Raw genomic sequence first — 72,089 nt, forward strand, 5'->3', positions numbered from 1 at the left:
TGTATTATAATATTTATTTCCATACTACACTTATGACATTTTTCTAGCCAACCTAAATTAATGTATTTATTTTCTTCTTCATGTTGTTCTTCTATGAATGCACATATATACTCTTCTAAATTAGTATTTGTGCTACTTGAATTTTCAGAATCAAAATCTATTATGTTAATACTCTCTATACCATAAATACTCTCATTATCACTTAAATTATCTAAACTATATATTGACTGTATATCCTCATTCTCTTCTAACTTAAACAACTCCATTAAATGTACTTTTTCTCTCGGCTGTTTACCTAATTTCGGACATTTAGGTCTAATGTGTCCAGCTTCTCCACATGAATAACATTTACAACTACTCTTATCTTTTGGTGCTTTATATTTTCTAATCCAAGGTCTGCCACTTCTTTTTCTAAATTGTTTTGGGATATATTTTCTCTTCTTATATGTTCTTGATGGTCTTATACTGAATTTCTTATGTTGTTTGTATGGTTTATATGATTTATATTTCTTTTGTATATTTTCTTATGCTTATTTTTCTTATGACAACCATACTGTTGTGGTAAATCTATATTTTTATAGCTCATATAAAATTGCTTCCTACTTTGTCTCTTAACTTTTATTTGACTACACTTTTGTCTAAGTATATCATACACATGTTGAATTCTAGGTCCTATTGCAATATCTTTTTCCTTTGGATGCTTTTGCCATTCACTCCAAATCTTTTCACCTATTGGTCATTTTATTTTTGTCATACAAGTATCTACTAAATGAGTATCACTAATTCTACCTGTTCTTCCTAAATATTTAGAGAAATCTATGGTATACTCAGCTATATACTATAAATCACAAATTTGTAATTGTTCTAAATTTCTAATTGCTCTTATTTGTTCTTGTTTGCTTTTGCCATCTAACCTATTATGATCTAAAAATTCTTGTTTAATTAAAGTAACGAAACCATCAATATTAAAATGTGTTTTAGCTGCCTTATGTTGTTTTAGATTTTGAACTTGCCATGATTGAAAATAATAAAAAACTAGACCATCTAACGTATGCTCAAAATCATCAACATATTTTGTGAATTACTAAAATCTAACATTAATACTGCATGTACGCAACCTTTCTTCCATCTTTCAATTGTTCTTTCCCAATCTTGTGGATGTACATTATCTAAATTTAATATATTACCTGCTATATTAATTTGTTCTAACCCTCTCAAATATGGAATCCTATTTTTTCTAGGTGGTTTTATCATACTTTCTTCAACATAATCTACTCCAACTTGTTCTTTATATTGTTCATTTGTTGGTCTCAAAAATTGCTGATTAGTTCTACTTGTGTATCCTGGATTTCCTGCTCTTGATGTACTCCTTTCTTCTGTTGGATTACATTTTGCCTTTCAATTCTAATAGATTGTTGTATTCTTTTGATCCTAAAATATGTTCTACTCCTATTTCTATGATTAATTTTTTCATCTTTTCATCTGAAATTCTATGTAGACCTAAATCATATGTCTTATATTTTTTCAAATATTGTTCTTTATCTAAATGATCAATATCTTCTATAAACTTATCTACAATATGATCAAACTTTTTCTCAACTAAATTAATATCTAAATTGTCAAAAGCCATGTGAATACTCTCATTTTCGATCTCACTTTCATCCTTTTCTATTTTTTCTAGTTGCTTGTAGTTACTCAACCTAATTGTTGGTTGACGTATATTAGTTTCATATATTTGTACTTTATCTGGTTGTCTATTTCTTGCTACTTGTAAATTAGGTAATGTCCACTGAGTTCCTTCTAAAAAGCTATTATCTACGGGTTTTGCTTCTATCATATTTACATGTTTACTGTCAAATGTTTAAACTAAATTTTGAAATTCTAAATTAAACTTATAATTATATCTATCAGACACTTTACCAATATACATTAAGCTAATACACAAATTTTTATACTCTCCTTTCATATTATAATTTTTTGTTCTTATGCTTACTTTAATATATTTACTAAAGTCATTAATTGTCATAACATAATTTAGAATACATCCTATGACTGCTAAATTTGAACTTAAGTCTACTTCAGCTGTTCCTATTACTGCTTGTTGGTGATTATCCCATCTATCATCATATATATATATATATATATATATATATATATACATACATACACATATATATACTAAAACTTTTGTGCCCACTTGTGCTCTAGTTAATCCTGCTATCCCAATTAATATTGTTCTTATGTGAATCTGACTAAAATGTGATTTTCTCAAATGAGTAGCTGCTTCTTTATTAATTAAATTAAGTGTAACTTCTTTATCAATACAACTAACTTCATGTTGACTGATGCTACTTACAATTCTGCTTCTATTTTCAAATAACCTAATTGATACAAATTATATTTATTTTTCTCTGTTCTCTCAAAACATCTTCCAATAAATTTTTGTGCTTCTTCTTCATTTGGATATATATCTTCAGCTCTAACTACTTCTTTTTCTTTTCTCCTAAAAAGTTCCATTTTCTGTTATCAAAGGATTTATCTTAGGTCTTCTAATATGGTTGTTTGTACTTAAAGTTAAATTTTCTAATTTTTCTAACAAAGATGGTGGAAGTGATGGATATGTTTTATATAAAACTTGGTTTATTTCTGCTATTTGTTCTTCAACTTGATCTAATTTTTTAGCCAAACTTAAAACTAATTGAATAATTAAATTATTTTGCCTAATGGAAATATTACTACTGGCTACTTGTGCTGAAAAATCTATTAAACCTACTAGTTCTTTATCTAGTTTGCTAATTTCTTTCAAAGCTTGGATATATTTTCTGCTAGTTCTAGAATCGGTCATTAAACTAATAATCTATTTATTTTATTGTGCAATTTATCTACTTGTTCACTCAACTCCTTTTGCACTAATTGAATTTTTTGAACTTCTAATTTTAACTGTTCAATTATTTCTAGTGATCTAAGTTCTACTTGCTTAGGCTTACTATCTATGAGGTCAATAAGCTCTTTTATCTCTCTTTTGCTAGGAAACCTTTGAATATTTTTGTTATTATCTTCTAACTGAGATGTAATATAATCTAGATTTTGTCTAATTGTTTTTATGGAATTTTTCTGAAAATGATCTAACAACTGGCTCAACAAATGATTATACTTATTATTTTCTAATTTTATATTTTCTGCTTGACTAATAATAAGATCTACAATACTATTGGCTTGTGGATTTTCTTTACTATGCAAAATATGATTATGCTTTCTCAATGGAAAATAACAAACTAAACTATTTTGGTCTAAGGTTATTTTTCTTTTTTGAGGTTTACTAATTTCTAAATTAAGATAATCTATCATAAACTATAGTCTACCTTTCTCTAGAGTTACGGCTAACTGGTTTCTTAGAAACTCTCTTTCTTCTCTCAAGGTCTCTAAAACTTGATCTGTTGCTCTTTTTGCTTCTAAAACTTTATGCTGCACTTTTGTGTTATTATATTTACGAGTAAATGAAGGATGTTCAAGATAACCAAGATAAAACTTTTGCTTCTTCAAAGTACTGCTAATTCTTTTGGATATTTATGCTAATCTTCTCTTTATGCTAATCATAGTTAGGTGCCTAAGACAATAAATACCTGGTGGTTGTGGTTGACAAGGTCTACAAGGACACTAATATCTGTTGTTCATACAAAATAAACAAGTGTGATATCAGTTGTGTTAATGACTTCCACCCTCAAGATACTTTACTATCATTATTATACTATTAAAATGCTAAACTTGGCTCTGATACCAGATTAGCAATGCAGGCCCAGTTAAATAATCGGATGGCCATTATAACGACAAGACATAAAACCTTGCACATGGAACTTGACATGTTTCAGCATGATGGCCACTCACAATGCAAGCATAAGGCCTTAATAGTTGAACTTAGAGGTACAAAGAACTTAGAGGTACCCTAGTTAATGACCATTTATTTGTATGGCAAGCATTCAACTATAACAAAGTGCTTAAACAAAGTATGATCCTCAGTTTAGGAGGTTCATAATATAACTACATAGTGTTTCCCTATTTTGGACTAGAAGTCTAATTAAACAAACACACTAAAGAAAGAAAAGAAAACTTACTTAAGACTTGGAGATTGCTTGAATCTGTACACTTGAACTTTTATTGATATATAGAATGTTTACAAAGATAATTGTTTATAAGGAAGTGTTTACAAGGATGTTATAAAGGCTACGGATGCTTGAAGATGCTGTGAGTGTAAGGTGTTCAAGTATTAAGATGTTGAGGTTGTGAGGTTGAGAAGTGTTGTGTGTTGCATGGGAGGAAAGGCTCCTTTATATACAAAACCAAAGTCCTAAATGACAAACAACTGTTTTGAATAGTGCACTGTTTCTGAAACTGTTGATATTGTTTCTGCATCTGTCAGCCTTGCACTGTTTCTGAAATTGTTGATACTATTTCTGCATTTGCCAAAACTTGTCTTTTCCTTTTCTTTGCTTGAAGGCCATGTGGATCCATGTGAAATTTTTTGCATATTGTCCTGGTTGCTACATGTTTTATCTCCTTATTCAATTGTGTCTGAAGGCTTTCAAGAACAACCTTGGTATTTTCAAAATTAAATGTCCTTATGGTTAAACGAAACTTTTCTAGGGTGTTTTGGATAGTTTTCCCTAAATAATTTTGTGTGAGAACTTTGTATGTATTTTGATTGTCATGGAACGTATGATTTTACTGGCTAGATAACTTCTTGCGAGTAGTATCCTTATGAGATAACATGAGTGTGTACGGGGCACAGTGACCATCTTGGGATTTGACACCGGAAACATCCAGAAGGGTTACACACAGCGGCTAGTCCGAGGACAACCTAAGGGGTGTAGCCATTAAAATGTACATTGTTATTACTTTACCATGTACGTTTAGACTAGTTGGCCTTTATGGATTCAACATCGAATGATCTTATTGGGATCCCTAAAATGTTTGTGAACAATGATTGAGCATAAAAGTTGGTTTAATCTGAAAAATCGTTTGTGGTTGTTCATTGTTTTAACATTTATATAACATCAAACTGAAATCTAGTTTAAACTATGTTTGACACACCCCAACCCTAATAACACAACTTATGAAGTCGTGATATGTTAGTCATCACTAAATTGGCCATATGGCCCCATCGAGAGATGACGTCACAAGCCAACTCAATGACATAAACTATAGTAAGATATTTATGATGTGCAATAATTTGAACAAAACGTTCATTATTAATAAAACCCAAATCTGCTACAAAGTTTACTTATCAACCTCCCACTTGAGGACACAAGTCTAGGGATAAGATCCGTTATTATCACATCACATTAGAGTAGTTAGAAGTTTCACACAACAGTAAACACATAAAAGTGTAATGCTGTGCATAATCGAAAGTATGATCATGCAATTATTACAAACTAGCATAAGATGCAATAAAGGAATCATCACCCAAAGTCCAGAGGATGGATGCCTCACTGCCAAGCCCATTCATCACCTCCAGGGTTCTTATTCTCGCTACGTCTTAAGGAATCAAAAAAAAAAAAAGGTGTTAATGGATCAAGTTTATTTAGTTAAAATCATTTGATTATAATAACCCCCATTTTGAAAATCACAACAAATTCAAAGTAAATCAAATGTATAGCAAGCAGGTGGAGTGGTATCTACAATCGATGACTAGCGTCTACAAGTGTTTCTAGCCTCTACTAGAGCAATAAGTACCTACAAATAACCTATGGTTGTAGCTAGCTATACAATATGTATGATAACCATGTGGTGAAAATGCATCATCAATAGTCTCAAGATATCATTTAGGTTTAGTTATAAAGCTAACTTAAGCTTTAACGTGAAATCTAAGAAAAATGGTCTAAAACTACTAGTTAGACATCAAATTTGCACAAACAGAGGGTGCCACGTGATTCCAAACACTGAAAGATCTAAGGATAGGTTTCAGGTCCTGCACGTGCCGCACACTCGCCCGCCGTGCTTTGGCCATGCGTCACCATGTGTCGTCGCGGTGATGTCACACGCTGCTGTCGTGTGGTCACCGTCGCCAGCAAATGGGTTGCCATACTCACCACCGTGATTTAATGAGTAGACGTCGCACTTGTCGTCACTAATGCCACACGCCGATGCTGGTGAGAGTGCATATAGTTAAAGGAATATACATATTCCATTGTTGGATTCTGTTAGAGTTAACGGAAAGAGGTCATCGCCGTTAAATTTAATGGTGATTGTTGCTGTTTGTCGTCGTCTGTCGCTGGCAAATTGCCGGAAGCCGCAGAAAAACCTAGAAATGGTTCAGGGCCCCTCCGAGCACGATTTTGGACTAAATTTCACTCTAAAACTCAATGATTTCAAGAAAACTCATGCACGGACTTGCCTACATGATTTGGAGGCTGAACATAGGTCAAATCCACTTCGGATTCGACAGAAACAGGCCAGAGTTCTTTGTCGAATTCTGGAAAAATGCACCGAGTGCATGCATATTAGAATCTCGATTTTTCAACTCAAAATAGAAAATATTACCTAGAATTTGTTCCTGCTGGGCAAGAGTGTTACTAGCCCCAAACTCGCAGAAGTTTGCCCAGAGAAGGTGACTAGAAACTAGACATAAACACAGAGGAACATGCAGGGGTTAAAAACCCTAGTTTCGAGTTAAACTTAACAAATATTACATCGTGAGCAAGATAAGAGCATCTACATTCAAGGATTTCCTAGAAATCACACTTCGTTTGAGGTTTTTGGAGCTTTGAAGCTCTTGACTTCAATGGTGGGTTGCATCATCTTGCACCAATGCCACAAGCAAGAGTATATCTAGGTTCCTTGAGTCTCAGGGATGAAGATTACATGGTTTTCAAAGTTTGATTGCTAAGGTTAAGTGTGAGGGTGAGGCATTAGTTTAACTCTTGAAGTGTCGATTCAAGTTTCATTTTCGACATTATATTCACATGAATATGGTTACGAAAGCCTAAGAAAGTATAAGAAATTGGATCTCGAGTCGAGACTCGATAATTAATAAGACACTCACTTAGGAGTAAAAAAGTCATTTCATAAGTCTTATGAATAAAATATTTTTAGGAACAGGTTGTAACAATTTATTTTCAAACTTGGTCAGGGTTCCCATTAGTGGGGAAATGAATTTATGTGATGTTGACGCCTACTTTTGGGGTAAATCACATAAAAGCGAACTAGTGGCGGATCCAGGAAAAAATATTTGGAGGGTCACATGTAAAAATTCACAAACATCTCTTAGACATATAATATATGAAATCCCATTCCCAAATTTTACTATTTATTTTTCGTAAATTCTATTTTTAAGAATTTGTGGTTATAATTTGTTAATTTTTTTTGTTTATCGTTGGTTAATTAAAGTTTCATTTACGAGGTTAGTCATTAAAAATTCATAGACCCTTTAGGATCAAACTTAGTACTTTCGGATAGAGCTCAATTCCACGAGCGTGTGTGCGAAAACCGTTTGCGAATAGGAGTTATAACGAAAGATATATAAGTGAGCAAAGTCAAAGGCAATTAGGTCATATGGACCTTTTATAAATAGGAAACCCAGGGTTCTGGTGGGGGGACCAATCAAAGGGGGTTAACCCGTGTTGACCACGGCGGCATGGCGAAGGCATACCTAGTCATGCGACCCTCGAACTCCACAGTAGTTTTCGCCATCCTCCATTTAAATACTGACATTGTTTCAAGTATAAAACTTGATCCTCACCTCAAGATCTACTACTTGGTAACATTTTAACCAAATTGGTGACGGTCGAAAACCCACTTTGTCTCATTTGGCTAATTTCGATGCTCTGAATCTGTTTATGACATCCTTTTGGAAAAATTCAACCTTATGAACCTAGTTCCGTAATTTGCCGCCACTTGACTTTGTAGTAGATGATGATCTGACCGTTGGATCGCTATGAAATTTTAATATGTTGTTATATGTATTATTCAAAGACTTCAGAAAATTACCAATCGGAAATCCAATATATGGATCTTCTGGATTGAAGGAAATCTTAGATTGTTGACCTTTGTAATAGTTGAAGATCTGACCGTAGGATAGTCACAAAATTATAGTATGTGGTTGAATGTAATATTTGAGGATTTTAGGAATTTAGAGATAAAAAATTATAGTATGTGGTTGAATGTAATATTAGAGTTTATGACGTAGGGTCAGGACCGCTTGTTGAGGGATGGCTTTGGTCAACGTGTTTTGAACCCTTCTTAAATGTTGGATTAGAGTTACTAGCAACCCAATAAGCCTAGTGGGCTTACCTTAGTTTGAGTGCTATTCTGAGTAGTGCATCTCGATTTGATTGTAAGTGACGCCTTACGTAGTTATTGGGCTTTCAAAAGAGAATATCAATAATGGGAATTTATTAGTTCAAGGCGACGAGTCCAAAACCATACTAGAATTATTTCATAAAACTTGTACATTGTGTGACTAGCTAATTTGGTTCCCATGTTGTGTGATGATGTGACTGCACCATGTAACAATGGTACATGGATGGTCCTGCCTGGTTTATTTTGCATTGGGGGGACTATACGCATTTTAGAGGTGACTCTGCCTAGTTAATCAACATTAGGGGGTCACTGTCAACCTTGTTACATCAGTTCCATAGGTGGTTTACCTAACTAATCCACATTAGGAGAACCACACTATTGGAGGCATGTCTATGGTCTTGCCTGGTTAATCTATATTGGGGGACCATACTCACTCTAGGAGTGACTCTGCTTGGTTAATTTGCATTTTTTTTGTTAGGGGGGGGGGATGTCATTGCCTACTTGCTTACATTACTTCCATAGGTGGTCCTAATATGCATTAAGGGGTCATTGCGTATTTGGTCACATTAGATCCATATGTGGTTCTACCTGGTTAATCCACATTAGGGGATCATGCTATCGAATGGATGCCTATGGTGTTGCCTGATTAATTTGCATCTGGGAACCATATGCATTCCAAAGCGGGGTTCTGTTGAGTGGTCCGAATACCTTGCTTTGTATCTTGTTCAGATTTCATTGAGTTGGTCTGGGACTAGATCCCTAAAAATCTTGACAGTTCCTTTAAGTCGGCTAGAATGTCGAAACATGGTAGTTGCTCAAATTTATGCTTGTGTTTATAACTTAAGGATACAATGCTATTGCTTTGGCTTTCAGGTAAGGAAATACGTCAAACCTTACGGAGGTTAGCTTTATTAAACTTAGTGAAGTGATATATGGTTTTAATGGTTGATTAACTTAATTAAATGCTTAATTTTATGTACCTTAGATTCATCGATTCAATTATTTGTTGTGATGGTGATATTGTTGTTAGAAACAGTGCGATATATGTGAAAGATGAATGAAAACTCTAGTCGTTGAATGGTTGATTTTCATAATATTGAATCAAGTGAACCATACTCATTGAGTTCCATTGGGTGATACTGAAACTTTATGTTCCTTGTTAGTGAATGCCTTGAGAAGTTTCAGAGCTTAACAAAAAGGATGAACTACGAATGGCTTAATCCTATCTTAGAGTACGTAGGCAGTCCAATGCAGAGGTTAGATACAATCATGATATAAAAGAAAAGTTGTTGCAATGTTGAACATTTGATTGTGTTTTGGTCATGTCTTGGAGACGAGACATGATAGATGGACAATTATATAGTGATGTCATGTGCTGATCTCTGGTGTATATTGGGATTGGGGTGTGACATAATAACCTAAAAAATTAAACCGTAGCTCCATCATTCATACTTATAGAACAAATAACAATACAAGTTGTCCACAACACAGTTTCATATTTTTGAAAACACCGCATTATAGCTTCATTATCAATGGAAGAAAAAAATATTGCTCTCAATATAAACCACCATGCTATCACTTAACCATTAACCTCCCATTCGGTTACTAAAAATCTACAACACACATATCAATTAGTCAGAATAAAAACCATATATGATTCACATCAATAATCAAATCACATTATTCATAAAAGAAATTTAGTTTGAATAAGTTATGGAGAAATTTGAACTTTGAAAGATGAAATTTAGATGGTTGTTGGAATGATCCTCGAACAATTTTGAATTTCTAGCAGGAATGTTTCTTTCCTTTGTGGTGGGTGGATGATGAATTTTGAAGAAATGTCAATAATACCACCCTAGTTAACTCTTTAATTAAATTGGATGGGCTATATTTAGGGCTCACTGTATAGGCTCCACTATTTAGTCCACATGAGCTATCTATGTAAAAGGGGAGGCTCACTCATCCTCACTCTAGAGGATGAAACCTTAGCCTTTACTCTCTAAAAGAAAACAACTCCCCATGTACAAGGTAATCTACATTTAAATAGTGCAAACAGAGATTACACTAATGTGTGATCGAAACCATAAACCACCATGAATGTAACAGAGAAAGCTTGAAGATAAAAGCTTAGAGAGGAAGAATGATTTTCTTATTTATTGAAGAATGAAAATTACAGACCTTATCCCTTCAGGATAGAATATATAGCTCATTACATAAAGCAAACTTATATTTACACCACTTAAACTATCTTAAGACAACACATCAACTTACTTAAGGTAAGAGTCTCTAGCATGAGGTTGCTGCGTAAAAAGAAGAATTGAGGGGAATGAAGTCCCTTGGTGATAATATCTGCAATTTGATTAGAACTAGAGACATGAGAAATCACCAAATCTTTCTTATGAACACGTTCACGAATGAAATGAACATCCTCCTCGATGTGTTTAGTACAACCATGAAAGATAGGATTATGAGCTAAGGCAATTGCAGAGATATTATCACACCATAAACAAGGAGGTCTAGCTAGATAAAGATGAAGATCACATAAAAGTTGTCGGATCTAGTGTAACTCACAAGTAGTTTGAGCCAAACTTTGATATTCTGCCTCGGTCAAATAGCAAGATACGGTAGGCTACTTCTTTGCACCCCAAGCAATAGGATTGCAGCCCAAAAAGATAACGAAACTAGATGTAGAACGCCGGTTATTAGGGTCACTAGCCCAATCAGTGTCAGAGTAAGCTTGCAAATCTAAATTGCCTCTAGAAAATTGAATACCAAACTCAATGGTGCCCTTAAGATACCTTAGTATACATTTGACAGCCATAAAGTGAAGTGTAGTAGGTCGATGCATGAATTGGCAAACCGTATTAACAACGAAAGACAAATCAGGCCTATTAAATGTAAGATATTGTAATCCTCCTACCAGCTTTGAAACAAGAATGGATCAGCTAGAGGTTCTCTTTCATACTTTAATAGTTTGGCTTCTGGAACAAGAGGAGTTGAAAGAGGTTTGAACTCAGTCATACCAGCTTTCGACAGTAACTTAGTTGCGTATTTAACTTGATTCACAAAGATACCTTCAGGTTCATAATGAACGTGAAGCCCAAGAAAATAGGACAACCGCCCAAGATCTTTCATATCGAATTCAGAGCAGTCGAGTTATTCCCAGTTAAGAAAATATCATCAACATAGAGTAATAAAATGATAACAACGGAATCTATGCGCTGAACAAACAGAGAAGAATCTGATTGTGATTGCTGAAATCCCAAGCCCAAAACATGAGTAGTGAAACGTTCATTCCAGGCCTGTGGAGCCTGTTTTAAACCATATAGAGACTTGTGTAATAAGCAAACCAAGTGAGGAGAAGTATAATTCACAAAGCCAGGGGGGCTGTTGCATGTATACTTCCTTAGAAAGAAAGCCATGAAGGAAGGCATTCTTGACGTCTAATTGCTTAATTGTCCAACCAAAATTAGTAGCAAGGGCAAGAACAAGTCGAATCATAGTATGCTTAACAACTAAACTAAAAGTTTCATCATAATTCACTCCTTCCTTTTGCAAATAACCTTTGGCAAATAATCGGGCTTTGTGTCTAGATACTGAACCATCTGCGTTCTTCTTAAGTTTAAAAACCTACTTACAACCAATTAAGCTCCTTGAAGCAGGAAGTGGAACAAGAGACCATGTCTATTGTTGTTTAAGAGCTTGGTATTCTTCTTGCATTGCTTTATAACATTCAGGAACTTTGATGGCCTGTCGATATGTCTTGGGTTTAACAAGACTAGGATTAAGAGAAATAGAGACAATAAATGTGTGTTTCTTGGTAATTCCTGACTTTGCTCGAGTGATCATAGGATGGTGATTGTGAGGAATCAAAGTAGTGGATGTAGAAGACATGGAAGCACCAGAATGATTTTCTAGAACAGTATGAACAATTGGAGGTTGTGAATCTTGATTGACTGGAAGAGGAATATTAGAGCTAATATGCATGGAAGAATCAAGTGTATTTTGTACCACCCTAGAAGTATCATCAGACTGCATATGGATATGAGTCAAATTTGTAGCTTCTGAAGGCCTTGGAGCAGCACATATAGGAGTAATAGGAGTGAAAAATGAACTAGTCATCAATGCAAGATCAATGGCCTTAATTAATGCAAAAGGAAACACTCCTTCATCAAAAATAACATGCCTTGATACATAAACCCTTGCAGATGCAATATGATAGCACATGTACACTTTGTAATCCAGAATATACCCAATAAACACACATTCGTCAGCCCTATCTTTGCAACTTATTGTGATTATATGGTCGCAATAGTGGATAACAAGCACTACCGAAAACTTTAAAAGTAGTAACATTAGGAAGTAGACCAAAAAACTTCTCAAAAGGAAACTTTATATCCAAAACTTTGGTTGGCATCCGATTAATAAGATAGTTTGCTGTAGAACAATCATGAAACCAAAATTTCAGAGGCAATAATGCTGCAGAAAGAAGAGTAATAGTTGTTTCAACCAAGTGTCGATGCTTTCTCTCTGCCATCCTTTTTTGCTGTGGAGTGTATGGGCATGATTTTATCTGTTGAATGCATTTAGATGCAAGAAATTCTTGAAACACTTTACTAATGAACTCACCACCACTATCACTTTGTAATATCTTTATAGACTTTGAAAAATAATTGGAAATATATGCATAAAATTGAACAAAAACTCCACAAACCTTGGATTTATTCACAAGCGGATAGATCCAACAGCAATGAGTACAATCATCAACAAACATAACATAATACCGATCTCCTAAGATAGAAACATGTGGACTTGACCCCCAAACATCAGTATGGTCCTTGTGAAAAACTTTACTAGCTCTATTTACACTAGGAGAAAAAGGCAAATGAGTTATTTTACCCTTCAAACAAGATTGACAAATCATTGAAGATGAATCTACAAAACAAGAGATATTAGCCTGAGACAATATAATAGAAGTAACATCATTAGCAGGGTGACCAAAGCGTTGATGCCACATGTGTGAATTGATCTTCTGACCAAGAAAAACGCGTTTGGTAAAAAGTTGGATCAAGCTTAATTTGGATAGGAATGGGGTACAAACCATCAGTGCTCTGGCCTTGGTACAGAACCTTCCCCATTTTGTCCTGAATTTCAAAAATAACCTCATCAAATAAGAAAAGACACTTGTTGTCTAAACAAAATCATCTTACTGATAAAAGATTATGACTTAGTTGAGGAACATGCAACACAATACACAAATGAAAAAATCGAGAACCAAGAGCTAAAGTAGCATCCCCAATATGTAAAATAGGGAATGAAGCACCATTACCTACTGTAATAGTATCAGTTGGAGAGCAAGGTCGTACTGAAGTAAGACAGTTGATATTTGAGACTATATGATGAGTTGCACCACTATCTGTGAGCCAAATATTCGGAGGTTGAATTGGCATTGAAGACATGGTAGTGAAGGCCTGCACTGAAGGGGGACTCTTTCCTTGCATAACATAATTGTAGTGATGAAGACAATCAGCACCAGTATGACTCTGCTGCTTACAAATCTAACAAGGTATTGTGGATGAGCTAGATGTTGGGACACTAGAAACTAGTGGATATGGTGGTGGTGCAGTTGGACCACAGACTCCTTGTCTATTATATGGAGGAACATAGTAGTATGAGCCGCCTCCATGTGAAGAAGATCCTTCTTCATGCGAAAATTTAGGGGAACCACCATAAGAACCTTGATAACCACCAGAGTGAGGAAATTGTCCACCATTATAAAACTGTAATCCACCAGATTGAAATGAAGGAAATTGTTTACCATTGAATTTTGAAAAATGCCAGGGTTAAAAGATTGTCCGCCATTGGAAAACTGAGGTCCACTAGTTGGAAATGAAGTAGAATTATGATAGGAGCATATTCATGCGACTTAAATAGCTTGTTCTCGTACATTTACGTTATGTTTCTTTAGTTATTTTAGTACTTTAAGCTATTTTCGTGTGTTTGTAGGTCCAAATGGCTAAAGGAGCAAAAAGATGCATTTTGGAGACTTTTGGAGCACTTTTGGGCTAAGGACGGATAGCTTATGCTTGAAGCCAAAGTGTTGGACGAAATTGAAGACCTAATTGGAGCCAAAGTGTTGGAACCTTGTTCTCTTTAGTTTTAGGACATTTAAACCTTTCCTAATCCCAATCATGCCATGCATAACACACATCCATTCTAACACATTGTCATTGCACATGCATTTCCTTCATTAGTTAACCCACATGCACTTATCACTTATCATCACCACTTAACCACTTATCATATCATAACCACATATCATATCACTTATCACTTATCACTTAACATATCATCCACCAACTTCACCTACAACATCCACCTACTTCACCTACAACATCCACCTACTTCACCTACAACATCCACTTCACCTACAACATCCACCTACTTCACCTACAACATCCACCTACTTCACCTACAACATCCACTTCACCTACAACATCCACCTACTTCACCTACAACATCCACCTACTTCACCTACAAATGACATAGCCATATGTTCCCTCCACTACTCCTATAAATACCCTTGCATTCATTCATTCATGAACATCTCATTTCATACACAACACACCACAAACACATCCCTTTCTCTCTTAGCCGTGAGTCTCCCTTAGAATCCAAAAACCATCTTTCCATTTCCATCACTCCTCACTCCATTCCACACTTCCATTCCCCGAAACCAACTATCCTTAGACCTTATGCTACAATAAAGAGGAAGAGAAGAGGGCCTAAACGTTCATACAATTCAAGTTTGAGTTGTTGGAATGTTTAGGTGTTTCTTTGATTTCAATGTTTAATTTTAATTCTCTTTGTTTTGTATGAGGAACTAAACCCCCCTTAGCTAGGGGGTGATTCGAAATATATGTTTATGCTTGCATTTTGATTTGATTACTTCTAATTGCATTTCATAAGTTGTTGATTCAATTTGTTTAACCGTTTGATTGATAACTTATTTATGTATGTTTATTAAGAATGCGCGCTTAATTTTCATGCATGAATATGACGCTAGAATATAAGTGATTTTCACCTAATCGTTATGAACTTATATTCACAAGTAGTGGAGGTTGCTTATAAACAATCGCGTTAAATGAATTCTTGGCACGAGTTTCATGCTCATCATAGTAACAAATGCCTCGTCAACACTTATAGTTTTCATAATGCTTAATGATCTTTGATTGTATCTTTATTGTGCTGTTCACGTAAAGGACTTTTGGAGAATGTTGTGAATTGCGTTGCGCTAACCCATCCAATTCATTAACTTAAGGAAAACTTGACGGTTAATTTAAGCGGACCTAATTAACCCGGGGTGATGAGTTTCATAATTTATTGAAATGTAATTGGAAATCTTTTTATTATGCAAGTGTAACATATGTGGAGATGACCCCCTTAGCTAGCATTCATCCATTCTATTTCATCAATTTCATATTTACATTCTGTTTTAATTTGTTCATTTAATTTAATTTCGTATAAACTTAAATCCCCCTTTACTTTAATGTCAATTTAGTTAGAAATCATTTTAGTTTGTGTTTTTAAAAGCATTTTGAGTCTTTGGTTTGTCTTAGTGTTTTAAAGTTTAGTTTTACATTCTTTGAGTCTAGTTTAGTGTTTATTATTACGTTTTTACGTTTTTGAGTCAAATCCAAGTGATTAACAATCCCTCCTAATCCCCGGTCCAGAACGATCCCTACTTGCACCTATACTACAATTGATAAAAAGAGGGTTTAATTTGTGTGCGTAAAAATCCCGCATCAAATTTTGGCGCCGTTGCCGGGGATTAGAAAATTTGCTAATCCCTTGGATTGTTTGTTTCTGTATTGTCTTTTAGATTTAGTTTTTATTTGTGTTTTGTTTGTTAAGAACAACATGGCACTTGATAACGCTTCTCTTTTGTCACAGCTCATGGAAAGGTCCCGAATGCAAAGAGTTGATATATCTAATCTTCAATCAAGGAATAACGTGTTTTCCAATACTTACAATTCGGATTGGAGTGATCATTCAAACTCTATGTGGTGGGAACCTCAAAATGCTCAACAAGGAGGATATTGGCAGCCACCACAACCTCATATTCAATATGCCCCACCAAACTCAAGTTCGTCAATAGATTATAATCAAAAGCTTAATGAATTAATTTGTTTGGTGCAGGGCTCACAAAATCAAGACAATGAGGCTCAACAAGAAGGATATTGGCAGCCATATGAGGAGTTCTATTCAATGCCTATGCAGCCACCACAAAGGTTGGACCACTTGGATAAGCAAATTGGGCAGATCGCGGAGTTCGTAGGACAGTTTCGAGACCAAGGCGAACTCCCTAGTTCAACCATTGCAAATCAGAAGGGAGAATTTGAAAACACCAATGCTATCATGTTGAGAAGTGACAAGGAGGTTGGAACGGACCCTCAACCATCAAAATCAAATCACAAGGAAGAGGAATATACCCAACCCACGGAAAGGGTGGAAACACCTTTACCGGAGGCACCTATTGCTCCTATGCCATCTAATACAGGTATGGTTGTTCCAAATTTCATTATTTTTAACCCCGTTCCAACAAGTATCCCTATTCCTTGCAGATTCATGACTTCCAAGGAAGAAGAAGGTGCAAAAGACATCTTGGAAGCCCTTTCAAAGGTGACAAGTAGGGAATGTCATGAATTCATCAAAGAGGACGTTCTTGAAACCACAAAATCCAAAGAAGTTAAATTTGATGACATTGGACAAGTCATAACTATCACTTGCAATCTGGCCAAGTCCAATATCCCTGAAACTTTCAAAGGAGTGGTGTTTGTCATTGAGTTCTTGTCGGACAAAACAAGTAAGTTTTTTTCAAATTCCTTTACATTTTATACTAACTTGCTGTTTTTTATGAATCAGGCACCTACACTAGAATTCAAACCATTGCCGGTTCACTTCAAGTATCACCTTCCATTCAAGGACCAATTCCATGCCGTTTGATTTTATTTATGTTAATAAAAAAAAAAAAAAAAAAAAAAAAAGAGAGAAAGAAAGATACTAAACATGGAGAAAGGTGGAGCTTCACAAAGGTTGTTTGCGTGAAGCCCCACTACGAGGCGCAGAAGCGGGAGGCATAGAAGCGGGAGGCATCGGAGCGGAAGCCATCGGAGCGGGAGGCATCGGAGCTAGAGCATTCCAGGCCTCAATACTTGGCCAAGCGCTGGATGACCCAGGAAAAAGGTGCCTCTGGAGATAAGACGCAAGCCTTTGACGGTCACTGTGAATTCGACCCTCAGATTCTTGCAGCTCATCAAGCTTCCTCTTCATCCCCGACGAATAGTTATTTGCAAGCACATGCAAACTTCTATTCTCGTACTTAAGCTGCTGGATCTCTTGCTTAAGTCTTTCCACCTCGGCCATCAACGATTCCACTTGGCGGGACCGAGCAAGCAGGCGTTGGCCCATGTTGGACACAGAACTCGCACACTGAACACTAAGTGCGAGGGACTCTTGAACGGCCAACTCATCGGACCGTCCTGACAGCAGCCTACTATCTTTTGGAGTGAGGAGGTTTTTAGCTACTATTGTAGCTGTTGTGGCGTCCTGCATCACAGAGTCTTCACCTGAAAGAGGACCGTTAGAAGATAAAAAAGAAGGGCGCCATACATTACCTTGACGGGGCGCAACCGGATCGCTGCTGAGACTCAAATCTAAGCTAAGGTTCGATGAGTTTGCCATTTTTTTTTCAAAAGTGTTCAAAGAGAAGGGGTGGATGGAGTTAAAATTTCACAAAGGGCCGGAGTCGAGTTTCAGGAATGGGAAATCTTCAGAGTGTGTGTGTTGGGGTGATTGATAGCTCTATAAAAAGCCAAGACGACGCGTCCACCGATTCAAAGAGCCGGATTTTCCGGCGTAATTTAGGCGACGCTCCCTCGGCTTTTCAGAAAACGCGTTCAACTTTGTCAAAAGATTTCTGACAAAGCTGAAAACACGTGGAGGCCATCATCGCATCTACACATCTTTAGCCGACAAGCGCAAAGTTCGGCGACGCTTTCTCTGCTTTTCAGAAGACGCGTGCAGCTTTGTCAAAAGGAGCCGCATCTGCACTACCACGTGTCGTTCAGAAAGCGAAGGGGCGTCGTTCAGAAATCGAAGGGGCGCCTGCTCAGAAATCGAAGAGGCGTATTCAAAGATCGAAGAGGCGCCACTATTTCAAAGAGCCGGATTTGCGGGATCAAAACGTTTGTCGACAAGGGTAAAAAGTACCACCACTTGATATTATCTCTATATGTGTCGACCTTCGTCTTTTATGGCAGGGCAAACCTGAAGAAAATGCCCAACTCTCCCTCACCTCTGAGGGCGCACTCCCAGCAAAGCCTTTCAAAATACTCAATTCTTTCTTCTTCCCCAAAGATGATACCAGATGCCTGGAGTACTTATGACCCAGGAGGAAACGGCGGATTGAAGCATGTGCTGATTCATTCACCGCTTCTTCAAAGCAAAGGTATCTCATATCATCAAGGTCAAAAGCAAAAGTATCTCATATCATGCTCTTTCCCTGTCTTTTTCTTTGTCCTTGTTCTTACTTGCATGGCAAAGTAAAAGAAGCAATCAGCCGGCACTTGGAGTCAGTCTTCCGATCTGGAGCCAACTGCCTGGAATCTATTCCTGATTGCTTACCTAGCGTTGCTCTCGAGTAGTCATCTTCAACGGTTGTTACACTTCCAGAGAAGGGACCACTCCTGCAAAGATTGAACAAAGAAACAGATAACAGGAGGAAGCTCAAGCCTTCGGGGGAAACCAAAAGAACCATCCTGCTGCCCAGTTCAAGAAGTAGCACAAAGGAAAATCAACGATGGGCAGAAACCAGTTCAAGAGTAAGCCTGTGGAATCACAAAGATCAAAGCCTCAATGCAATCACCAAGGAGAAGAGGGAATTTACACTCCATAACCAGATTTGCGTCCCTAAACTCTTCTCTTTGTTAATTACATTATGCCATGTTTAATATGTTTAGTTGCTTTTTGTGTGTTTACTTATGTTTTGTGTGAATCTATGCTTAAAACATTGAGGACAATGTTTGATTTAAGTGTGGGGGGGTAACTAAAGTGTTTTGATGCAAATTCGTAGGGTTTTATCCACCATAACTTCTAATGTTGTTCCTTGCTATTTTAAGGTGTTTTTAAGTTGTTTTAGAGTGTTTTAGTGTGTTTTGTTTTATAATTCGAAAATCCCATAAAAATTTGAAAAATTGTTTTGAAAAACCCAAAAAGAGTTGTTTTAAAGTTGTTTTTGTGTGTGTGTTTGTGTCTTAGGGTACCTTCCAACACAATGATAAGGATTTGGTTTATAATTGCATGACGGTTAGAAAGAGTTATAAACATAGAGAAAAGTTTGATTTACTCTTGGTATATGCTTGGTTATGGTTATAATGTATAACTTCACATGCAATCATAAAAGAAAAAAAAAAATTCCTTTTTGTAACATGCTTGAAGGAAGGAACTCAAACAAACGCTACAACCCTGAGAGACTTGAGCCTATAACATTCTTTGGAGAGTATAATCTGTGATTTCTTGTTTTCTAAAGTCGTTGCATGATCTCATTATTCTTTGCTTGGTTACTACTTAGAAGGCGTTTTATCATATAGTTCCAAATGCTAGAACTCATGCCCATTTCATTCAAAGCATGTTATTGATTTGCATAACACATATTCAAGAAGAAGTTGTGTAGTGACCACCACCATAGCCAAATAGCCTTACTTCCCATACTTCGTATATGTTGTAAGTTTTAACCCCGTTGAGCCTTGTTTAGCCTTTATTCTTTGTTTACCCACATTTTCCTCACCTAGCCTAGTTTAGGACAATCCCCACCCTTGTTCTTAAAAGATAGTGAGCATGACTTAATTGAATTCCTTTTGAGTTACATTATGAAAGAAAATAAGTGTGGGGGAGAGAATGTTTAAGTGTTGATGTTTTGAGATTCAAAAGAAAAGAAAAAAAAAGAGAAAAGAAAGAAAGAAAGAAAGAAAAAAAAGAGCTTGAAAAAAAAAAAATAAAATGAAAGAATAAGTGATTGAAGAAAGGTTCCAAAACACCAATTCTGGGCGTAAATTGTCTAAATTCTCCCTTTTTGTTCAAAAGTTGAGTTTTCATTCAAAAGTGAATTCTAAGTTGATTCAAATGCTTTGCTCACTATTTCTTTAAAAACCTTTGTTTTCCATATCCCTTCTTTGTTATCCACATACCCCAAGCCCCGTTACAACCCTTGACTTCTATCTTGAGTGTTGTGTATTTCAATTTGTGGAGTTTGAACTTGGTATGAGCATATGGTATCACTGGTTCTCGCGTCTAAGTAGTAGCATTCCATTCATGAGATCATATCTTAACATGCTTATTAACTCCAGAAATTGCTTCCTTTGAAATACATATATGTGAGTGTTCGTTTTTATGATTACATCAATCTTCTCACATATAACTAGTTTAGGGTGTGTAGTCAGAAAATCTGTGTGAAAAACGAGAGCATATCTTGTAAGGATTTGAGCAAATTCTCTAAGGCATGTTACTACATTCAAAACATGGTTTTAAATGCTTAATTGTGAAATAGTATGTGGTGACTATGATTAAGAATGTACTTAAGTGTCAAGATGGCTAAAATCTGTGGGAATAATGATTTTTAACTTGTCTTGTGCATTGGAAATCCGTGAGACGATTGTTGGAAGGTGTAGGTTGTGTTTTGTTCGTTTTGTCTAGTTTCGTGTTCTTTTGTTTTGTTTTGCTCGAGGACTAGCAAAAGATAAGTGTGGGGGTATTTGATAGGAGCATATTCATGCGACTTAAATAGCTTGTTCTCGTACATTTACGTTATGTTTCTTTAGTTATTTTAGTACTTTAAGCTATTTTCGTGTGTTTGTAGGTCCAAATGGCTAAAGGAGCAAAAAGATGCATTTTGGAGACTTTTGGAGCACTTTTGGGCTAAGGACGGATAGCTTATGCTTGAAGCCAAAGTGTTGGACGAAATTGAAGACCTAATTGGAGCCAAAGTGTTGGAACCTTGTTCTCTTTAGTTTTAGGACATTTAAACCTTTCCTAATCCCAATCATGCCATGCATAACACACATCCATTCTAACACATTGTCATTGCACATGCATTTCCTTCATTAGTTAACCCACATGCACTTATCACTTATCATCACCACTTAACCACTTATCATATCATAACCACATATCATATCACTTATCACTTATCACTTAACATATCATCCACCAACTTCACCTACAACATCCACCTACTTCACCTACAACATCCACCTACTTCACCTACAACATCCACTTCACCTACAACATCCACCTACTTCACCTACAACATCCACCTACTTCACCTACAAATGACATAGCCATATGTTCCCTCCACTACTCCTATAAATACCCTTGCATTCATTCATTCATGAACATCTCATTTCATACACAACACACCACAAACACATCCCTTTCTCTCTTAGCCGTGAGTCTCCCTTAGAATCCAAAAACCATCTTTCCATTTCCATCACTCCTCACTCCATTCCACACTTCCATTCCCCCAAACCAACTATCCTTAGACCTTATGCTACAATAAAGAGGAAGAGAAGAGGGCCTAAACGTTCATACAATTCAAGTTTGAGTTGTTGGAATGTTTAGGTGTTTCTTTGATTTCAATGTTTAATTTTAATTCTCTTTGTTTTGTATGAGGAAAAAACCCCCCTTAGCTAGGGGGTGATTCGAAATATATGTTTATGCTTGCATTTTGATTTGATTACTTCTAATTGCATTTCATAAGTTGTTGATTCAATTTGTTTAACCGTTTGATTGATAACTTATTTATGTATGTTTATTAAGAATGCGCGCTTAATTTTCATGCATGAATATGACGCTAGAATATAAGTGATTTTCACCTAATCGTTATGAACTTATATTCACAAGTAGTGGAGGTTGCTTATAAACAATCGCGTTAAATGAATTCTTGGCACGAGTTTCATGCTCATCATAGTAACAAATGCCTCGTCAACACTTATAGTTTTCATAATGCTTAATGATCTTTGATTGTATCTTTATTGTGCTGTTCACGTAAAGGACTTTTGGAGAATGTTGTGAATTGCGTTGCGCTAACCCATCCAATTCATTAACTTAAGGAAAACTTGACGGTTAATTTAAGCGGACCTAATTAACCCGGGGTGATGAGTTTCATAATTTATTGAAATGTAATTGGAAATCTTTTTATTATGCAAGTGTAACATATGTGGAGATGACCCCCTTAGCTAGCATTCATCCATTCTATTTCATCAATTTCATATTTACATTCTGTTTTAATTTGTTCATTTAATTTAATTTCGTATAAACTTAAATCCCCCTTTACTTTAATGTCAATTTAGTTAGAAATCATTTTAGTTTGTGTTTTTAAAAGCATTTTGAGTCTTTGGTTTGTCTTAGTGTTTTAAAGTTTAGTTTTACATTCTTTGAGTCTAGTTTAGTGTTTATTATTACGTTTTTACGTTTTTGAGTCAAATCCAAGTGATTAACAATCCCTCCTAATCCCCGGTCCAGAACGATCCCTACTTGCACCTATACTACAATTGATAAAAAGAGGGTTTAATTTGTGTGCGTAAAAATCCCGCATCAAATTAGGGCCATAATATTGAGAACAACCATAACCTCCATTATATCGACCCCCTCCATTATATTTGTTTCTATAATTTCCTTTTCTACGATTATATCAACCACCAGTATAGCCTCCACGAGACCAAAAAGTGTCATATGAATTGCCGTGAGAATATGGTGGCTGAGATGAACTTCCAAGCATATGTTCAAATAAATTTGAGTTAACGGAAGAATAAGTCTTGCTGGAAGAATTAAGTATAGGAGTAGTTGTGGAAGATGTAGAAAAAGATTAGCAACCATGGCAGCAAGCATTGGAGTTTTCATGATAGTATTATCGTTAGAAATATCACTCTCTTCCACAATAAGTAGAGAACGCAACTCAGATATAGTAATAGCAACCAGTCACGCTAGACTATGGGAGCAAAAGTGATTATATTCAACTAGAAGGCCATTTAATGTAATCAGAACAATATCCTTATCAGTGACAGTAAAATCCACACAAGCTAAACATTGGCGAACGGTTTTGATTTTGCTTAAATAGACTTCAATGGAGTCTGATCCTTTTTGAATGGTTTGCAAATTAGTTTTAACATGCCTGACCCTGATATTCTCCAAATACCCGAGGTAGGCACGTGTTGGCCGACACCTGAAGGTGACGAAACCATACTAACATGCATGTGAAGTAAAACATAAATAAAACTTATGAATTTAAATACAATGAATATGCAATTGAGGAACGTTTTCAAACCATACGACTACTTCAGAGCACTAAAAAGAAATAATGTAAAATTTTAATGAACAAGGGGTGGGTCTTACACCGAGAGGATTCGAAGATGTCGAAACGGGAGTGCCTTGACGCGGGGATTGTACGCCTCGATTCTAAGTCCTAAGTGAAGGAAATATTTGTGAAAACTAAGTTCATTTGAGCAACATCTATGCATGCAATTGACAATTACAAGGTGGAACCATGCTTGTATGCACTCAAAACAAAACTTTACCAATGAAATTCAAAGCCTAGTAATTGTGGTGAACCAAGACTCAACTCAAGAACAAAGTGAGTTGAGAAATATTATACCTTTGTCTATTCCTCTTTGCATAAGCAAAGGCTAAACACCCAAGAGAAAGCGCCTTCATTCCTTACTTTTTAGCTCCATGGATTTCTTGGAGGACATGGAGGAATGGATTAGTTCCCAAGAAAGGGAACCTCTAAGTTTCCACACCAAGGAGGGACTTGAAGAAGAGATGAGTGACCTTGGAGGACGATTCATACTAGTAAATCTCCTCCAAGGAGGCCGGCCTCCTAGAGAGAAAATGAGAGCCTTTGTTCTCTCAAATTTCCTCAAGAGGGAACCCTAATGAATTTTGGCTATAATGTCCTTTATATAGTCAGTTCACTTAAGTGACAAAAAAAACCAAAACCCATTCATTCATAATATGGCCGGCCTTCTAAAGGCTTTGGGCTGTTTGGGCCCTTTTCAGTCTTTAGTCATTAAGTTGTCATGCAACTTAAATTAATGGGCTTGACGGTTCTAAGCCTAATAGGCCTTAAGGTCCAATAATTACTCAAAAGTTAAAACAAACTTATTCATTTGATTAATTAACATATTAATCAATCATAGCCATAAAAAATTAAACCATTTAATTATTCTTACTCATCCCTTGTTTCTTCAATCTCTACCTTACACGTTGTATGATCCATTAAGTTTTTTTTAGTGAGGCAGTGGGCGATTAGAACTCTTTAAATCGATTGTGAATTGAAAAATACTTTCAATTCTCCCTTTAGTGATTATAGACCTTTAGGTTTTTCACAAAGCATGAGTGACACCTAGTAGTATGTCATGGCTACCCTTTGACGGAGTGACTTTGATATAGTCAAATATCAAGGACCTAACCACAAGACAATTATGATGCCTTAGGTCAAAAGACTACTTTGCATGATCCCAACCATGAGTTCTCATGTGACATGAGTATGAGAACTCCTCGTTGATCTCATTCAGTGGGCTCATTCTCTATTGAGCACCTACATGCTTGTCTTGGTGTTAGTCACACTAATGACTCGAGACCAGTCACTCTCTTTAAGAGAAGACATAGCACGTACTGATCTTAACGGACTGTCAATGCCTAATTGGCAATCCTATGATCAGGAACGTTTAGGATATGAATACGAAAGAGAATGGTCTCATGAATCTAACTTTTTTCGATCACATTCTCCCAATTACATATTCCTTGGACTTATCGTTTAAGCATATAACATTTATATGAGATGACTTTAAACAATAATCTTTGCCCTTTATATTATACTAGATTAGTTTAACATGTGAAATGTCTGTAAAGTATCATCATATGATTGGCTTTTAGGGCACATTTCCAACACTAAGGGGCGCAAAACAAAACGTTAGTGGACCAAGTTGATATATAAATAGTGGTGAAACAGTTATTCAATGTACTAACCCCCAAAGTTTTGTGAAAACTCATAGCATAATATGTAATGGGTTTTCCGACAACCCTAGCATGCCATAAAATCTTTCATGAAACATATATTATATATAGTGCTAAATAGTGGTATCATGTAATAGTATCTCACGGCCGAAGCCACCAACATATGCCCAATCAAAGCCAATAACTATATCTCCCGGCCTGAAGCCAATAACCATATCTCATGGCCCGAAGCCAATAACTATATCTCCTGGCCCCGAAGCCAATATACAAGTATCTTCGCCCGTAGGCAAAACAGTGACCACTAGATACGCACAAAAACATTGAATATACTCTTTCCAACATAAATACATATATCTCAAAAACATCTTCATAGCATATAGTCATCCATCACATATACTACAAAGAAGTGTAAAAACATGTTCATAAATAGTATATAGTCTTCCATCATATATACTACAAAGAACATAAGTTCAATAAAGTATGGTATTCCAAAATATACTCGGTAAAGCATGATAGTCATAAAGTGTAAATCTAATTTACTCATAAGACATTTCATAAAACGTAACCAATAAATCATGTTTTTTATGTATGCATTTCTAATAGTAAAAATATGCATTTTAGAAGGGGTCCACACACAGATACTCTGTCATCAAAGAGCTGTGCGAAATAGAAAGGGCAAAATCGCCGCTAATAATTGTACCTAAGCACATAAAGGGTTCAATTAATAAAACTCTACTCAAACAATTGAATTTCAAAAAACAGACGTAAAAAACGGATCCAGGACATCAAAATTAGCCTAGAAGGTGTCCGGACTGAAACTCGAAAAAAGTCAACAGAAAGTAAAAGTTGACGGGTTAACAGTCAACGGTCAAAGTCAACGGGTCAGACCTGGTCAACTGGGTAGGGTCACGGGCTGGCCAACGGGCTTGGGGTTTGGGTCGAATTGGTTCAATAGGCTGGGTTGGGGCTTAAAGGGTTTTGTGTTCAATGGGCCTGGGCTTGACAGCCCTGCCCAAGGGTTTAGTGGGTTGGGTTCCAACGAGCTGGAGGCCAAGGTTCGCGCGGCCTAAAATCCTAGGTTCAAGGAATCGGGCTGCAAGGTTAAGCCTAGGTTCATTAGGCCTAAAGCCCGTGTCAACTTGGCCCAAAAGCCTAGTTTTGGGTTAGGTTCAAAAGGGTTTTAGGTTTCTAATGGGCTTGGGTTTGAAGGCCTGGCCCAAAGCCTTGGGCTAAAGGGCTTAGGCTCCGAGTGTGGGTTGATCGACCTGGTTCTCGTCGGGAAAAAAGGCCAGAACCTCCCGAGCTCTGGTCGATGGTGATTAGACGAATTAACCTACGATTTACCAATTAAAAGGAAGATACGAGGAAGGGGAAAAGGTTTGTACCTTCGATTTGCCATGAAATGGCCGGAGGTGGCCGGACTTTGGGCTTGAACACCACAGGTTCGCCGAGCCTGAGTTCTCGATCTCGCCGAGCTTCACAGAGATGAGGGAGAGGGAGAAAGAGTTCGCTTGACAATGGTGGTGGATTTGTGATCGTCACCGGTGGGAGTGGGTGTGTGAGAAGAGTGCGTGTGTGTAGGTCGAGGAGAGAGAGAGTATGTGCGAGAAAGGGAAAGAGAGTGAGTAAGCTGAGAGAGGGTTGGGAGTTTCAGAGAAAAGGAAAGAAAGTGAGGGGAGAGGAGTAGGGTGCCACGTGGCAGACGGGGGAGAGGGGAACCGGGGGATAAAACACAGGGTGGGCCCCTTGGGCACACCATTTAACACCTAAAAGCAATATTTTAAACAAATAAAACTCAACCAAAGTGAAAATACGAAAATACCCTTCCGTTCCGTAAATTCCGGGACGGGTTGTTACAAGTTTTCAATTGCATTAGACTTGCCTCAGAAACAGAAGAGAAACGTTTCTGCAATGTAACCTAATCCTCAAGAGAAGTCTCATAATTCATTATTTCAGAAAAATGCCTCCTTAGTTGTGGTAGCAATAAGCATGTTCATGATAGCTGTATCATGATCAACCCATTGTTGAAATGACTTACTGGTAGAATCAGGACATAGAAGTCTACCATCAATATACCCAAGCAAATGATGTCCTTTCAACAATCGTTGGATTTTAGCACTCTAAGACACATAATTTGTGTCACCCAATTTAATAGACATGAAATCAGAAATGTTGCGAAGAATATTCATAGCTGAAGAGTCAGAGATGGGCATGATAAACTTGTACGATTGATGAATTCCAGACAAATGACAACTTCTTAATGGCGAGCGGAATTCGTAAAGTCTCAAAGATAGATCGCAAAGTCGACGAACTGAAGAATGAGTACCAAATGAAGTGTAGATGACGACATACGAAGAAATTAAACGCTGTTAAGCATATGGCTCACGATGATACCATGATCGAAACCATAAACCACCATGAATGTAACAGAGAAAGCTTGAAGATAAAAGCAAAGAGAGGAAGATTGATTTTCTTATTTATGTGAAGAATGAAAATTACAGACCTTATCCCTTCAGGATAGAATATATAGCTCATTACATAAAGCAAACTTACATTTACACCACTTAAACTATCTTAAGATAACACATCAGCTCACTTAAGTTGATGTCTCACTAGTGCTATCTATTAATGTGGACGTAGTCCAATTTTAAATGAATCCCGTTATATCTTGTTGTGTTCATGTGTGTTTGTGTGCTTTGACGATCAAATCTAAGTTGATTCAAGGTTAACTCATTTTGTGGATTAATAAGTATAATTTTTTAAAGTGAATATAGACACTTGTTTATAAGTTATATAATAAATTTAATTAAAAATTTTCCTAAGGCCCATACATTAGGCCTCTCCCAGCCACTCGATTACCACTAGCAATTTTTAGAACATTAACAAATATACATACAAGGAAATTGTCAAAAATGACTTACTTTCTTAAACCAAAGATACACAAAACATACACACGCTATGCATAGCAATATGACATAAATAGGATTTTTAGACCTTGAAATGACCTAATTGCTCTTGTATATAAATAGGTTATTTCCTCCTACCCAAAGGTCATTTGCACATTTCTCCGAAATCTCTCACCCAATTTCTAGCTCGAAGAACCCTAACCCACCTATCTTCTTCATCTAACAGCTCTCTCTCTCTCTCGCTCCTCACCTGCTGACCCCTGAGAAGTGCTGAGACTTTATTGGACCATCATCCTCCCAAAGCCAATGTACCGCCACACCTATACTAGAGACAAGAAGAACAACCATTTTTTGGGGTTAGAAAGCAGCCATTTTTGTTCTCTGGTAAAAAAAAAAGCTACCATTTTTTAAGGATGAGAAGATGAACCCATCTGCATTTTTCAAATGCTTTTCACATTCCCATCCAGTTTTTCAGCCATCAATGCTTCAAAGATCTGGATGGGACTCTCCAAGCTGAGGCTTTTTAGTGAAGTTTCAATCTTTTTCCCCCTTTCAATTTTTTTTCTGCACATTTCTCACCTGGCAATTGGAAAAGAGGAAACATATTCCCTAGAAAGTGACGCGGCAGCTGGACCCAGATATTCAACATGAACCTGTTGCTGGTGAGTATTTTGGAGGGAGTCTTCGTGTATTTTGGTGGCAGCTGGACCCAGATATTCAAAATGAACCTGTTGCTGGTGAGTATTTTGGAGGGAGTCTTCGTGTATTTTGGTGAGTTTTGGAGCAAATCTTTGAGGAATGTGGTGAGTATTTTGCCTCTATTTTGAGAAATTATGTTTTGGGAAAAGTTAAGAATGAATCTACAGATGATATGTGCAATGACGTCGGTTTTGTTGTGGATGTGCATCGTGCAATTAACGACGCTATTGGATATGTGGGGTCTAGATTCTAAAAATGTCTTAAAGATCTATAGTTTACAAATCTTGGACCTGAACTTAGATTATGGAAATCTCATTAAAATTCATCGATTTCCAGTGACATGCACAGGACATACACATGATATGCTAATAGATCTGAGCCAACCAAAAAATCAGAGCTCACAGTTCTCTCTTCAAAATATATAAAAAATAAATAAAAAAAAAGAGGACATCATCACCTATGAGCTTTTACAATTTATATTTGGGTATTTTCATCATTTCATTTTTGCACATGGTATACATTGATTGTGCATGAGCGATTTGTCTTATTTCAGTACAAAGACTAAAAAAAAATGTGTCATTTTTTGCATTTCATTTTTGCACATGGTATGTATTGATTGTGCATAAGCGGTTTGTCTTATTTCAGTTCAAAAACTAAAAAAAATGTGTCATTTTTTGCAATTTCCCTATAAATATGCATAAAGTTTAAGATAAACAGTATCTAAGACGGAATTATTGACCTGCACACTATGTGGTGATTACCATCGAATTATCTACCTCCAGTCAGCTTCAAATATTCTGCAGCCTTTCTATATGGGCCCTTTCTCTGGCCTCTCTAACTTTTTGATACATGTCACATAACTTAAGACTATTTAGCTTTGTCAATTAGCACTAATATTATTTTTGCACTTTGGGCAATGACGCAGCTAATGAGGTTATAACCGAAGCATGTCTATTGCTGGTTGAAAATTAGCATTAATATTATTCTAAAAATATAAATAAAAAAAATGAAAAAAAATAAAAAAAGTTTAACAAAATAAAAGGCCCTGACCCAACCCTGAAAACCACCACTGATCTGTAACATATCTGTCTCTCTCCATCCAATCCCTTCAAATTGCAGCCGCCCCATTTTTTTTCCACCGAAGTACATGGGCTCGTAGACATGGAGGATCAGCACCGCAAGACCCGACGCATTTAACTCAACATCCAAACTGAGTTTCTGGGTTTTGAAAGTTTTTATTTTCTGATTAAGAAAAGGTATTAATTAGATATTTATGGAGATTAACGATGCTCCAGTGAAGTCAAAGATGGAGAATGTGAAGTAATAGAGCAGATTGCAAGAGAGGAATTTGGATTATTTTATTAAGAAGATAACAGATTTGGATTAGAGAGCTACCAGTGTTACGTGGTGTTAAGTTTAGGGACATGTTTTATAAAAGGAATGTGCTATTTACACATCCCTTTTTATTTCTCACACTTTTTATCTATAAATTAGCTAGAGCAAGGGAAAAGAAGACAAGGGGCCTAATCCAAGTGAGGTGCATCAAGGATGAGCATGAAAATGTTATTGCTACAATGAACGTAGTCAAAGACAGATGGAGAGGTTATTTTTATAATCTCTTCAATGAAAGACATGAAATGAGTACTTCTTTGGGGAGTTGAGTAACTCATATTGCATAGAATTGTTAACTGAAAATATGACTTTAGTTCCTGAAACTCAAGTTTCTTTACATAAAACCTGACATAGTTTTTTTTACTTGAATAAAACTCATGAGTAGGCTCCACATAAGCAAATTAATTAATTTTGTTTGCCTTTACACATTTTGCACTTTTCATATGCCTAAAATACCCCTAATTACAGTTTCAATGTATACATTTAATTCTATGCAGATTTGAAGGGAGGGATTAATGAATAAAAAAAGCACTAATGTTATACTTTCCTTAAGATTTAGTAATTGTTTTTCAAATTTGCATATAATTAAACTTTTTAATTTAATCTTGTCATTTTCTTACCAAATGAAAATCTGAAGGGGCACTATAATATGACTTATATATAAAAAATATAGGCAAGTTATTTGGACATATGTATTAGTACTAAAATTTGCCTAGTATATGTAATAATACATGCAAAATAATTTACCTGTAAAATAAAGAATTTTATTTGATTCCAGATTTTTTTTTATTATTATTTTAATCTTTTAAAATTCAAAAATCTCAAATTTTTTTATAAAATCTATTTTAAATAATTAATTAAGAATTAGTTTAATTACAAATAAGTCAAAAAAATCCTTACGGATGACAACCTTGGATAAGTGATTATACTACAATTTCCTTGTACTCTTGCAAGTAATTTATGTGATTTTAACCTTATTTGCGTAAGTAATAAAAATCCTATCACGAGCTTTATGACAAGAACATTTGAAGGGAGTATTTATGTCATAGAGAGTGTTGTTTAGTAAGTCATCATCTCCTATGTATTTGATTCAGTTCCTAGTCAACATATTTGCAATTGGAAGATGATTGTGCGAGTTGGGAATGACACTAAAACTCTGCAAAAGGAATTGGCACTTATAGGCCCAAACTACACTCTGGGAAATCTTGGAACTTAAAAATTGTTTAAATTTTCCTTTATATATAAAGAGCTTAATTTCCATCCCTATGCTTTTAAGAGATGGATACTCAATATTGTTTGACAATATGAGTTGTACTTTAAACTTGAACGGTCGTGTTATCTCTCATTGTAATATGATCAAGGTACTTTTTCACCTAGAGACTTGTAGTGGTTTGCACTGTATTGGGAGCAGGAATACCTCAAAACCCTAAAGAGCAAGAGAAGAGATTAATCAAGTTAAGATGTGACATCTTAAACTTGGACATGTGAACCTTGATAAGATTCACAAGATGCCAAAAGATGAATATCACATTAAGTAATAACCAAGTGGTCACTTATGAGTCTTGTTTAAAGGGAAAGATGTCCAATTCTCCCTTCACTGGGTCAAGAGAATGAGTCTCTCAAGTATTAGGGTTAATCCACACTAATGTACATGTGGACCTATGTCTACCACATCAAGAAAAGGCTTCTCTACTACATCACAGTGATCGATGATCACTCTCCGTTTGACTATATATATCTCATGAAACACAAGTCAAAATTTTTTGGAAGGTTCAAAAAATTCAAGAATGAAGTAGAGAATCAAGCTGAAAAACAAATAAAGGCCCTAATATCAGATCGATGGGATGAGTATCTGATTAATGAATTTCTAGATTACCTCAGAGTGTGGAATGGTATAACAGTGGACTCCACCAAAAACTTCTTAACTTAGTGGAGTTTTCTGAGAGGAGAAACCAAATGATTTCCGATGATCTACCATTATCATTCTAGGAATATGCACTACAAAACAACAATTTATTTGCTTAATAAAGTGCCTTCCAAATTTGTTTCACATACGTCCCCTATATGAGATATGGCATGGCAGAAAGTCAAGTCTTAATTATTAATATTTGGAGTTGTTAAACATACATTAAGAAGATTCAAGATGACAAGCTCGTGCGAGATCAGTCAAATGTTACCTTGTGGGGTATCCCAAACAAACTATGGGATACGAATTCTACCATCCTGAAGACCAGAAAATATGTGTCACCAATACTGCTAAGCTTCAAAAGGATGATTTGTCAAAGAAGTTTTAAATAGAACGGTGGATATTAATGAGATTAATGATGAACCACAAACAACCACTCAACAAATTGACAACCATGCTCCAAAACCCGTGTTCCACGTATATCTGAAAGGATCAGCAACCTACCTCAAAGGTATTGTATGGATAAGAGTTTTGGAGAGTTGCACTTTCTTAATGACAATGATAGAAAGGAAGGCCCTACAGACTACACTGATTAATGTCGACATTAATTAAAAAAAGGGCAAGAAGTCATAGTCAAATATGAAATGGATTCCATGTGTTAAAATCAAGTCTGGATTCTAATAGACCTTCTACATGGTATAATACCAATTGGAAACAAATGGGTCTAGAGAATGATAGGCGCCAATGAGTACATGGAAACTTATAAGGCTAGACTAGTAGCGAAAGGCCACAAATAACAAGTGATTGACTATGAAGAAATCTTCTCTTATGTAGCCATGATTAAGTCCATCCAGATTTTGCTTGCTATAGCTGCATACTATGATTAAGAGATCTAGCAAATGGATGTGAAGACAGCCTTTCTGAATGACTACCTAGAGGAAAAGCTCTATATATATGACTCAACCTGAAGGCTCCATGTCCAAGTTTGAAAAGACTAAATTATGCAAGCTTCAGAGATCTATTTATGGACTCAAGCAAGCTAAACGATTTATCTTTCATCACACTCTATGTGGAGAATTTTCACGCTTAGCATGTGCACAACACAATTTGGGTGACCTGGAGCACGTGTGGTTGTTAAACTTCATAAGCGGAACAATCTGGACTTATTTATATCATGATGAGAAAGTTGATTGTGTACCATAAATCCAATTGGTAATATATAGAGTAACTCAACTACTTATAAACATATACATGCAAAGTCCATTCTTTTGCAATGCGGAATTCAGATTCTAGAAAATTAGGGATTATTGGATGACAAATCTAGTGTTACGATTGATGATGTCACAAGAGTTGATAAGGAAATTACGAAGAAAGGCCCACTAGGGGAAACTGGTTGGGTACTGCCAAACTTCCCAACCGTATGAGGCATTAAATTTGGTTGTGGGATTATGCGACCATGATTATGAAAAAATTTTAGTTGTGACGGGAACACGGATGGTCCATCACATATTTTTAATTAAGTGGTGGAAAATTTTAATTTTTAAGTTATTATCTTTTAACACACATATCCTACCATTTATATAGAGATAAGTGGTGTACCGGCTCGTATGACGATCACATTGAAAAATCTTTCCATGACTACACAGCCTCTACAGCTGTGTCAGTTTGATAAATATACATGGTGTGTTGTGTTGTGAAAATGCCATCCAACGCGTAGAAATTCGCACACCGTGGAAGAAAAACATAAAGGCCCTGAACCGTTGAGGGGTGACTGACGACCGTCCAAGCGAATTGCCTGCCTGACCGACCTAACAACGACAAAATATTTATCAGACAAACGGAGAGAGAGAGAGAGAGAGAGAGAGAGAGAGAGAGAGAGTGATCATAAATTAATATCTCTAACTGTATTGGATGTGATACTCTCCCGCCCTCCCTATTCTTTCTTCTATATAACAAGCCAAGCTCCAGCCCTACCAACATATACGGATATCTTCAATATCTTCCAGAGAGAGAGAGAGAGAGAGATCTAGAGAGAGAGAGAGATCAGATTAATTTAAATAGTTGAGGAGGCAACAACCACTCATACACAATTGCTGCTAGGTAGCTTGGCAATTTCATTACGCAAATTAAGTGGTGAATGTTGCCTCCCTCCTCTCTCTTGTAGTACATCTTTTTTGTGATTATCTTGCTAGCTACCTTGTCTAGCCTTGCGAGATTTTCTGGAAAGCTCTTTCTTTCACATCAACAACCAACTAGTCCTCCTCAGGAATTTGGGAAGATCAGAAGCGTTTACATTATACATACATACATACAAAAGATTTAGGGAAATTAATATGGGTGCTCCTTTGTCTGCTTGGCCTTGGGAATACCTAGGCTCCTTCAAGGTATGTATACACTACTTACCTTTCTTTTGTTTTTCCTGTAATTTTGTATTTCTATTACATATTAGATTCAGAATAATTAATTGGTACTGATACATATACGTATATATGGGATTTGGATGAAATAATTACAGTATGTACTGTTCGGACCCTTGATCGGAAAAGTCTTGTATTCAATAATCCATGAGAAAGAGGATCCCCTCACACTACTCACCAGCAGCTGGTGTCTCCATATTCTCCTTCTATGCATACTTCGAGCCGTAATTCACCAGCTATGGTCTAGTTACACCAACATGCTCTTCCTCACAAGAAATCGCCGGATCATCCAACAGGGGGTTGATTTCAAGCAGATTGACAAAGAATGGCACTGGTGATCCATTCATTCTTTCATCTTTTACCTTAATTACTCACTGTAATTTATAAACTTGGATCCGTTTAATGAATTAGATGTTTGATCTGCTATTTTTTGTGTTTTTATTTTTATTTTTATTTTTTATTTTTTTATATGGCAGGGATAACTTCATAATTCTTCACGGTCTGATTGCCTCCATGGTCTGCTGTTTAGTGCCATCATCTCTGCAAAACCTACCCTTGTGGAATACAAGAGGATTTATTACCACTCTGGTACTTCACGTGGGAGTTTCGGAACCTTTATATTACTGGGTGCACAAACGTTTTCACAGCAACAACTACTTTTTTGACAATTACCATTCACTTCACCATTCATCTCCAGTACCACAGACCTCTACCGGTAGGTTGGACACCATTAATATTTAACTACTTACCACCAAACTCATCTATCATTCTGATCAACATGTCCTATCCCCATACCCTTTCATTTATTTTTTGGGATCTTCTACGCTATCCTCAAGTAACCCGCTGTTTTAACTCTTAGATCTTTATTTAAAAATACGAAAATTGAGATCTAATAATTAAAACAGCAGGAATATCTCTTACATGAGCATCCTAGAATTTTGCTCCCAGTGCTTTCTTCATTTCATTTTTTTTTTTTTTTTTTTTTTGTCAAACTTTCTTCATTTCATTTGCAGTTATATATTAATTTTTATCATTTTTTTTGTTTTGTTTTTTTTATTTATGCAGCTGGAAATGCAACCCTGTTGGAACATCTGATATTGAGCATAACTATTGGAATTCCAGTTTTTGGTACGAATCTGATGGGTTTTGGATCAGTGTGCATGATCTATGGCTACGTTTTGGTTTTTGATTTTCTGAGATGTTTGGGGCATTCCAATGTTGAGGTCTTTCCTCATCAACTCTTTGAGAAAAAACCGTTCCTCAGATATCTTCTCTATACTCCAACGTAAGCAATTACCCCACTACACGGCGCACACACATATAATATATACATACACAAATATATTCATACACATATATATATATATATAGGTTCTCATCCTTCCTTATGCTATTCCATTGATTAAAATCCTATTCATTTTCAATTTTTGATCAAGGTCCTTGGGTATTAATATCATTAATTTTTTCAATAATAAATTTTTTTTATTTCTAAATATATTCATTTAATGTTAAAAATGTTACAATTAGGATATTTATATTTATGACTAAATTTTTTATCATATATTTTTATTTTTAGTTTGTACCCATTTTTAATTTGTAATTCTTTTTGAATTTGTACCAATTTTCTTTTCAGTTTTAATTTGTACCCATATTTTTTTTTTGTGCCCATATTTTTTAAAGTTTATTTGTATTTGTACCCATATATTTTTTTTATTTGTATTTTTTATTTTTGCTAAATGTACCCATATACTTTTTTTATTTATACTTTTTATTTTTGCTAAGTTTACCCATGCTAATTATATGTACCTATTCATGTAAAACTTTTTATTTTGTTATATGTAAAATGTACCCTTTTTTATATATAAAATCTATTAAATTTTTTTTAATCCATTTTTAAACTTATATGGGTACATTCTTTTTTCATTGATTTTAAAATGTATTCATATCAAGTTTAATCGAAGAAATTTACTAATGTTATTAAGCCTAATACATTTTTTTTTTTTTTTTTTTGTGATTTTGAAGAATGTACCCATGTTTTGATACAATAATTTTTTTGGTTAATCTTGATGAATGTACCCATGTTTATATCTATATAAACACACACAATAGTATATTTATATTTTAATATTTTTAATCCCACAAATTATGGTTTTTTATTTAAAATATCATTTATATAAACAATTAAAATTTCTAATTTTTAATTTAAAAATATAGTAACGTACATAGAAATAAATTATCACATTGATTTCAGAGACCTCAATAAAAAATTAAAAACCAACAAGGTTTCAATCAAAGAATATTTATAGCTAAGGACCGCATCCAAAGTCTCCCATATATATATATATATATATATATATATTACTAAGAGTGTTGATAATGTTATGCCAAAAAACCAAAAACATCATTAATCTAAATAACAACAACAAGTGATTGTACTACGTATGCCATGATTCAATATAATATATATATATATATATAAATATCCTTTTTTTTTTTTAATACCAAAGAAGAAGCCTAATCACATTCAATACGTACTGTCGACTCAAAATTAGTATGTTGAAGCTGTAATTATGGCATATGGATATGCAGATACGTAATAAATGAGTTGGATTTCTAATTATGGTGATTCGAACACAAAATTAGTATTTTGAAGCAGTAATTATACTTAACAAAACTCTTTTTTTAACTTGTTTTGTTTTCCTCCTTATGGCATATGGATATGCAGATACCACAGCCTGCACCATACTGAAATGGACACCAACTTCTGCCTTTTCATGCCTCTCTTTGATGCACTGGGGAAGACACTAAACGCGAAATCCTGGGGACTACAGAAAGAGATTAGCTTAAATGCAGGTGGGTGCGAGTAATTATTTAACAGCTAATTTGAATATCCCAATTTGTGGATAAGATTTTGACATTGACATGCTAAATATCTTCCAAAATAATACGGCCCTGCATACATAATGCTTTGACAAAGGCTGACTGAACGTATGTGCCTCTCCTGCAGCCATACATTTTCACATCATGCAATTCAGTGACGCCCGTATAACAATTAATGCATTGACAATGAATAATAATGATGCCTGCAGGTAAAAATGGCAAGGCACCGGATTTCGTTTTCCTCGCGCATGTGGTGGATCTGTCGTCGTCTTTGCACGTGCCGTTTGTTTTCCGATCATTCTCATCGATTCCATTCTCAATGAGACTCTTCTTAGTGTTTGGTTGGCTTCCAGGCATTGTAGCCATGCTAGCAATGTGGGCATGGGCTAAAACTTTCCTGATTTCTTTTTACAACCTCAGAGGCCGCTTGCACCAGACATGGGCTGTGCCTCGATACGGCTTTCAGGTTTGCTCTCTTATATAACTTTTTTGCTACATTCAAAAGTGTTTTCTTGTCAATCGTTCGTATTGTGAATCTGAACGATTTATCAACTTGAATCTTATCTGAACGCGTTTTGTATATAAACATTAGCCTAACTAGGCTATAATTACTAGTTAATTTTATTGCGATACTGATAATCGGAAGAATTTGCGGTTTACTTTGCAGTATTTTTTACCATTTGCTCTAGATGGCATCAATAATCAAATAGAGCAAGCAATCCTTAGAGCTGATAGAATGGGGGTCAAGGTCATCAGCCTTGCAGCATTAAATAAGGTTGGTATCCCAATTCCTTTCCTATTTATTAACCCTTTTGTTTGGAAGTGCAGATTCAATCCAGATCTGATGAGCTCTGATTGTGGTTGTTGGCCTTACCAATATTAATTCTGAATAAAATTTTGGTTGTTGTTCATTTAAAACTAAGTAGTGTAAATGTAGTTAGACCTTTCACTTGAATTAGTTGAGAGTAGAGGCGACATTGAATCAATATCATGTTATGATCTGTTAAAACTAAAACACCCCACACCAACGGCATGCACATGTTTTCTGCTCCGTTTTGGGTCATGCACATAGTCATTCTTATTTAACACTCGATCAACCAAGTTCATTCATTCTAAAAATTCAAAATTTTAGGGTGCTTCGGAGTGAGATATTTTGGGTATTTTATCAGTTAAATCTTGGTTTTTGTATTTTAAACAAAAATCTAACTGTTAAAACACATGAAGTCTATCATACTTCAGAGTATCATAGAAAATCTCCTACTTAGGTACTCTACCAACCAAGTGACCACATGGGACTACCATACGTATTGATCTACCAGTCGTGCATAAGATAAACTGTTGAAAAAGATCTCAAATTGGAATCCCCCAAATTAAGCTGTTAATCGAAACAAAAGAAAGAATTCCTTTGGCATGCTTAAAGGGGGAAAATACCTAAAATTGTTCTCATATGAAAATAGATAAGATAGGTGTAGAATGTGAAAAACATGCATATTGATGTGGTTAACTTATTAAATTATTTATTATTACCCAAACCTAATTGCATTCACGTTTATGGAGATATCCAGTTAGAGAGGTCACATCCTCCCACAATTGCGGCCAAGTAAGAATAATATTTGGCTACTCAAATATGAGTAGGAATTCTTACTCAAAATTCTTAGTGTTTTAATCAGAGAGATTTGTGCTTATGATCGGAACCATTCATATCATCTCTGCAAAAAAAATATTATTTTAAAACTAAGGTCGTTTAGTCAATATATTGTAACAAATACATAAACGGTTCATAATTCTTTTACCAATACCGCTCATTTGTTTTTAAACAGTTTGATGACTAAACAACCTTAGTTTTAATTCATTTTTTTGCAGAGACGATCTTTATAGGGTGATTTATAATATAAACGATTTTGATTATAAACACGAAGTTCTATAAATTGAGAACGAACAATTTTGAGAAATTTTGAGTAAGAGTTTCTACTCATTTTTGAGTAGCCAAGTATTAATCGGCAAGTAAATATACATGAATGGGGGGTTGTTGAGGGCCAAATTATATTAAGCTAAAATTTCGCAATTTTAGTTGTGGTAACAATCAAATCATAATTGTAAACTGTTATTGGATCAAATTTGGGGATTGTATTGTATATTTACTCATATAACTGCAGCAAACCCATGCAATTTGTGCTTGTGTATATTTATTAATATTAATGTGGTGGGCATGCAGAACGAAGGACTGAATGGGGGCGGAACGCTTTTTGTGAACAAGCATCCAGACCTTAGAGTTCGAGTGGTCCATGGAAACACATTAACTGCTGCTGTCATTCTCAACGAGATTCCAAAGGATGTCAAGGAGGTTTTTCTTAGTGGTGCTACCTCCAAGCTTGGAAGAGCTATTGCCCTCTATCTTTGCCGTAGGAGAGTACGCGTTCTGGTGAGTATATGTTTTCCATTTTCAGTTCACCATCTTTACTTATGCAGACGACGATGATTGTGTGGTAATGTTAAGTTTTGGAGTTCTTGTGTAAAAAAACATTTTCTTGTCAAAAGTAAATTAATTGCTCGCATAAATGATTTTATGAAGAATCTAATATAAGAGCAAGCTGCCCAGCTTGAATCTACATGTGTGTGTGTGTGTGTGTATATATATATATATATAGTTTTTATGGGTTAATTATTAAATCGATCTATATGCTGTTAGGATACCATACCAGATGGCACAATAAGATAGTGACAAGTGTACAAAGGTTGTTAATAGTTAGTTGTTAGTAATAGTATCTTGTAAAAGAAGAAAGGCAGTTAATGAAATTGTACTTGGTGTTCTGTTATCTTATCACTCTGTACAATCATAGAAGATGTAGAGCAGGTTCTAACATGTGCATATACCCATGGTGCAGATGCTGACTCTGTCAACGGAAAGATTTCAAAAAATTCAGAAGGAAGCGCCAGCAGATTATCAACAATACCTTGTGCAAGTAACAAAGTACCAAGCCGCGCAAAATTGCAAGGTAAGCGAATGGTGTACACATTGTCTGTAATTAAACTTAGGGCACCTTTAGACAATCGTACATACAAATTACGTTTTCTACAGTTTTAACCCTAAACCCTAAACATTTTGGTCGAATCAGTGAGATACTGTTATGCACTTTGGAATGTTTTGTTATCAAGAAACAAGCAAGCAAAGAGCCTTAGTTGTGAATCTAAACCTTATATGAATTATGGCAGACATGGATTGTGGGGAAATGGATCACACCAAGAGAGCAACGTTGGGCCCCAAGTGGAACTCATTTCCATCAGTTCGTGGTTCCACCCATCTTGCAGTTTAGAAAAGACTGCACTTACGGTGATCTTGCAGCCATGAGGTTACCTGATGACGTTGAAGGCCTTGGCATCTGCGAGGTAACTAAATTAACCTCTTTACTTAATTAATTAATCAATTATCTCCTGTAGAACATCTTGATATATATTAATTGATTAAATTATTATATTGTTAATTTAATTTTTGGTAATATGCGACATGCAGTACACGATGGACAGAGGAGTAGTGCATGCATGCCATGCGGGAGGCGTTGTTCATTACCTGGAAGGTTGGAATCACCACGAAGTCGGGGCTCTGGATGTTGACAGAATCGACCTTGTATGGAATGCTGCTCTTAAACACGGTTTAAAGCCTGTTTCATCGAAGCCAACTTAATTTACTGTTTCATACACCGGAGTCATGTATTAAAGCTTTGGGTTGTGTGACATATGCACTACTGGATATTTATTTATACCTCAATGCAGCAAAAGCATCCATTTCTATTTTAATTTTATTTTTAACATGCAACTTTACTCATGCACCTGAGTTCCTAATATTTGATCAATTCTTTTTTCATATCGCAGAATATATATTTCATATGAATCTTGAGTCTCTGTGTTAAGGAAGCTTTCACAAGAAAGTAACATTTCAAAAATTTAAAGTGAGACTGATTTGTGATTTTGGCCTATAATAACCTAAAACGGTGCATTAACCTACTATATATATAGTAACCTAAAACCACAACTACAAAATTTGTATTTTACTAGCCTTCCTACACTTGTAGAAAAAACTGCTTGTGCGACAAAACTTTAAGCGACGAAGTATATTTCGTCGCCTAAGTAAGCTTTGCACGACAAAAAAGGGATTCAACGCACCAAATGTTCACGAAATAAAAAACAAAAATTTTACGCGACGAAGAGATTCATCGCTCAACAGGTGTTTGCCGAAGACCTAGATTATTCATCACGCAAACTCTAACAAAATGAGGATTTGGCGTTATTTTTTATGCGACAAACGAATTTCTTGCACGAGAAATACTTAGTTGCCCTGGATGAACTGCGAGACGAACCTCCTTCAAGCTTCGCCGTGCAAATTGTCTAAAATGGTCAGTGAGACAATAATGGCAAAAAAATAAATGCTACGAAGAAGAAACTTTCGGCGATGAAGGCATGCATAAAGAAGAATGTAGGGGTAAGAGTAAAACTTACCCTAGCCTAGAGATCAAAGGCAAGGGCCACCTGCTTGTGGGTGTTCCCCGCAACGCCCCCCACAGCATCCGCAACCCTTTCCCCTCGAAGGATTCCCCTATAGATGTTTTAGAAAGGAATTAATCTCCAGGGGGAGGCGTCCCCAGAGCGTGCGACCGTCACCATGTATGGTCGGGCTTGACCCCTCTAACTGCAGAGGAGCAGAAAGGCTAACCGCCAAGCTAATAGAGACAGGAGCATCTAAGTCTCCAGCTGCCAGACTTTTTAATGCGGGGAGGAAACGAAGAGAGGATTATTGAAATCTCAAGCACAACTAGACCCAAGGAACATATAGAGAACTAGTCTCTGTTTATTCAAAATATATCATCCCCCCTTCCTTAACAATTCTAGCTTTTTAATAGGCCTAGCAACAACCTAATTAAACACTAGCACAACTTCCTAGTCCACTACAACATAAGAAATAATAATCACCAAGTTCCGACCAAACAACTAAAAAACACAATATTCTAAAGACTTGATTACTAGGGATATTAACTAGATTTGAAAACTTAAAGGACCATCCCGAATATCAAGATCCCTACTTAATCAACCTCCTTAATGCACTGCATTTGACTCCTCTGCTTGGAAAGAATTCGACCTCGAATTCAAGTCATGGGTTGAAGAGAATCCCAAGCCTCATAATTTGTTTCTTGACCCCTTTCATTTGAAATTGGTGTCGTCCACTCCAATAAAAAAGATAGTTAGAATATTTGCTTGTTATTGGATTGCAAAAATCCTCTCTATCTTATTTGGCTTTGCCACCCAAAGATTCCTTTCACCATATTTCATCTCATTAACAAGATCAACTAGTTTTTCGGGCAACTTCACACTAAAGGCATAAGCTCCAATAAAATCAACTTGTTCACTAATGCAATTTACCTTGGTATGGAGCTCACAAATGGCTCTCTCATATTCAATTGCACGTTCAAGAACTCTACCAATCATATCAACAAAGTTGACAGAACCTTCATCAACCTCATCAAGCAATTCGAAAAACTCCTTCGCATCCACATGAACAGCTAGCGAATTCTTTGCTTCAACTCCACAAAATGCATCGATCCCAAATTGTTCAGTTTGCTTCCTAGAACACAATTCATAATCATCTTCAAGGCAACAATCAAATAGTGGTGGTAGATTTACATTCAACGAATCTGACACACCAAAATAACCTCCACAACTTGAAATCATTCAAAATACATCATCCCCCTTCCTTAACAATTCTAGCCTTTTAATAGGCTTAGCAACAAACTAATTAAACACTAGCACAACTTCCTAGTCCACTGCAACATAAGAAATAATAATCACCAAGCTCCAACCAAACCACTAAAAAACACAATATTCTAAATACTTGATTACTAGGGATATTAATGAAGGAAATATTTGTGAAAACTAGTTCATTTGAGCAACATCTATGCATGCAATTAACAATTAAAAAGCAGAATCATGCTTGTATGCACTCAAAAATAAAACTTTACCCATGAAATTCAAGGCCTGGTGAGTATGGTGAACCAAGACTCAACTCAAGAACAAAGTGAGTTGAGAAATATTATACCTTTGTTGATTCCTCTTTGCATAAGTAAAGGCTAATCACCCAATAGATAGGGCCTTCATCCCTTACTTATTAGCTCCATGGATTTCTTGGATGAGGATGGTAGAATGGATTCTCCAAGTTCCCAAAATAGAGAACCTCTAGTCTCCACACCAAGGAGAGCATTGATGAAGAGATGAGTGACCTACAAGAAGTAAGATTGCTAGCTAATTTCCTCCAGGGTGGCTGGCCTCTTAGAGGGAAAAGAGAGCTTTGTGTTCTCATCTTTTCTCCAAAAGAAACCCTAATGATGAAATGTTATAAAGTTCTTTATATGGTCCCTTCAATTAAGTGACAAAAGAACCAAAACCCTTCATCCTATAATGTAGCCGGCCTTAAGGATTCATTGGGCTTTCAAGCCCTTTGTGTTTTCAAGTTGTCATACAACTTGAGTTAATGGGTTTGACATTCAAATCCCAATGGGCATTGCGGCCCAAAACTAACCCAAGGTCTATTACCAACTTATTCGTTTGATTAATTAACATATTAATTAATCATAGCCATAAATAATTAAACCATTTAATTATCCTTACTCATCTCCGTTGTTTCTTCAATCTCTACCTTACACGGTGTACGATCCATTAGGTGCCTTTTAGCGAGGTAGTGGGCGATTAGAACTCTTCAAATCAATTGTGAATTGAAACATCCTTTAAATTCTCTCTTTAGTGAGTATACACCTATAAGGCTTCCACAAACCATAAGTGACACCTAGCAGTATGTTGATGTACAAAATCGGCTAGGACTTTGGTACAACAGAAAGTGTGAGGTTTATGACCTTCGCTAGGTTGCTCTGGTCATTAGTGTGGATAAGTATGTAAATGAATAGAGATAGGGAAGCAAACAACACAAGATGTACGTGGTTCACCCAGATTGGCTACGTCCACGGAGTAGAGGAGTTCTCATTAGTTGTGAAGGGTTTACACAAATACATAGGTTCAAGCTCTCTTTTAGTGAGTTCTAGTGAATAGTTTAGTACAAATGACATTTGGGATTATTGTGGGGAGAATGATCTCCTTTTATAGAAGAGAGTTTCTAGCTTTGTTCTGACATTGACATGTGTCGTGTTGTGATTGGCCTCTGATATCGACACGTGTCGCGCTGTGATTGGCTTCTGATACCGACATGTATCAAGTTGTGATTGGCCTCCTGGTTGGAGGAAAAGTCTTGTGGGTCCTTGACGGTATGATGTTGACCGATGTTTAGTAGTTTCGGGATTGGTCAAATATGGTACAAACAGTGCTTCCCTAAGTTCCCGAGTGAGGGAAGCTCCTCGGTTGGGGACTTGCAAGATCCAAGCAATTGAGTAATCACTAAACTTCCAAGTATCGAAGTGTGGTGTCGCCTTCACTTGCCTTCTCTGTCCTGTAAGTAGATGTGGCATCTTCTCTTGGAAGTACTTTTCCTTCATCCAAGAGTGGTATCTTTGGTTGGCGTTGACGCACAAGGTAATGTATCATTTTCAATTGAAGCTTACTTGTAGTTTCGGGTTTGGTCAAGTGCGATACAAACCATATAGTAGGAGTCCCCCAAGTCTCTAAGCGAGGAGATCTGCCGAAGGAGGTGACAGACAAGGTAAGCAATCAGGGTTCCAAGCAATCAGTCTCAGATCGGTAGGTTGATCTTGGGTTCCGGCTGATTATACTCATTCTCCCTGTCTATCATTTAGCAATAAGGATAAAGAGAAGAAACAGGGAGAAGAGATGATATGAGGTACTTTTGTTTTTGGAGAAAATGGACAAATCGGCACGTGCTTTGTTGTACTTGACTTTCCATAGGTGTATTCTTGAACTAGGCTGGAGGGTTTTCTAGTTTCCTCCAAAGGAACGAGCCGACTCCAGAATTTGAGGGTCAAAACAAGTCCGTTAGACCTGGAGTATGCTCAATCCTGATGATATGGGATACTTTTGCTGTTTGACAAAGTAGTAGATGTGGTATGGCGAAGCTTTGTTCTTCGACGACGGTGCTAGCAAAAGGCTATTGAGGCTTCTCGATCTCTTCAATTAGAGAAATGATGTCGAGCTTGGATTTAACTTAGGCTCTTCCGTCTGGATTGTGAGGTTCCACAAGGAAGGGTGGCATGCTGTAGTGATATGTTCTAGCTCGCCGCTGAACCTTCTGCTTCAATCTTTTGTATAGCAGAAATGGTGCGCAACCTTTGCATTTAAATGGTCCTTCAGAGCACTACTTCTCAGTGACTCATCCATGCTTGGCAGCTTCAGTGTAAAGAGCCAATATCGTACCAACTGTTTTGAGGTATTTGCCGAAGGAATTCATGACCTTGACAACAGTTGAGGATGAGTACTCGAGAGCAATGTTAGGCAAGCGACCAGGCAAAGGTTCCGAGCAATCAGTTCTAGATCGGAAGTTTGATTTCAGGTTCCGACTGATTGCATTCTTTCTCCTTGTCCTGCAGGTAAGAGCAAGGGCAAAGGAAAAGACAAGGAAAAAGCATGATATGGGATACTCTTTCTTTCAACCCTGATGATATGAGATATTCTTGCTCTGATATGGTTGGTTGGCATGGATATTATCGAAGGAGAAGAGAATGGAGTATTTCGATAGGCTAGATTGGGAGTGCCATTTCGGATCTGGGGAAGGGTTGAGCAGTTTTTTGGTTTGGCAGGTCTGCCTGGCTGTGGAGGATGAAGGTCGACGTATATAGGAATTGTCCCAACAGCGAGTGGTAATGCTGTTCCTTTACCCTTCTCAGTCAAAGCAATGTAGTGGTCGCTGCAAGGTTCACGTGTTTTAACTTTGTCAGAGCACTTTGAAAAAGTGGTTTGTGGTATCCAGAAAGCTGATGTTGCGTGTCAGAATTGTGGACAAATTTTATCCAATGAAATCCGACTTCTCGAAGTTCGGGGAGCGGTGCCTCTTCGATTTCTGAGCAGGCAATTTTGTTGGGGATATGGTTCTCGAGATTCGGAGAGCAGTGCCTCTTCGATTTCTGGGCAAGCAATCCTATTGGGAGTGTTTTCTCAGATGTGAAGCATTTTTGCAAGTCTGCTTTGCCACGGAGCACAGAGGTTGACACACATAAGGATTTTCCAATAATCAAGCAGTGGTGCTATTCCTTTATCCTTGTGGGTAATAGTAGACTAACTGGGCCTTCAACATTTACCTATCTTAACTTTGTCAAAGTTCTTTGGCAAAGTTGTCCTTGGTATCCGAGGAGCTGATGTCGCGTGTGGAGATTGCTAATAACTTTTAACCCAGGAAATCCGCTTCTTGATATTTGGAGAGTGGTGCCTCTTCAATTTTTGAACAAGCAGCCCTATTGAAGATCTGGCTCTTTCTTTTATAGGAGCACCAATTAAGTTCAAGGAGTCTGTTCTGAAAGTTATTACTTGTAGGAATTTTCCCCTTATCTTCATACTTCTGAGACTTATTGTACTTCATTTTTTTCTTCATCTTTTCTGAGAATGTTTGGCCCTTCCGACCGTTGTTTGGACTTGAATGCTGTAGAAGAGGTAGCCATGTCTCCTCAAGATAACATATGGCGCCCATCCTTCTTATCTCCTACTGGTCCCCTTACTAGTGGGGATTCTTTGATGAAGAATGATATGACCGCTGCGGTGGTGGCCAAGAATCTTCTTACTCCCAAAGACAACAGACTACTTTCCAAACGGTTCGATGAGTTGGCTGTTAAGGATTCTCTGGCTTTCACTGTTCAATGTGCAGGTTCTGTGTCTAATATGGCCTAACGCCTATTTGCTCGAACCTGCCAAGTTGAATCGTTGGTGGCTGAAGTGATAAGTCTCAAACAGGAGATCAGAGGGCTTAAGCACGAGAATAGACAGTTGCACATGCTCGCACATAGCTATGCTACAATCATGAAGAGAAAGCTTGACCAGTTACATGAATCCGAGGGTCAGATTTTAAATGATCATCAGAGGTTTGTGAGTTTGTTCAAAAGGCATTTGTTGCCTTCGTCCTCTGGGACTGTACCACATACTGAAGCTCCAAATGATCAACCTCTGGTGCCTCCTCTTTCTGGGGTTCTGCCCAATACTGAGGCTCCAAATAATCACCCTCCGGTGCCTCCCATTTCTGGGGCTTTGTCGAGTGTTGAGACTTCTCCTGAGTAGCCTTTGTGAAGGCGCCCTCCTATTTGTTTGTTTTGATTCATGTGTATGCACGTATTTGTAATTTATTGAAGATATCAATAAATAAGCTTTACTTCATTCAACGTGTTGTGTTAAATACACTAAGGTATCCTTCACTAAGTTCTTTGAATTTTTTATTTTGTTGAAGTTTGCATGTTGAAACTTCATGGGTGGACCCTGTGGGTTGAAATAGTGCTCCCTTAATTTCTTGAGTGAGGGAAACTTCTCGGTTGGGGACTTGAAAAATCCAAGGCACTGAGTAGTTGCGAAATTTCTGAGTACCAAGGTGTAGTGGTATATGGTAGGAGTTGCCCAAGTGTCTGGTCGAGGGAGTTGATGAGGGAGGTGTCTTGCTAGTAGGCAATTTTCCAAACAAAACTTCAACATTTTCCTTTCTAAGTGGTTGCCTAAAACTCCTCATTCATATATATTTGGTATGAAAGTTGTTAGGCCCAAAGAAGGGGAGGCCTAGGCTCAATTTTTTTTTTTTTTTTTTGAATTTTCAAAAATTTTTATTTTTATTTTTATTTTTTTGAATTTTTGAAATTTCTAAATTATTTATTTATTTATTTATTTTTAGTTTTTATTTTTAATGGTGAAGCTTTGATGTTGAAGTTTTGTAGGTGAAGTTTTGGTGTTGAAGCTTTTGTGTTGAAGCTTTGTAGGTGAAGCTTTTGTGTTGAAGCTTTGTAGGTGAAGTTTTGGTCTTGAAGCTTTTGTGTTGAAGCTTTGTGTTGAAGCTTTTGTGTTGAAGCTTTGTGTTGAAGCTTTGTAGGTGAAGTTTTGGTGTTGAAGCTTTTGTGTTGAAGCTTTGTGTTGAAGCTTTGAAGCTTTGTGTTGAAGCTTTGTAGGTGAAGTTTTGGTGTTGAAGCTTTTGTGTTGAAGCTTTGTGTTGAAGCTTTGTAGGTGAAGCTTTTGTGTTGAAGCTTTGTAGTTGAGAGTTGAACCTTTGTAGTAAAACTTTGGTGTTGAAGCTTTGTAGTTGAGAGTTGAACCTTTGTAGGTGAAACTTTGGTGTTGAAGCTTTAGTGTTGAAGCTTTTGTATTGAAACTTTGTAGTTGAAGCTTTTGTATTGAAGTTTTTGTGTTGAAGCTTTGGTGTTGAAGCTTTTGTGTTGAAGCTTTGTAGGTGAAGCTTTTGTCTTGAAGTTTTGTAGGTGAAGCTCTTGTGTTGAAACTTTGTAGGTGAAGCTTTTGTCTTGAAGCTTTGTTGGGCACCATAAATTGATTTTGCTTCACACTATCTTGATCAAGAGTGTGTGAAGCTTTTGAGATTGTAGTTGCCCTTCACTTGTTGAAGCTTTTGTTGGCACCATAAATTGATTTTGCTTCACACTATCTTGATCAAGAGTGTGTGAGGCTTTTGACATTTGTTGTTTCCCTTCACTTGTTGAAGCTTTTGTTGGCACCATAAGTTGGTTTTGCTTCACACTATCTTGATCAAGAGTGTGTGAGGCTTTTGACATTTGTTGTTGCCCTTCACTTGTTGAAGCTTTTGTTGGCACCATAAATTTATTTTGCTTCACACTATCTTGATCAAAAGTGTGTGAAGCTTTTGAGAATTGTTGTTGTCTTCCATTGATGAAGTTGTTGCGTTTCCCCCTTTTTTTTTTTTTTTTTTTTTTTTGAGAATGTGGGGGGAACAGAAAATTTGAAGTTTGAAATTCCCTAGCTTATGGAAGTTTGAAGACTTTCCATGTGGGACTTTCTCATGGTTTGAATTTGAATTTTGAATTTGTTTAGTCTTGTTGAACTTATATAAGAAGGATAGGTCTTCACTCTTGAACTTGCTTTCATTTGCTTATTTTGTAGTAATTTTGGAAGATAGAGTGTTCTCTAGTTGAGAAGGATTCTAACATTGCTTTGCATCATCTTCAGGTTGGTAATCTTCTCCACTCGATTGCATGTTTTCATTCTGGTTGAATTGTTTAAGTGTTCATGTATTTGTTTAAGAACATGATGAACTGGTTGAGTTTTTTCTTCATGCCCTAGGAACTTCCTTATGTTTCGATCTTTCATGTAGTGATAGAGTTTGTTTCTGTTTGTTGTAGATGTCAGAGTCTGGAAGTCCTAGTGATGAGGGCTCCCCTAGCTCTAGCTCTAGGTTTGAGCTTGCAATGTTGGAGTCTTCAGGGCCTTTGTTGGAGTCTTGTACCAAAGAAACGTTGGATGATTTTCGCAATTGTCAAACTTTAGCCATCATTGGTTCTTCCTCCTTCATGTCAGTGGGTGAGGGGGTTGTTTTTGACGCCATTCCCATATTTCACTCTGAGTTCACAGCGGACCTTTTAGAGAAAAACTTGTTAGATAGCGAAAGGGAGCTTGAAGCTCTAAGGCAGTCATGTAGTATCCCTCGCAGTGTAAGAATGCATTTGGTACATCATGAAGAATTGCCCTCTGAACCGCCCAAGGGTCATGTCATGTTCTATACTCAAATATTATTGACCTTAGGGGTGAAGTTGCCTTTGCACCCTTGGTTGCAACGGATGCTATCTTTCATTGGATATGCGCCTGGGCAACTCAATCCTAGTTTTTGGGATACCTTGATTGGGTTTTATATTATTTGGATGGAATGTGGGTTAGGTGAGCCTTTCTTCCATCAGTGGCGCTACTGCTATAAGATGCACCCAATGAAAGCATGCCCAGGATATGCCGAGTGTGCATGTCAGAGTGAGAGAGAGCGTATTGTCTTTGGTAAGAAAAAGGCGTACTGCACTTGGAAAAATCGTTGGTGCTTTCTTTATGATGATTGGGAGCATGTTAGGGGTGTCATGCCTGAGCGACGTGTTCTTACTCACTTCCAGACTGTAGGTTATAATATATCCATTGTTCGCATTGTTTGCTATTTGTTGTAGTTTCTTCTTGCGTCTAACATTTTCCTTCATGCAGTAACTCGAGGCAACATCAAATTGTCTGGATGGGAATTGGCTGATGTAGAGAAAGTGTTAAGGGTGCCTAAGGAGGATAGACATTTGGGCAAGCTACAACCTTTGTTTCGAAAGTACGGTTTCCAACCCCTAGTGTCGGAGTGCCACAGACGAGCAAGTAAGTTGTATCCTTCATTTCGCCCCCTCTTTCTTTTACAAAGTTGCATTCTTTACTTTGATTTTTCTTGTTCAGTGGAGAAAGTGAGCAAGAAAGGGGGGACTAGCACCAATAAAGGGAAAGCACCCATGTTAGTTCCTGTAGATGACATTTTGTTTCACAAGGAAGCTCGTAAACACCGGGTGAGGCCAGCCCCTAGACCTAAGTCGCAAGAGGAGGTCCTCAAGATCACTGCCTCAAAAAAAGCTGAAGCTGAGGCTATCGGGTGTGCTGCTGCCATAGTTGCAGGGGAGGAGAGACGACTAGTTGCCTCCTCTTCCTACCATTGAGCCCATCTTTCCTCCAACCATGAAGTCCACTGACCAAGAAGGTGACCCTAGCTCCAGCCGTAAGAGGAAGTATAAGGAAAAGGTTGGCAGCATCCATTGGAAGGATTTGAAGGTTGCCATGCAACCAAGTAGTTTTAGGTATGTCAATAATTGCTTGGCAGGACGTCGATCCACTGTTGACGAGCTTGGCGAGCCGCTCGATGAGAATATATCAGATCGTGACCGGATGATGAGGCTATCTTCTTATGTAAGTGTTATTCTGTCATTTCTTTATTTTCTTCCCTCTTTTTCTTGGTAGTGACGATCATCTTGTCATGTAGGTCATGACTGAGTACGACGACAGATTACGAGAGGTCGAGCGATACAAGGCAAAGTTTAAAGAGAATAACTAGCTTGTGAATGATGTTAGAAAAACGAGAAAAGCTTTGGCTGAGGCCATCCGCCTCAAAGATCAACACTTTGAGAGTTTGAAGAGGCGAAATGGTGAGAATGTGAGGCTCAAGAAACAACCGAAGGGGACTAAGAAACAGTTGGAGACTACTATCCTCGAAGTTTCCAAGGTGAAAGGGGAGTTGGATAGTGCCTTGGTTGAAGTTTCTGAGCTAAAGAGGAGTATCCCAACTGAAAGGGACGCTGCCGTGCAGGAGTTCTTAGGTTCCCAGGCCTTTCAAGATGCTTTTAAACCTTGATGCATCCGGGTGGTTAATTTTGAGAAAAGGAAATGGATGGCCGTCCTTGAGCGTTACGATAATGGAAGCATTATCCAAAAGTACCGTGATGAGATGGATGAGTACCGACAAAGGGGTGAAGCCTTTGTCCTCGTAGTTGATCCTAGTTGTGAGGATGACTCTGATAATGAGGCTAGTGTCGGTGAGCAGGCTCAGGAGAGTGAGGATGGTTCTGGAGATACCGAGGATGGTGGCGATGGCGATGCGGTTGAAACGCAGAGTGATATTGTCAGGGGTTCGGCCTCAGATGAGGATGACTCATAGTGCATTTTTTTTTTCTGCATGTATTTTGAATGTACTAGTTTGTTGTTTGTGTGGCATGTGCCATGTACTCTGGATGTACTAGTTTATTGTTTGTCTAGCATGTGCCGTTTTATAAGGCTAAGGGTTTTTTGTTTGTGTATGTTTGTAACCTTATACTGTGCACTTTGATGTTATTTGCCAAGTATTTGTACTATCATTGATGAATGTTTGGTTATGTTTGAATAGATCCCTTGTTTGAATATAAGTCATGTTGACATATATATAGACTTTATTTCATGTTGTAAGCATTCGTGTTGAAGCTTCAAACCTGAGCATTTCAGTGATAGGGATGTAAGGGAGTTAGGACCAGGTTGTCTAAATCACCTCTTTATTGAATTGATGCCAAATGGCCTTCATTACATAGGATGTCGAATGGTCGTAGCTCAACACTTGTACAGTGTAAGTCTACTTGTAATAGTACTTCAAGTGATCAACGTTCCATGGATGGCCAAGGGTCTTGCCATCGGAGCTCCTGCGCTTGTAAGAACCAGGGTGACTAATGCCAATAACTTCAAACGGTCCATCCCAATTTGGGCTAAGCATGCCTTCACTCGAGACTCTGTCGCAGAGTAGCCTTTTCTTCAATACCCAGTCCCCCACTTTGAAAGAGCGAGGTTTGACTCTTGAGTCATAGTAGTTGGAGATGCGCTGCTTGTAGGCGACATTCCTCAAGTAAGCCTGGTTTTTGTGTTCCTCGACTAGATCCAAGTTGAGGGTGATTTGTTTGTCATTTTCACTTTGCATGTAGTTTTGGACTCGGAACGTTGCTTGCTCAAGCTCAACTGGGACAACAGCCTCTATACCAAAGGCAAGTAAGAATGGAGTTTCTCCTGTTGAAGTCCGATATGAAGTGCGGTATGACCAAAGAACTTGGGGTATAAATTCTGGCCAATAACCTTTAGCCTTGTCCAAGCTGGTTTTCAAAGTGCGCTTGATTATTTTGTTGATGGCCTCAACTTGTTCGTTAGACTGGGGATGAGCTAGGGAGGCAAAACATAAGTTGATGTTGAACTTAGAACAGAACATCCTGAACTTCTTGTTATCAAACTGTCACCCATTGTCCGTGGCTATAGCATTAGGAATGCCAAATCTGCAAAGGATGTTCTTCCATACGAAGTCTTCTATTTTTACCTCAGTAATGGTTGCCAAGGGTTCTACTTCGGCCCACTTTGTGAAGTAGTCAACTGCAACGATTGCATAGCGGACCTTGCCCTTTCCTGTAGGCTTTGGGCCGATCAAATCAAGTCCCCATTGGGCGAAGGGCTAAAGGCTGATCATAGGAGTAAGAGGCTCGTGAAGAGAGTGATGAATAGTTGTGTAGCGTTGACACTTATCACATGAACGGGATATTCTGATGGCATCTTGGTGGAGTGTTGGCTAGTAATATCCTTGGCGAAAAGCCTTGTGTGCTAGGGATCGAGATCCAGCATGATCTCCACAAACTCCTTCATGTATTTCTCGAAGGACAATTTCCGCTTCCGCAGGTGTGAGGTACCGTAAGTATGGTAGGTTAAAACCTCGCTTGTAGAGTTGGTCATTAATGATCAGGTAGCGGGTAGACTTGTATCGAATCTATTTAGCTTGGACTTTATCATTTGGGAGAGTGCCATGAACAAGGAATTTATAAATTGGGGTGATCCAGCTATCCCCTTGTTGCAAGTTGCATACTTCTGCGACCATAGTGCTTGGTGTTGCCAACAATTCGACATGAATTTTTCTCCCAATCTTGTCTTCCACTGTTGAGGCGAGGCGAGCCAAAGCATCTGCATGACTGTTTGCCGCTCGAGGGACTTGGGTGATCTGGTAGTGGAAGTGCTTGAGCAAAAGTTGCGTTTGCGCAAGATACGCTACCATGGAGTTATCCTTAGCGTCAAAGTTGTTTGTGACCTGGTTAACCACCAATTGGGAGTCACTGAAGATATTAATTTGTTTAACTCCAAGATGTTTGGCCAAACGTAAGCCTGCTAAAAAGGCCTCATACTCGGCTTCATTATTTGACGCCTTGAATTTGAAGCGGAGAGCATACTCCATTGCCACTTTGTCGGGGGTAGTCAGGACTAGTCCTGCTCCACAACCCTGTTGGTTGGATGAGCCATCAACATATAGAGTCCATACTGGGAGTGTTGGTTCTACCTTCCGGGTTTCCAGGGGTGATGAAGCTGCTGCCTCAGGTGTAGGAGAAATGTCAACGGGATAAGTGAATTCGGCAATGAAATCTGCAACTGCTTGGCCCTTTTCAGCTAGCTTTGGGTGGTGGGAGATGTCAAACTTTCCCAGTGCCATGGCCCATTTGATTATTCGCCCCGAAGTGTCAGGACTCTGAAGTATTTGTTGGAAGGGGTGATTGGTAAGCACGATGATGGAGTGTGCTTGGAAGTAGGGGCGAAGTTTTCGAGCAGACATGACTAATGCTAGAGCTAATTTCTCAATGTTGGAGTATCGTGTCTCCGCATCTTGTAGAGCCTTACTAGCATAGTAGACAGGTCGTTCGATACTACCATCCCTATGAATGAGGACGAAACTGACTGCTGAAGCTGAGACAGATAGATAGACAATTAGGGTGTCACCAACTTCAGGTTTGGAAAGCAGAGGGGCTTTACTCATGTACTCCTTGAGGTTCTTAAATGCTTCGGCACATTCATCGGTCTACGTAATATACTTCTTACTTCCCTTAAGTGCTTTGAAAAAAGTAGCGCATTTGTCTGTGGCCTTAGAGATGAACCTGGTCAAGGCTGCCACATTGCCAGTAAGAGACTTTCCTTGGTTGGATTTTTCTTAACAAGGACCACATTTGCTACCCACGTTGGATAATTGACTTCACGGATGAAGCTTATGCTTTTAAGTTTTTCAACTTCTGCCTTCATTGCTTCATATCGTTCAGCATCATAAGATCTTCGCTTCTGTCTCACCAGCTTGGTCTTGGGATCAATACTCAAGCGATGACAGATGATATCGGGAGAGATGCCTGGCATGTCCTTGTATGACCAAGCGAAGACTTCAATGTTCTCTTGCAAAAAAGAGATCAATGCCAACCGAATGAGTGGTGACAAAGTGGTGCCAATCTTCACTATGCGATCTGGATAATCTTTTGAGATAGAGACCTTCTCCAACTCTTCAGCAGGTTGTGCTTGCTGGGTGAAAGAGTCATCTCGAGGATCGTCGGGTTGATTGTTACCACCGTGAATATTCAAGTTGGCTTTGTCCGAGCTGGTCTTGAAAAATTGGTCATGTATAGAAAGTGTTTCTTTGGGTACATGCAAGTGTTGTTGCTTGACTGAAGTGTTGTAACATGATCGTTCACTAAGTTGATCTCCTCTAATGTAACCATTACCATAGGGGGTTGGAAATTTCATCAACAACATATGCGTGGATACCATGGCCTTGAGATCATTAATGCCTGTGCGCCCAAAGATGACATTGTATGCCGTTGGGCAGTCGACCACCAAGAAGTTAGTGGTGATGGTGGCTGTGTACAGGCCTGTACCGATGGTGAAGGGTAAATGTACGCTCCCTAAAGGTTGCACGACATCACCAGAGAAGCTTATCAGAGGAGAAACCGAGTGATCGAGCAAGTGTTCAGCTACATTAAGTGTTTTGAAAGCTTCAGCAAACATGATATTGACCGACGCCCCCGTGTCTACCAGGATTCGTCGTACATCAAAGTTGGCTATGTGAGCCTCCACAATCAATGGGTCGTTGTGAGGATAGATGATACCTCTTTCTTCCTCAGGGTAGAAACATATTGGATCCCAGTTAAGCTTTTGATACTTGCCTCCCCTGATGTCTTCCATGTGAAACACTTGGTGGCCAGGCTTCAACGTTAGTTCATTGTTTTTCATGGCCCTATTGGAAGATTCAGATATGGGTGTGCCACTGCTTATGGAATATATCACATTCACTTGGCGTTGGTTGCAGTTATCCCTTGAAGGGTGAAGGAGGAACTGGTCAATTTTTCCTTCTCGTGCCAAAGATTCAATATGATCACAGAGGGTGATACATTTCTCGCCGTCATGACCATTATACTCGTGGTAACTACAAAATATGCCTGTGTTCTTCATGGACTTGAAATCTGGCTCCCTCAGCCTTGGCTTTGGTATCAAGTGAGCTATACTGGGGTAAATGGCCGTGCATATGGCGTTCAAAGGTGTGTATGTCTCATACCTCGGGGTAGGACCATTCTTGACACGTGTTTGGCCCACTACATTGACCATCTGGGCGGGTATTATCGTGGTGATACCTTTGGTTATCGCGATAGTGCCCCTTACTCTTTTTATTAAAGTGAGACTGGTGAGGATGGAAGTCTTTCCTCTTGCCCTGAGAATGATACGCCTGTTGACTTGGCGAGGTATTAGGTAGGGCAAGGGGAAGCGTCACTGCTGTTTGGAAGGTTGAGGTCTTCTCATTCGGTTGGATTTGGCTTCCACTCCCCATTTGCTGATAAGGGATGGCTGTAGGGGGTTTCCCTTGATATGTCCTTGCCTCGGCGGAAGCATGGTTATAAGCCTATGCCATTACCTCAGAGTAAGTCTTCTAAGTGTTAGCATTGATCATGTACTTGAAAAAACAGTTGCGTAGGCCTGCCGTGGAGGCTTTAAGGGCGGTCTTGTCATCTGCCTCAGCGCAGCGAGAATACTCATGGCTAAAGCGGCCGACATACTTTCGTAGTGACTCATCCGACTTCTGGCGAATAGTGTACAAGTCATCTGCGGAATGCAAGCGATCTGTCGGGAAGATGTGTTGAGAGACAAATAGTTTCCTCAGTTCCTCAAATGAGTCTACTGTCTCAGGTGGAAGACGACAATACCAATTCAGAGCTCCGCCAGAGAGGGTAGAGGGGAAGAGAAGACATCGTTCTTCGTCAGTGTGCATCTGGTATGCCATGGTGGACTCAAAGAGGTTAAGGTGCTCAGTCGGGTCCTCCCTTCCAGTGTAGAGTTATAAGCCAAGCTTCTACTATGTCTTTGCCTGGAGGGGGTGTCGAGGATCCTCCTTGTAAGAAGGCCAGGCCTAGGTTGGTTCCAGTCAGGTATTTCGGCCTGACGTTCTGCCTTCAACTTGTTTACTTCCTCAAGGAGGTGTAGGACAAAAGGGTCCTGAGTAGAGTCAGGTACTACTGGATCCTTCTTCCGTAAGTCTCCATCTCTTCTTGGAAATAGGAAAGCTTGGTCAAGGGCATGGGATTTTTCTTTGGACTCACCGTACTAACTTCCAGGGCGAGCCTGTCGAAACACCCTCGAGTCCCCCGTACCTTCATATTCCTCTAGGACATGTCGCTCATTCCCTAGATTGGCAATTGGCTTGGGGTATGGAAGAGGGCCGAACCTTTCAGAAACCCTTGGATCATTGACCTTCGAGCTTATGTGGATGGGGTTCTCTCGACGTTGCCTCAAGAAGTCCCGACAGTCGCGATAAACGGCTTTTGATCCTTCTACTCCTTCTACAAGAAGGTGCCTTCCTCCACTTCTTCTGCTTCGGGTTGAAGCAGCTGGGTCGAGAGAGGTCTCATGTTGATCAACACCTTGATGAGTAACTCGCTCCCCATTAAGGATATCCATGTTGAAGGCAGGTGATCCCCCGTGTTAAGGGGCACCCAGGTGGTGGTTGACTTCCCCGAGGGCGATGAGTTCGTGTGTTTGAGTATGCCTAGCTTCATGGAGCATTCCGAAGAGCTTCTCATACTGCTCCTGGAGGATCTCATTCTTTATCGCTATCTTCTTATTCTGAGCCTCTAGCTCATTGACTTTAGCCTGAAGAGCAAACCTCTTTCGTTCTTTCTTTCGTTGCTTTGCACTAAGTGCGAGGGGGGTGTCGTTCTGCGTGCTGTGGCTCCCTTCACTCCCCACGTTGGAGAGGGGTGCCTAGTCGAAGGAAAGTGTGCGAACGGTGGAAACCAGCTTGACAAAGCTGGAGAGAGTAGGAATAAGTGTGATTCCCACAGACGGCACCAAATGTTGATGCACAAAATCGGCGAGGACTTTGGTACAACAGAAAGTGTGAGGTTTATGACCTTCGCTAGGTTGCTCTGGTCATTAGTGTGGATAAGTATGTAAATGAATAAAGATAAGGAAGCAAACAACACAAGATGTACATGGTTCACCCAGATTGGCTACGTCCATGAAGTAGAGGAGTTCTCATTAGTTGTGAAGGGTTTACACAAATACATAGGTTCAAGCTCCCTTTTAGTGAGTTCTAGTGAATAGTTTAGTACAAATGACATTTGGGATTATTGTGGGGAGAATGATCTCCTTTTATAGAAGAGAGTTTCTAGCTTTGTTCTGACATTGACATGTGTCATGTTGTGATTAGCCTCTGATATCAACACGTGTCGCGCTGTGATTGGCTTCTGATACCGACATGTGTCGTGTTGTGATTGGCCTCCTGATTGGAGGAAAAGTCTTGTGGGTCCTTGATGGTATGTTGTTGACCGGTGCTTAGTAGTTTCGGGATTGGTCAAGTGGGGTACAAACACAGTATATCATGGTTACCCAAGCTAATCAGAAGAGGTGGAAAACCTATTCAGTTTAGGATTACAATGCAATACGGTCTTTCTCTAATACAATTACCTTGAATATGATTTGGTTTAATAGTTTATTCATATCTACTATCCAATGTGATTCATTTACTTATATGATTACCTTGAATATGATTTGGAACGACTTCCTAAATCTCATTCATACTCTAGCCAGAGATTCTTAATCATATCATAGAGTACTCTCCCTTAAACGGTTTGAAGGTTAGAGATCCCTTGTTGTGCATTCACTTGCCTCCATGGCTAAGTGGCTTAACCCCAACTATGTCGTGGACACCCTCTGACGAAGTGACTTTGACATAGTCAAAGATCAAGGACCTAACCACAAGACAATTATGATGCCTCAGATCAAAGGACTACTTTGCATTATCCCAACTATGAGTTCTCATGTGACATGAGTATGAGAACTCCTTGTTGATCGCATTCAGTGGATTCATTCTCTATTAAGCACATGCATGCTTGTCTTGGTGTCAGTCACACCAATGACTCGAGACCAGTCACTCTCCCTAAGAGAAGACATAACACATACTGATCTTAACAGACTGTCAATGCCCAATCGGTAATCCTATGATCAGGAACGTTTAGGATATGTATACAAAAGAGAATGGTCTCATGTATCTAACTTATTTAGATCAGTTTCTCCCAATTAAATATTCCTTGGACTTATCGTTTAAGCATATAACATTTATATGAGACGGCTTTAAACAATAATCTTTGCCCTTTATATTAAACTAGATTAGTTTAACATGTGAAATGTCCGTAAAGTATCATCATATGATTGGCTTTAGGGCACATTTCCAACAATCTCCCACTTGCACTAGAGCCAATCAGCTTAGTTATTAGTGATGATACCTCTTTTGTATTCATTTAAAAAATGGCTAAGTAGTAGGCATAGACAATGGATATCTATATGTTATCCATAGAAGCAACCTTAAGAATAACAACGTCACCATTATACATGATTCTCAATCATGTGGTTCAGTCTCTTATTTGATTTCGGATCTTGATGAGACCTTGATTCCTTGGCTTGAGCTATCACCCCATTAGTGTCGTAGTGTCGGCACACTAGAGACACTTTCTGGTTGGAACCGAATGGAGATTTCATAAATGAACTTTCCCATCCCAACGACATTGTTGTAAGCTTCTATATGGCGATATATTTTGCATAATGGAACACACAAAAGTCATTACTTTTAACATTTCCACCCAAATATCTCTTTAGTCATAATAAAGAGATATCCAATTATCTCTTCTTTCATAATGAAGAGACATCCAATGATGGATACGTTATTAGATTCATAATGTAATACATTTATGCTTCCACTGCATTACTCTAATTCTTCCTCATTCTTGAGGAATCTATCCTTCAGTATTTCTTAAATACTTAAGGACTCAGTTGACAGTTGCCATGGTTCTAATCCTGGGCTTGTATATCATCTTGTACCGATCTTGGCACAACTCATATCAACGTTTTTCATACAATATAAAATACGTAAATCACCTTTCTGTGTATGCATAAAGGATTCTATTTACGCATTATGCTTCTTTGGGAGTCAAAAGGGTACATTCCCTTTTAGAAGATCAATTTCCCAATCTAATTGGAATTGTCCTTTCATTTGAAGTTTATCATTTGAGAAACTTCCTACATCTATTGTCTATCAATGGGGATTGAGATAATCCAATTATATCTTGAAATCTATCATTATAGATTTCCATCCCATGTAAATAGACTATGTCTCCCATATACATTTTGTCATTATAGAATGTTTAAAGTCATAACTTTAACGAAGAAGAATTCCTTTCATTTCCAAAATTTATATATCATATATACGTTAAATTTTAGGAACATGATTAACTCCTACTAATCTTTTGTAAACCTAGTAAACAAAATATTCATTTACATCTTTATGAGAAATAAAACGATTTGATCTTTCTCTCATGAGACGCTTATAGTTCCCAATAGCTTGCTAAGATTCATGATGGATGGATCTCTACAACTTACACATCTTGTGATTCCTAGACTTAGACATATATTATCAAGACTATCTTGATAATGGTTTCAGAAACCCATATTATGTCCAAACATTGAATCACCGTTTAGTTGTAGCTAGCAATCTTCGAATTAATTGAAACCAATACTACATCAAAGATGGTTTCTTCCAAATCAACCAATATCGTTGATTGTAGTCACCTTAAGCTACCAATTAGCTATAAGGTTTCACTATTTCGGGTCAAATGGTACTATACCATTTCCTTTGAGTATATGTCATATATACACTCAATGTAGTCATAAGGATTTTCATTCTTATTTCTTTCGAATTAAGAGGTGCAACTCTTATGACGTAGTCATAAAGTTCAAACCATTTAACTGAGATGGTTTATTAATCCTTCTCGACTACCTTGGAACTAGTGGTGTAGGAACTAGGTTGTTATATTTGTTGATTATCATCTTGTCTTTCAAAGAACCCATTCTTTGAATTCTATCTCTCGTTCATTTGCTTTATCTTAGGCAAATCTTATTGTAGGATTACAATGAACTACCCAACAAACAACATTTGTTGGTTTATATAAGTGATATCCAAAAGTTAATTTAAGGATATCCCACAAGATTATTCTCAAACAAATATTGCTTATTTGCACACTACCCCAAATCTTAACACAATTAAGACTTGTCTTTCTTTCCAACTACATCCTATGGAGTTATGAAAATTTTGGAAGATCTTCTAATTGACAATCATATTGTCTTAGAAGTATATATCCTATATATGGGTATTTGATGCTACTTTCCTTGACATCTTTGAAGGAAACTCTTCTAAAGTATTATTTTTCCTTAGATCAAATCTAAGGAGGTAAATACTTTAGACGTCTTACTCATCAACTTACATTCTTGAATTCTTTGAAACCTTTGCAAAGTATTCGGACTTGTGTTTCAAAATCATCACAATTCCATGTTGATGGACTATTTTTGTCAACCAACCATCTTGTTCTAAACAAGATTACAAACCTTCAAGAGTTGTTCAAGGCAACTCTCATTTCTTCATACAACAATTTGTAAGTGAAGAATCATGGCACATAAAGTGTCCATGCCCTTGTGCCTACTTCTCAAGTTCCTTGTTCATTTAACAAAGAAACAAGCACTAGTGTTTGCGTTAACAAATGGTTGTTCAAACCAACTCTTATTTCTTCATACAACGATTTGTAATGGAAAAATTATGACACTAAAAGCGTTTTCCTCTTTATGATACACTTATATAACATGTTCTTCCAATAATACATTATCAATACGAAGATTGTGAGGATGAGACTACTTAGGTACATTACAATCAAATCAAGACAATCTATGGGATTGTGGTACCAAGTCCAGAAACTAAAGCCTTCGGCTTTTCTTTGTCAAGTTTTGGATAGCATTTGCAAATATATCGGTAAACAAATACATAACGAATATAAATTGATTGATTTTAAGCCATTTGATCTGGGTCTTTAAATCAAATAGCACCACCTACTATTTTTGGCAAATTCCATATCCCTCATCAGAATTCGAGAGTTTTGGAGGAAACTCTTAGTAGGGTATAGGAGGCTCACTATTACCAAGCCCACCTCACAATTATGATGTTGGCTAGCGTTAATAATAATGAGAGAGTACGCTTACTCATTTACATCTCATGTAAGTACCCATCTAGTTAGGCCTTTAGAGAATGATGCCTCAGAATTATATCATGTTGGCGCCATTGCACTTAGTTAAGTATTCTCACCGTGCCAGTTCGTGTAAGGGTTCATGTTACATCTTGGCCTGGGTCCCCATCGCATCCCGGGCTCGACTCCACCGTAGCACGATATTGTCCGCTTTGGGCCCCAACCACGCCCTCACGGTTTTGTTTCTGGGAACTCACATGAGAACTTCCCAGTGGGTCACCCATCTTGGGATTGCTCTCGCACGAACTCGCTTAACTTCGAAGTTCCAATGGAACCCAAAGCTAGTGATCTCCCAAAAGGCCTCGTGCTAGGTAAAGATGAGAATATACATATAAGGCTTACAAGATCCATTCCCCTGGGCGATATGGAATGTTACAATCCACCCCCCTTAGGGGTCTGACGTCCTCGTCAACACACTTCCGACCAGGGATTGGCTCTGATACCAAATTGTTACATCCTGGCCCGAGTCCCCACCATATCCCGGGCTCTACTCCACCGTAGCACGATATTTTCCGCTTTAGACCCTGACCACGTTCTCACGGTTTTGTTTCCGGAAACTCATACGAGAACTTCCCAGTGGGTCACCCATCCTAGGATTGCTCTCGCGCGAACTCGTTTAACTTCGGAGTTCCAATGGAACCCAAAGCCAGTGAGCTCCCAAAAGGCCTCGTGCTAGGTAGAGATAGGAATATACATATAAGGCTTGCAGGATCCACTCCCCTGGGCGATGTGGGATGTTACAGTTCAAGCGTATACTCAGAAATATATCATGTCGACTAAACTCGTTGCCTACCTCACTTCATCATGTATGTATATAGAATTCCTCCTGAGTGTAAGCACATACTTTGTACTCCCCCATTATAGGGTGAAGTCAGTGTATGAATCACAAATGATTGGAGCCTACCACGGTGGAAGGCCACGAAATAGTGTTCAAAGCACTCTCATGCTTATCAACTTAATAATGGTTTGGTTGAGGGTTTTAGGTCTCATCACATATAAGCATGCACTTTAATCTTATTAAAACAATTTGGTCCTATTACAACTATTGGTCCTTGTGATTGATTTAGTAGTATATGATACTCCCACTATGCTTGTAAAACGGTTTTTAAAGCAAGAGTATATGGTACTACTAACATAAGCTTTGCATTCATTGATAGACTATATAGTTGCCTTAGGGCCTTAGGATGACTATAAACCTTTGATTGATCCAACACGAGCCTAGTGTTGGATCTCGGTCTAGGGATGGTGATTGATTTTAGTTACGCGTTTAATCATATTAAGGCATGTTTTCTTATTGGGCGTTGGACCCTACTGCTCCAATTTCATGCATATCAAATAAAACAAGAAAAAGAGTACTTCAAAGTAAAGAAGAAAAGGCTCTTTTGACAACATTTGATCATATCAAATTACAACCAAAATCTAATCTACACATTCCCATGGTTCAAACAAATTTGAGAGACAGTCTTTCACATAGCTCAATTATTGTAGGCTTACGTTCATAATCACCCTTTCTTTAATTAATTAATGCTTTAACTAATTAAACTTGAATGCAACATTGTCATTTGGTTTTTGTATCCATAAAATTGATTTAGATGGTGCTAAATGAAATGAAAATCCAATTCTCATTTTAAGATACAAAACTATTTTGTTATCAACTAATTTGGGCCAAAAAGCAATAACCTCAACCATTAGGCTATATTGCAAAACACCAACTTTTGAGGCCACTTTGTAAAAACACAAAAGTCCACTACTTTATGTAAATACAACTAGAACCCAAAAATTTCAACAAATGCAAAAATTTCTTTAAAGGAGCAAAACATTTTGTCCTTTACTGATTGTGGGCCTTTACATAAAAACATAAACTTTTTGGTCAAAGTGCAAATACACAAAAGTATCAAAACTTTATGTAATTGCATAAAAGCCCCAATAGTACCCTACTTGTAGGGTGGCCGGTTTTGGTGAGAGTAGTAAAGAGTGATGGGTTGGTTTTTGATGAAAATACAAAGTCAATTATGTTGAAAAATATAGGTATGGGTGTGTAAGAAAAGTACCAATCATGTACAAAATTTCAAACACACTTTCAACTTTTCAATCACCTTTTCAAAAAAAATGTCTTGTTGATAGAAAAGTCACACCAACCATTACAAAAACAAGACTTTATGTAAACAACCAAAAACATTGAATCAAAATACCCAAAACTTTATGTTCTTGGTTATGAACAAAGCAAGAACATTGAAGAACATTCATGAAAACCCATAAGAACTCCATGAATGTTTTCACTCAATAAAACTCAAATTTCACTACTCAAAAGGGGGATAACATCCTAGTTTACTTAGGGGTTCCAAAAGTCACTTTAAAACACTTTTAACAAGACAAACATGAACCCAAAAATCCACCCTTTGGATTTGGCCGAATTTCCCCATAAACATGGCACCAAATTTTAGCTCCAAAATTCATGCTCATATCAACTACATCTACAACATTTGAGATGGCAAATTTTCTAACAAAATTTACATTCAAAAAAACAACAATAAAGCTTGTAACAATTACAACATTCAAATCATAAACTATGAAAATACAAAACCCAAATGGATTCACCAACTACTAGACCTAGGCTCTAATACCACTTGAAGGAAATATTTTTGAAAACTAGTTCATTTCAGCAACATCTATGCGTGCAATTAACAATCAAAAGGTGGAACCATGCTTGTATGCACCCAAAAATAAAACTTTACCCATGAAATTCAAGGCCTAGTGAGTATGGTGAACCAAGACTCAACTCAAGAACAAAGTGAGTTGAGAAATATTATACCTTTGTTGATTCCTCTTTGCATAAGCAAAGGCTAATCACCCAAAAGATAGGGCCTTCATTCCTTACTTCTTAGCTCCTTGGATTTCTTGGATGAGGATGGTAGAATGGATTCTCCAAGTTCCCAAAATAGAGAACCTCTAAGTCTTCACACCAAGGGGAGCATTGATGAAGAGATGAGTGACCTAGAGGAAGTAAGATTACTAGCTAATTTTCTCCAGGGTGGCCGGCTTCTTATACAGAAAAGAGAGCTTTGTGTTCTCATCTTTTCTCCAAAAGAAACCCTAATGATGAAATGTGATAAAGTTCTTTATATAGTCCCTTCAATTAAGTGACAAAAGAACCAAAACCCTTCATCCTATAATGTGGCCGGCCCTAAGGATTCATTAGGCTTTCAAGCCCTTTGTGTTTTCAAGTTGTCATACAACTTGAGTTAATGGGTTCAACATTCATATCCCATTGGGCCTTGCGGCCCAAAACTAACCCCAGTCTATTACAAACTTATTCGTTTGATTAATTAACATATTAATTAATCATAGCCATAAATAATTAAACCATTTAATTATCCTTACTCATCTCCATTGTTTCTTCAATCTCTACCTTACACGATGTACGATCCATTAGGTTCCTTTTAGGGAGGTAGTGGGCGATTAGAACTCTTCAAATCGATTGTGAATTGAAACATACTTTAAATTCTTCCTTTAGTTATTGTACACCTTTAGGGCTTCCACAAACCATGAGTGACACCTAGCAGTATATCATGGCTACCCAAGCTAATTAGAAGAGGTGGAGAACCTATTCAGTTTAGGATTATAATGCAATACGGTCTTTCTCTAATACAGTATTCTTGACCACATTGTTTGGTTTAATAGTTTATTCATTTCTGCTATCCAATGTGATTCATTTATTTATATGATTACCTTAAAAGTGATTTGGAACGACTTCCTAAATCTCATTCATACTCTGGCCAGAGATTCTTAATCATATCATAGAGTAGTCTCCCTCAAACAGTTTGAAGGTTAGAGATCCCTTGTTGCGCATTCACTTGCCTCCATGACTAAGTAGCTTAACCCCAACTATGTTGTGGACACCCTCTAACGGAGTGACTTTGACATAGTCAAAGATCAAGGACCTAACCACAAGACAATTATGATACCTCAGGTCAAATTACTACTTTGCATTATCCTAACTATGAGTTCTCACGTGACATGAGTATGAGAACTCCTTGTTGATCGCATTCAGGGGACTTTTTCTCTATTGAGCTCCTACATGCTTGTCTTGGTATCAGTCACACCAATGACTCGAGACCAATCACTCTCTCTAAGAGAAGACATAGAACATACTGATCTTAACGAACTGTCAATGCCCAATCGGCAATCCTATGATTAGAACGTTTAGGATATGTATACGAAAGAGAATGGTCTCATGTATCTAACTTCTTTAGATCACATTCTCCCAATTACATATTCATTGGACTTATCATTTAAGCATATAACATTTATATGAGACGGCTTTAAACAATAATTTTTTCCCTTTATATTAAACTAGATTAGTTTAACATGTGAAATGTCCGTAAAGTATCATCATATGATTGGCTTTAGGGCACATTTCCAACAATTAACTAGATTTGAAAACTTAAATGACCATCCTAAATATCAAGATCCCTACTTAATCAAACTTTGTAATACACCACATCACGTTTACCCAAGGATTTACCCTTTCCAATGCTTGGGGGATTACTAGGCACCGCCCTTAGGAGTGGGCCACGGTTGCCGGGTTGAGCGCTCCGTGATTCCAGTTGTTGTGGTTGTGCATGTGCTAATAGAAATGGGGCTGTAGAAGATGTTATCAGGGATTATCCCATGGATTATTATGCTTTGGATGGAAGGGAATGGAATTCCTCTTATGCCAACAAGCCGTCCCGCCCTACTCGAAGGGATTCTACATTGGCTACTGCTGCTAATAGCACTGGATAGGTGAGTTTGCTTTTTGACACATGGGTGTAAATTATATAGCGGATTAGTTACCACAGCAGCTGTTTTTCTATCATACTATTTTGACCCATGTTAATGGCTGAGAGTAATGCCCCATTATTGATCATGCAATTTTAAAGTAGAGTGACAATGGAAATTCATATTTTTTTCCCAAATGCTCTTCAGTTCACAACATTCACTAGCATGGTTGTGTAAGTTTTTATAAAGTAATTGCAAGGATGGTAATTTAGAATGGTTACTCAATAATTTTTTTTGAAATTTCTATTGTGATATTTTGGTAGTCTGTCGTTTAATGAAATCTGCATAGTTTGTCTAGTTGGGTTTTGTGTACAGTCAAACTGATGAATGCTCAGAACAGTAGGATAAATGTTAGAAGTGTTCGCACCTAAAATGTACCCAATTTTACTCATTTGGGCTATTCGGGTTAAATATGGCATTTGGAGGATTATTGTGCAAGAAGGCTAACTTAGAAAGATATTTGGCTACAAGTGGGATAGTTTGGCATTATAATATTGTTTTTACCTTTTGTTTTGGTGGTGGAGGTGTACCAAGAGCTTTGTTTAATCAAGACAAGTGCATGCCTTTTTGCAAATGGATGAGAATGCAAAATGAGAACTTTTGGGCAATGATATGTGGTGAAAGAAGCTAGCTTGCTTCTTTTAATTATTTTATTGCAAGTGGGAAATAGACATGTGGTGGAAGCATGCAGTGGAGATACAAACTTTCTTATTTTAATATTATTTCATAATGCAAGCTGGCAGTGAAGTTCATTCAGGCAAGTTTATTGTTCTCAACAAGGGGTTCTTTCAGATCTCTATATAAAGAAGCAGAGGCACAAGGATTAGGGACACTCAAACAAACAATCAAATCAACTTACTCAAATCAGCTCATCAATCTCCTTGTAGACTTTTAGCTTTAGCCAAGCATCCTTTACTTTCCTTGTTTATTAGCTATGTTGCTCACTAGTAGTATCGATCTCATTTGTAGTTTTATTTACAACCCTCAAGGTCATTCCCCAAACCACTAGAAATTGCCACAAGACTAGAGCAAATTGCCCGATCCCTCGAGAACAAGCTTTAACCTTGTATTTGGCATCCCCTTATACTTAGAATGCTTTGTACTTTAAATAAATACATTTCTATACAACTCATTTCCAGTCATTTACTTTCCTCAGTCATTCACACTTCCAGCAACCTTTTCATTTAGTTGTTGTTACATTTCTCCATATAAGTAAAGTCCTTATCTTTAAGGCAAAGAAAGAACCTTGATTTGAGTCACTCGCACTCAATGGCACATTCTCTTGGTTAGAAGTCGAACTTAGGCACAACCTCAATCATTCAAAACCCGTCTACTAGCGGCATCTAGTAGTGACACGTTCACCCCCGCCAGCTCCTTGTTCGAGTAAATTCCCGGCATGACCACTAGGCCCATGGCGAATTTAGGGGGCGAACATTTTGGCACCCCCGGTGGGATCCTTATATGGAGTTAGATCATGAACAATCCTTATGTTCATGGGTTTTTCTCAACAAGCTTTTCCGGAGTATGAAGAGGATGACAATGTTGAAGAATACCCAAACTATGGCTATGCCAATGAGTACATGGAGCCAACCTATGAGCTGCCAACTTATGGGTACATGGCTGGAGAATACTCAAGTCCCATGGAATATGATTGTTGGCCAAATAATGGCTATCAACTAAAGAATACTAATCTTGAAGATTGACCAACTTATGGCTATGATGAAAGTTATTATTCTTTTGATGACAATCTTATTTATGAAAACTATGATAGGCCAACAAATGGCATTAAGTTTCAAAATGCTTTTGAGGAGCACGTAGAGCCAATCTATGAAATGCCAAATAATGATCCTCTAGAAGAAGAGCTCTACAATGAGGATGTGGGCAAATTAGAGAAGGTGTCTAAACTCTATGTGGCAAGCATCGAATATACCAAAGAGGTGATGGAGGAAGCTATACAACTTTCGGAGAAACTTTGAGAAAGTTGATAGATCAAATGTGTCAAATCCCCTCTACAAAACAAAATCACCCCACTACAACCAAGGAAGAACAAATCATACACATTGATGAAGGCCAAACAATGGCCCCAATAAATGAAAAATCCATGCAAATGGATATGGTTGTAGAAGATCAAGCCAACTTATCGAAACCGATAACGGTTAAGATGGGGCTTATGGCTATTATAGGCCAAACACTTACGCTTGGGGGGTTCAAACTCACACCTCATGTGGAGCCCAAAGAAGAAGAGAATAGCTCCTACGCTTTTCCCCGCCAACACAAGCATGTTGTTCATACCAAAATCTCAAGGGGGACAAAGCTTGGAGTGAAACATGAATGGCCTCCTCCAATGGTTCCCAAGCTACATAGCATAGCCAATTTAGATGGTGGATCTGATCTCTCTACACTCAATTTTAAAAAGAGAAAAAGATTTGAGTGTTAAGAGGAAAATAACACCTAGGGGGCCAAGGGGCTTCACACAACTTGCCCGAATGGCTTTCCCTTGTGTTATCAGACTGGGCATTTTCTCTTAGTTCTTTTCTTTCTTTTCCTTGCTTTTTCTCTCCTTTTTCTTTCTTCTTTTCTTTTTCTTTTTTCTTTTTCTCTCTTTCTTTTTGCTTTTTGCCCGAATGGGCTTGCTTTTGATTTCAAAAGGACAAAACTCAAAAAACAAAAAAAAAAAAGGCAGAAAAGAAAAATATAAAAAAATGAATGTAGCTTTTTCACTTTGCCCGAATGGGCATTTCTATTGCCCAACATGGGTTTCTTTTTTTTTTTTTTTTTATATGTTGCCCGAATGTATATGTGTATGTTAAAAGAGAAAAGACAAAAAACAACTGGTAAATAAATAAAGTAAGATCTGGACTGTGTACTAGTTTGCCTGACTTGGGCTTTCTTTTCCTTTGTTTGAGTTGCCCGAAAGGGTTTTGTCCTTTTTGTTTTTCTTGTTTTGGTTGCCTGACATCTTCCGTTTTATTTAACCCTTTTCCCTTTTTTCCAATTGCCTAACAGGGGCTTTAGTTTCCTTTTTCTGTTTGCCCGAAAGGGCTTTGTTTTCTTTGTGTGTTTTTTATGTGTTACAAAGAAAAACATATAAAAATTAAAAATTTCAAAAACCAAAAATATGTTTGTTTCTTTATGTATGTTTTGCTTATTTTACTTGCTTTCAATATTATCCAAAAACCACAAAAAGATTTTGCTTTCTTGCTTTCTTACTTTCTTGCTTTTGTTTGGCTTTCTTGCTTTTTTTTTTTCTTTCAAAGTTTGTGTTCAAAAAGTCAAAAGGCAAATAGTTTTCTTTCTTTTTTCTTTTTTATTATTTCTATCTTTCTTTGTTTCTTTTTCTATTTTCCAATTGTCCGAACTAGGTTATGTGATGTGTGTACAAAAAAACAGAAAATATAAAGATATGGTCGGTTTGCAAGTGGTCATTTTCACTCTTCTTTCCACTTTTCTCTTATCCAATAGATGTATTTAGCCCGAACCCCAAAAGTTGAAATTGGAAAACCAATGGCTATATCTTCCACAAATTTCACCCAGATTCATGGAATTGGAGGCTTTATAAAAGCTAAAATCGTGGCTTTCATGTGCAAAATTTTATCAAAAAGCTTCTCGATGGCTATTGCAAGAAGAGCATGGGGTTATCTTGCCCGACTGGTGGTGCTTGATTGAACCACAATCAAGTCGCCGACATATTTCACATGTCTCCACAATTCTCACCAACACCTACAACCAAAGATTGGGCTACTTCAACAACTACCATTGGCGGCTATAGCAAGAGCTTCTGATTTGGCTACTATTAATTATTGGAGACCAGCTTTCATGGGTGAGAAAGTAGAAGAATGGAGCTTCATTTAAATATGGATTCCGATTTGAACTGCGAAAGCTGGAGGAAGATAGTAGAAAATTGATGTTGCAATCTGCCCAACTGGGTTTCTCATGATATCTCTGCTGCAATTTGTTTAGATGTTGTCAATCAAACGTGGGGCCCCACATTTGATTTGGCATACATATTTGAAGTGTTCTTGCCACAACTGTTGTATCCCAATCCCTATGACCCTTTAAACAGAGAACTGGCTGCAGCTAAAAATGACGTGTTACCAAGCTGCTTACAAAGAGTTAAGGGCTTAAGGGAGATTGTGAAAATTGCACCGACTCCTCCAACGAACCTATCAAACGCTTCCTGACCCAAAGTTGCTTAAATGGTGGATGACAGATTAAGCTACTGTGAGAAAGTGAGTTGCCATGTGTTATTGTTCCTCCAACAATCTGAAGTTTCATGGGAAGAATAAGGTTGATGTGTATCCCATCAGGAAGCCAAATGCATTCCCAGATCAACATCTGCGAACCTACCTTTCAAATGGTTCCAACAATAAGGATTTCAAAGATGATTTATGCGAGAAAGTTTGTCGAAGTCACTTGTTGGTGAAAGCATGATTATCTCCGAATGGGCGCATTTTGAATTTTGTGAAGAAAGAGCATATTGTTCGAACAATGTTGTTCATCTTCCCAAACAACGAACTAGGTTGATCATGTCAGAGAGACCAAATGATGGTTTTGTAGCAATATACTACGATGAAGTAGATAAGGGTGATTTTCTGTCTTTCGAGGAACATCTTCCTACATTGCCCAATTCTCACACGGCGGATTTGCTTGCAGCACAGTTCTGTTCACTGAGGGTAAAAGATGGTTATGGTGCTGAGGATTACAACCAACAAAAGCCAACCCGTATGACTACTACCCCAAGCAGTCAATCAAATGCTTTTAGGCTGCCCCGTGGTCACTCAGCAGTTGAGATACAACAATATGCATATTCAATTTCAGGCCGGCTGTCCGAGGAGGTTGTAAAGTT

The 72,089-nt window shown here is 37.6% G+C and overlaps 1 protein-coding gene and 1 non-coding gene across 2 annotated transcripts; both read left to right on the forward strand.

Moving 5' to 3' along the window:
• Nucleotides 1-29,871: 29,871 nt before the first annotated feature.
• Nucleotides 29,872-29,956, forward strand: LOC125475406. The gene has a single exon (XR_007256797.1). It is a non-coding gene; the product is annotated as a U4 spliceosomal RNA (small nuclear RNA).
• Nucleotides 29,957-34,250: 4,294 nt separating this feature from the next.
• Nucleotides 34,251-41,363, forward strand: LOC103946268 (very-long-chain aldehyde decarbonylase CER3-like). Its single transcript, XM_048580125.1, has 11 exons — nucleotides 34,251-34,655; nucleotides 34,787-35,022; nucleotides 35,165-35,403; nucleotides 35,754-35,973; nucleotides 37,414-37,541; nucleotides 37,778-38,034; nucleotides 38,236-38,343; nucleotides 39,784-39,990; nucleotides 40,454-40,564; nucleotides 40,782-40,955; nucleotides 41,080-41,363. The coding sequence occupies exons 1-11, from the start codon at nucleotides 34,605-34,607 to the stop codon at nucleotides 41,248-41,250; spliced, it is 1,902 nt and encodes a 633-aa protein (XP_048436082.1). The 5' UTR covers nucleotides 34,251-34,604; the 3' UTR covers nucleotides 41,251-41,363.
• The last annotated feature ends 30,726 nt before the right edge of the window (nucleotides 41,364-72,089 follow it).

The sequence above is a fragment of a genome, unplaced genomic scaffold, assembly GCF_019419815.1.
Source record: "Pyrus x bretschneideri cultivar Hongxiangsu unplaced genomic scaffold, Pyrus_bretschneideri_v1 Contig147, whole genome shotgun sequence".
NCBI classification, from domain to species: domain Eukaryota; kingdom Viridiplantae; phylum Streptophyta; class Magnoliopsida; order Rosales; family Rosaceae; genus Pyrus; species Pyrus x bretschneideri.

Coding starts and splice junctions, on each gene's coding strand:
- LOC103946268 (XM_048580125.1), top strand. CDS start 34,605: ATGGGTGCTCCTTTGTCTGCTTGGCCTTGGGAATACCTAGGCTCCTTC. Junction 35,974..37,413: donor TATCTTCTCTATACTCCAAC/GTAAGCAATTAC, acceptor ATGGATATGCAG/ATACCACAGCCTGCACCATA. Junction 39,991..40,453: donor GTAGGAGAGTACGCGTTCTG/GTGAGTATATGT, acceptor CCCATGGTGCAG/ATGCTGACTCTGTCAACGGA.